Source organism: Rana temporaria, chromosome 9 (assembly GCF_905171775.1).
Source record: "Rana temporaria chromosome 9, aRanTem1.1, whole genome shotgun sequence".
Taxonomy (NCBI): Eukaryota; Metazoa; Chordata; class Amphibia; order Anura; family Ranidae; genus Rana; species Rana temporaria.
The window spans coordinates 59,034,022-59,106,110 of NC_053497.1; the positions used below are offsets into that span (position 1 = coordinate 59,034,022).

General features: G+C 44.2%; 1 protein-coding gene across 1 annotated transcript; it reads right to left on the reverse strand.

Annotated features, from left to right (window-relative positions):
- Positions 1 to 5,458: 5,458 nt before the first annotated feature.
- LOC120913580 (zinc finger protein 75A-like) lies at positions 5,459 to 40,573 on the reverse strand. The gene is made up of 8 exons (XM_040323615.1): positions 40,385 to 40,573; positions 25,957 to 26,341; positions 24,619 to 24,714; positions 21,337 to 21,459; positions 18,033 to 18,159; positions 15,995 to 16,105; positions 12,172 to 12,279; positions 5,459 to 8,279 (listed from the first exon to the last, which is right to left on the reverse strand). Exons 2-8 carry the CDS (start codon positions 26,332 to 26,334, stop codon positions 7,621 to 7,623), a joined length of 1,602 nt encoding a protein of 533 aa, XP_040179549.1. The 5' UTR covers positions 26,335 to 26,341; positions 40,385 to 40,573; the 3' UTR covers positions 5,459 to 7,620.
- Between the last annotated feature and the right edge of the window lie 31,516 nt (positions 40,574 to 72,089).

Here is a 72,089-nt window from a genome sequence, read left to right on the forward strand (position 1 = left end):
TGTCAGGCGGCTGAGTCACCTGACAAGTCACCCCTTTGTGAACCGGCTCTAAAGAAGCTTTATTATTAGAAGTTTTATTCATTAAATTTAGCCTATGGAAAAGGCTGCTTCCACTGTATGCAACCGACAGGCCAACTTTGAAGTTGCCTTACAAAAGGTTGTCTTCCTTCATCAATGCATAGTCATGCTGCATCCAGATTCCCAGTTTTTTTGAACACTTCATATTCCAGTTATAGAACCCCCCCCCCCCCCCCTGTTTCCTCCCAGCAACAAAACTACAAAAAAAAAAAAAATCGGGAACAGCATGTCGGTTGCAGCTTAACTAGGAAGGCTGGACCTTCCATTTCCCGATCAGCTAGGAGGTTGTCAAAACACTGCCTAACGCATGTGAATTACATTCAGCCTGCAAATTTGAATACTGAGCAAAACAATAATAATAATAATAATAATAATAATAAAAAAAAAAGAAAAGAAAAAAAACGAAACATCTGTATAGGATCAACATCCAAAGTTGTTGCGGATGCAAAGCACAAAACAAAATAAAATGACAATAATTATGATTATTAGTCTTAGAAGAGTGAACTCATTTGCATTGATAGGCAAGTCTACCGAAAGTGTATAACCCAGTTTTGGATAGAAACTGACATTTCTAAATCGATTTCTGGCTACAGCAATGAGGAATATTAGACAGGAAAACCTCAGCCTAATGCCGTGTACACACAATTGAACATTTCTGACAAGAAAAGACCGATGTGAGCTTTTGGTCGGAAATTCCGTGCGTAGGCTCCATTGGAATTTTTCTGTCGGAATTGCCGGCAAGAAAAATTTAAGAGCTGGTTCTCAAATTTTCCGACAAGAAAAGTTCCGATCATCTGTATGCAATTCTGACGTGCAAAAAAACCCACGCATGCTCGGAATTCGACGCATGCTCGGAATCAGTGAACTTAATTTTTCTCGGCTCGTAGTTTTGTACGTCACTGTGTTCTTGACAGTTGGAATTTGGTGTGACCGTGTGTATGCAACAAACGTTTGAGCCAAGGTTCCGTCGGAAAAAAAAACACACGGTTTTCTTGTCGGAATTTACGATCGTGTGTACGCGGCATAAGTTTCTGCTTATAGCTCCTAACCATCGATTCCCAGTTTTAGGCCCCATGCACACGAGACGCTGATAAACTCGAGTTCAGAGGCATTTGGGCATTTTTTTCAACTGCCCCTGAACACATTTAATGTTATCCTGTGTGTCCATGCACACATTCACGTTTTTTTGCGTTTTAAAGCAGTTGGGTTTAGGCTCGTTTTTTCAGAAGCAAAATTTTGGGTTCAGACGCAAACGTTTTTGCGTTTCAAAGCTTTGGGAGGGTCTACAATGTCTTTGTTATAAACGCTGATAGCCGCAAACGCGGTAAAACACCGCTAAACGCGGCAAAATTCGCGGCAAAAACTGGCGTTTTAAACGCCGGTTTTTGCCTTTGAAAGGCGGTTTACATGTGTTTGCCTTTGCTTCTCGTGTGTATGGGGCCTTAGGGTTTACTGTGACTTAAAGAAAAAAGCGTGCAAAAATCACAAGGATGTGGGAAATTCTTGTTGCAGCGGTGTTGAGGAGGCATACCACATTGTGATTTTTCTATTCCTTTAAAAAGATGCTCTTCCTACATTTACAGATATTTCACTATATAGAAAATGGCTGTCTGATCAATAAAAACTTTAGAACGATATGCATGGTTGATCCATGTATGTGCAGGCTGGTTGTATACATTACTTCATATACTATGGAAATTGATGACGAAAGCAGCCCAAGCTACGAATGCCATTATTAGGCAGCTGGTCTTAGGCCCCATGCACACGAGAAGCAAATGAAAACACATGTAAACTCAAGTTTTCAAAAGGCAAAAACCGGCGTTTAAAACGCCCGTTTTGGCCGCGGATTTCGCTGCGTTTTACCGCGTTTGCGGCTATCAGCGTCCATAACAAAGACATTGTAGACCCTCCCAAAGCTTTGAAACGCAAAAACGTTTGCGTCTGAAAAAACGGCCCTAAACCCAACTGCTTTAAAACGCCAAAAAACGTGATCGTGTGCATGGACACATAGGATAACATTAAATGTGTTCAGGGGCAGTTGAAAAAAATGCCTCTGAACTCGAGTTTACCAGCGTCTCGTGTGCATGGGGCCTTAGCAGAACAGTCTCAGGAGAACTCTCCACTATAAATTCCCATACAGAATGCATAGCCAGCTGAGGAACTCATCAGTATACCCAAAACCAAGTTATCACACGCAGATGTACTTACTCTTCAAGTAGTCCAAGTAACCATAGTCACCTACTATCCGCATAAAATGCCTCGTTCCACTTATCAATACCAAATTGCAGGGGATAGCCTGCGAATAAAAGGACTTCGCATTTGTTAAAAAAAAAAAAAAAATACAGGAAAAAGGCATTTCTGTATTTTTAAAGACATAGTGTGGAGCATAGTGGTATAATATGATTAAATCACAAACACCAAAGGGTACAGTATACAATAATAAAGTAGAGAATTTGACAATCACCAAAAATTTACTGCAAGTAAATCTTACTGGTGCGTGTTCATTGATTTATCACCAATAAATGTTTTTTTAAAGGTCACATTCACTGCTTCATGATATGCCCCCATGGCCCCTTTCACACAGGTTTTTCATTGATTTATCACCAATAAATGTTTTTTTAAAGGTCACATTCACTGCTTCATGATATGCCCCCATGGCCCCTGTCACACAGGTTTTTCATTGATTTATCACCAATAAATGTTTGGTAAAGGTCACATTCACTGCTTCATGATATGCCCCCAGGGCCCCTTTCACACAGGTTTTTCAATCAGGGCTGCCTATCGGTTTTCCAGGCAGCCCGGATTGGAAGCTCCATGGGCAGGTGCATGTAAATAGAATTGTGTCCATTTACATCTGCCTACTTCAGAGTCTGTCCAGGACCCCCCCCCCCCCCCCAAAAAAAAAGGGAAGAAGAAAAGACTGCAGTCCTATCAAAACCTAAATGTGATGGATTGGAGGTAGCCTGATGTCCATTTACATTTGGCTGCCCATGGAGCCATCATGGGTCCGATGTCAAAATGTGGACACAAACTGGATGGATGCAGATGTCACAAAGCAGACATATATTCTTTCAGCCCCATTCTGTTTGTCGATCCTCCACTGAACAGAGCAGTGTTGTTCATGAATCCTCTGCTGAATGGAGCGCAGTGCCCTGTGTGAAAGGACCCCAAGTATGTCAGTATATAAAAAAAAAAAAAGTCATTACATAACCAGTGAGAACAAAAAATACTTCCTATATTGAACCACTAACATTGACATATGGGTTCTTGCATAAATAGTTAACGGTTTATTAACTTGAAGCAGCGCGATTTCAAAGTAGCAATGTCGGCGCGATTTCAAGTGCTACTTGATAGACATCTGTGCGGCTTCATACACAGATGTCTATTGAAGTCGCACCTGAAAATCTGTAAAAGTAGTGCAGGAACTACTTTTGTAAATCGGTGCGGCACTGCAAAATCGATGTAGCACCGATTAGAACAGTGCCATTGTCTCCAATAGGCTGCGACTTGTAATGCAATTTGATCTCTCAAGTCGCATGACAAATCGCTCCAATGTGAACCTAGGCTAAGCTATGGAGCAAATTCCCTGGTAGAATGCAACTGCACTTGCAAAGTGCACAGTCTACTGACCTTTAGTAAATCAACCCTCCAATGTTATAAATAGGTGGTGGTCACATGTCATGTAAAACATGACCCATCTGATTATTTTTCCCATTCTACAACGTTGCAAGGTCCATAGACATCCTGAATTACAAATCACAAATAAAACACAGCTGAATCCCCTGATAAATGCTTAAGGGTCCCTGCTCAGGCTTTCAAGGTCTCAAGAGTCTGATGCCGCATGATTAAGCCCCCGGGCCTGGGTGAAACATGTTGGGGACAGGGTCTAGATGAATCAAACAGAGGCTGCTTTTGCTTGCTAACCACTTGGGCCAGGTGAGGTGTGTGGCGGCCAGGCTCGCTCTTTCTATTTCTACAGCTGAATCGCAGATGCATAGGTTTGACTGGACCCTTCAAATCAACATGTAATGCAAAGAACCATACAGTTTCTCCCACTTTGTACAAAAACAAAATGAATACAGGTTTAGTGCTTTAACTGGGTAAAAGATCTGAGATGAAGACATCGGTGTCATTTAAGCTAACAGTTTCAAGTATCACCCTTTGGGTAAGGTAGATAAAGGGATTTTACACACAGAACCGACACCACTTTACCTAGGAGTGTCAGAAAAAAAAATACAATTAAGAGACACACAGTAAGGCCCCTTTCACACTGGGGCAGGAGGTGCACTGACGGTATAGCGCCGATATTTTTAGCGGCACCATACCGTCAGAATTGCCGCGAATGCACATTGCCAGCGGTATAGCCGCGGTGTCCCATTGTTTTCAATGGGAAGGAGCGGTAAACACACCTCTCCTTCACCGCTCCAATGATGCGGCTAGCAGGACTTTTGGAGCGATCCTGCTAGCGCACTGCCTCAGTGTGAAAGCAAATAAGAACAAAAGATGATCAGGACAGCAGCACTACAATCCAACTTTAATGTAAAAAACTGGAAACAGGCACTACAAGTCACAGCAACGGAACCTAGGACAGCTGACGCGTTTCACACTAACTTCAGTGTTTATTCTGTGTAAACACTAAAGTTAGTGTGAAAAGCGACAGCTGTCCTAGGTTCGGTTGCTGTGACTTGTAGTGCCCGTTTCCAGTTTTTTACAAGGATCTATATTATCCAGCCTGTCACCCAGCCGGCAGTTGATCTCATGATCAAAAAAACATCTTTAAAAATAAAAAAGTTCTTCAGGACCATGGGCCCGAAGGGAGCCAGGTCCCTCTCCTCTACTAGGCAGAAAAAAAGAACTGAGCTGTGCAGTGCAGTGAGAGGGGTTATGACCAAAGGGACCGCCCCCTGGGCCGTTTTTGCTTTGTTAAAGTTTACATGTTTTAACCATTAACATGTCTGCCTAGTCCTCTCCTAATAGACGGAACATAACCCTACAGTCAAAAGTATAAGGAAGCTGTGTCCGTCCATGGACAAAAGAGAAATGTGATTTTTTTTTAGGCCCGTAAATCATTGCACATGCGATCAGCAGACTGCTAGTGCCATGCAGGTCTCCTGCAGATCCTTATGTGTATCTGTGTGCCTGTACATCCCGTACAGGCAAGCAGATACACCAACAGAAAGTATCAAACTACCACAGTGCTCCACAGCTCCATGGTAGTTCATGGAGAACTACAACCCGACAGCAACAATGGATGTCGGGGGTTGTAGTTCATTCACACACAGTCGTGTGAGCAGAGCACCGCACGGCCGTGCCGATTTAAAAAACAAAAACAAAAACCGAACAGCTAGTACAGGGAACTTCTCCCCGTAATGCTGTCATGAAGGGGGGGGGGGGGCGGGAAATCGGGGAGCTGCTGCAGCATTGGGAACAGGTTAGAGGTACCACCCTAAAAACAGGTGGAATGTATACCCTTGTTCCCAAAAGTTTGCTTATTTTTAGTTTGACACTTATATCCTTACCTGTCTAAGCAGCCCATCAGCAGTTGTGGGAACACAGTTGACCACTAGGACAACATAAAGGTAAAATTCTCATGTCTGTCTACTATCCCAAAATGTGAAATAACCCTACGACTCTGAATTGTGATGGAAATAAGGAGACAACCTTCTGTCTTCACACTGAATTAGATGAAAATAACTTTTTGAAGTTGTTATCTGTATTAGAGTGCTAGACAACAGCCAGCACTAGAAATGATGCTGTGATTGCTGAAAATAGCCGAATTTATGGCGATATCATTTATAACTTTTAGGACCCACTCACAAGTCAGTGTTTAAAACCCTTCATTTTAAACATCTGCATTTTAGTGCACTTTAATGCTTTTTAGATGTGCTATTTTGTAATTTTTAATTGATTCCAACCACGTCTGTCAGAAATGTAGAGCCAGGAAAAAAAAAAAATCACAACGCTTACATTTAAAAATTCACAAAAGCATTCAGTAAAGACCAGCCATCTACAAGAACATTTAAAAGAAAAGCTCCATGTGAGAGATAAGGAAATATTTTTATCATATTTACCTTTTCTTATGTTACATATTAGAATTTTTAAGTTGTTTTGAATCCACTGACTATTTTTGGGGGACCCAGGTGTACAAGGTTTGCATGATCATCTTACCCTCATGACAACATTTCCGGCTCCTCAAAGTTTTCTCTGTCCATCACATTAGCCATGTGACTAAGGTTCTATAATAAACAGAAACAAGCACAGGAACTCTTGCCATACTGTTCTAGGTGGAGATCTCTCTCATAAAACACTCAGCAGACCATTCTTTAAGGCTCGGTTCACACCGTTGCCGCATCTGTCACACAGCAGGGGTCCGGTGCATGCTGGTTCACCATTTCAGGTACAATTTTTTGGCTGAAATCGAACCTGAAACGCACCAAAAAAGGCACACGTTTTTCCTGCACACCGCACCAGACCCACTGCGGAGATATGTAAACCGGCTCCATAGAGAGCAAGTCACATTCTCCTGCTATGCGAATTGGATGCGGAGAAACGTATGCGGAGAAATGCATAGGTGTTAACCAAGCCTCAAGGAATGATACCCTAAGCAAAGCCTATACAGGTCCATTTGTAATAGTAACAGCATGGCCAAATAAGAGTGAGAATGCTTCACTTTGGCTTACGGAAGGGAAGTAGTAAAATTGATAATCAGATGAATGGCATGGACTTTGCAGAGCAGCAAGCAGGATTGATTATATTAGGAGAATAAAATGGTCAGCAAAGCGTCTCTTAGGCTAGGTTCACACCTGTGCAGCTGCACAGGCGGTGGTTTGCGCAGGCACAAGAGCCCATTCATTTGAATGGGCTGCCGTGCCCCGCAACATGCAGGAAAGAAGTCACTGCACCATTTTTTAAAATCTCAGTCTGCACCTCGGTTCCCAGTAGAGTTACGATTTCCAGTGCGGGTAGCATGCAATTAGGATGCTGCGGGTCCCACATTTCTCTGTGTGGGTGGTTGCGGCTGATGGTATTTTTTTTGCGGGTCCTGCAGTAGCACAACCCGCACAGATGTAAACCTAGCCTTATATTCTCTGGACCTTCAGCTGTCAGTGGCTTCAAGACAATAAAAAAGTTATGTATAGTAAAAGATACACGTGGATATTTTTTCTTTAACATTTTTCTAGATAGCTCCTCTTTAAAGATGCATTTATGTACACGATGTGCTCATGCATATGAAAGTCAGCATGTCCTAATACTAGTCAAAATTTGGACTATAGATGTAGTTTAGTTGGGCATGTGAAAATATTAATGAGAATTTTTTCATCTGAAAATGCCAGCAAAGAGCACTGCCAAAAATGTGGGGTTACTATACAACTGACTTGATTCTTGGAGATCCTCTAGAGAAGAAAAAAAAATACTTTTAGACCATTGTTATTGCTTGAGTCCTATCTGACAACTTCTGCCATATCCCATGACACTGACACTCATACATGTAAACATCCCTGTATGCCAAACATGCTTTGCACCTTTGCACCTTTGCAAACGTTATCTCTTGTGAGTTCTTTGGTGACGGATGAGGCAGGATTTCTGACTGAAGCGCTTATTGCATTGCTCACATTTAAAGGGACGCTCCCCAGTATGGATCCTTTGGTGTTGGATTAGCACAGAGTTCTGGATAAAGCTCTTGTCGCACTCATTACACTTATAAGGACGCTCTCCTGTGTGAGTGCGCTGGTGGGTGATCAGGTGCGAGTTACGGCTGAAGCTTTTGGAACACATCGTACACTTGTATGGACGTTCCCCTGTGTGAATACGGTGATGTTTAATCAGGTTAGACTTGACAGTAAAGCTTTTATCGCACTCTGAGCATTTGTATGGCCTCAGCTCTCCTGGTTTACCAGGTTTGGGTTCCATGTTCGCGTTCAAGAATGATTTATTAAAGAAGAACCAGCTATAAGGACTGTCTATCTGCTGCACGGCTGTGATCGGGCTTAATGCTCTCCCATCAGAGCTAGGCATTACAAAGCCATTGGGGGATGTATCTCTTGCTATCCACATAGTTGCTGGATATAATTCTGCATTCATGTTTTCACTGAAACACTGGGAGAGGTTATAGGTCATTGAAACAGGTTCTTGAAGGTTCAGTTGATCGTTCCATTTCCCTAGGTTTTCTTCTTCAATGTTCGTGCCGAGAGGGATATCATCTGTAAAAAGAAGCACAGAGACCAAAAACAGTATAAAATATATATTTTTTTAGAATTAAACTTCTTGTCTGGTGCCACCAATGCATTTGGGGCACATTTCATGATTGTATATAGTTTCCATTTGCCTTGTCAACTAAACGCAATCTGTAACGCACACACGGTTCGACAAAGTAGCTCACCCAGGCATTAAAAAAAAAAAAAAAAAAAAAAACTGCACTCTCAGCCTACCTCACAAAAAAAGTGTACACACTGCAGCCTACATACACTATATTACCAAAAGTATTGGGACGCACGTCTTTACACGCAAATGAACTTTAATGGCATGCCAGTCTTGGTCAATAGGGTTCAATATTGGGTTGGCCCACCCTTTGCAGCTATAACAGCTTTAACTCTTCTGGGAAGGCCGTACACAATGTTTAGGAGTGTGTCTATGGAAATGTTTGACCATTCTTCCAGAAGTGTATTTGTGAGGTCAGGCACTGATGTGGACTAAAAGGCCTGGCTCGCAGTCTCTGCTCCAATTCATCCCAAAGATGTTCTATGGGGTTGAGATCAGGACTCTGTGCAGGCCCAATCAGGTTCCTCCACCCCAAACTCACTTATCCATGTCTTTATGGGCCTTGCTTTGTGCACTGGTCTAAATCATTTGGCGATTCTGCAATCCTTGCTGGTGCTGGGTTGTTTTTCAGGAGTTGGGCTTATTTCCAGTGGAGGGAACACTTAAGGCTTCAGCATACCAAGAAATTTTGGACAATTTCATGCTCCCAACTTTGTGGGAACATTTTGAGGATGACCACTTCCTAATCCAACATGACTGCGCACCAGTGCACAAACAGGGTCCATAAAGACATAGATGAGTTATTTTGAGGTGGAGGAATTTGACTATCCTGCACATGGGATGAATTAGAGCAGAGACTTTGAGCCAGGCCTTCTCGGCCAACATCAGTGCCTGGCCTCACAAATGTGCTTCTGGAAGAATGGTGAAACATTATCATAAACACATGCCTAAACCTTGTGTACAGTCTTCCCAGAAGAGTTGAAGATGTTATAGCTGCAAAGTGTGGGCCAACTCAATATTGAACCCTATGGACTTAGACGGATGCCACAAAGTTAATGTGCGTGTAAAGGCAGGTGCCCCAATACTTTTGGTAATATAGTGTATATCAAACAGATCGATGCAAGCGTTATTGCATACACAGCAGCAAAATGCTGGCATACACATCCTGCCCAAATACAAGGCCCTACGTACACTACTATAATCAGTGTACACCTGAAACTGCTGAAAGCTCCTAAATGCTGCATTTATGCGCATCAAGCATTTTTCTCTGCCCCAAAACTTCCCATGGAAAATACAAGTGTGATGTTTTTTTTTTTCCAGCCTGAAAACACTCCTCTGCACATATGTCTGTAGATGCCCAAATATGCATGAACAAATAGGCTAAAAGAGTTGCTTATTTAGGCTGAAGAACAAAAGAAAACTGCCAAAAGCCTGAATAAGAAGCATTATTTATGCCCAGTGTGCATTAAGTCTTAAAGTAGAAGTTCAGCCAACACCCCAACAAGCTCCCTTACCCCCGCCCCCCCCCAGGTCATTACCAGCCCCTTTGGCCCTATATACTTTAAACAGCAGTATACAGGCGGTGCAACAAGACAGGTTTGTTGTTAAGTAGAATCTGTTTGTAATTTTGAACTGGTACTTTTTTTAAAGTGTAGCTCCAGCCAAAAAAATCTATTTTTTTAAGCTTTTTGGAAAACAGAGAAGGGTTATCACCCCTGTAACATTTGTTTTGCTGTCTGTGTGCATCTGTTCAGAAGATTTCACCTCACTTTATGTCCCAATGACAAATGTTTTTTTTTTTTTTATTTGGGTTTAGTGAAACAAGGATTGGTGATAAAGCATCAGTGGACAGGAGACACCTCTTACAGAAGAGAATTTCCCTTCCTAGGGGTACATTTCCTCACACTTCCTGTTGTCTCCTTCCGTTTGCAAGTAGGAGTCGTTTGTAAGTTGGATGTTTGAAAGTAGGGGCCTGCCGTATATGCTCTGCAGAAATTTGGGCCCTAGGTGTTGGTGTTGCCACAACACTGAAAGCCCTCACAGTTACTCTTGGTGGGCGCTGGAACGCCCTGCTGTGAACTATTATATCAAGAATTGTAATTACATGCCATTGTTGAACAGTGGTAAAAAAATTGGGCCTTTGGTGCTGGTGCCAAAACACTAAGACCTCACAGTTACTCTTGGTGGGCGCAGGAATGGGCCTTGCTGCGAAATATTAGATCAAGAATTGTAATTACATGCCCCTGTTGTGAACAGGGACAGAAAAATGGGCCTTAGGCACTGGTTCCACAACACAGCAACCCCTCACAGATACTCTAGTTGGAGCGCAAGAATGAGCCCTGCTACAAAGTATAAAAAAATTGTAATTACACGCCCCTGTTAAACAGGGGCAGAAAAATTGGGCCTTAGCCACTTGTGGCGGTGCCCAGAACCAAAAAAGTTCTTACAAACTATCAGCATGATCATTGAGGAGGAAAAAGGATAGTCACTCAGCAAGCATAACAGGATAGTCACTCAGCATGAGCATAGGCAGTCTTGAAGAGATCTGACATTTCCAAAAAAATTATTCAGTTACATCAGCATCAGGTGCTTGGTAGCTGGTGGTGACCCAAGCCTGATTAATTTTTATGAAGGTCAATCGATCGACCGAGTCGGTGGAGTGGTGCATCCTGTGATCGGTTACAAAGCCTCCAGCAGCACTGAATGTGCGTTCCGGAAGGACACTGGATGCAGGACAGGCCAGTAGCTCAATTGCATACTGTGCAAGCTCTGTTCAGTGAAATCAATCTTCAAGATCAAGCCCATGGCCACGTGCTGATGAGGATGCACTATGTACACGACTGTTGCCTCTAGACACAGAGCCGGCATGCCCTCTTTTATCGGCTCGTGACTCTCTGCCTCTCCTTGTTGTCCTTCCAGACATACTAATGGCCTGCAGGGAGATGTAGCTGCACAAATACTGACAATACTTGCTGATCAGTCACTGCCTGTGGTATGAATATGAGAACACTAGCAATTGTATTCACGTAGCTTTAGGTGCACACTGTGCAGAGGACACAGTACACCAAGTGAAAATACTGCAGCAAGCACAATCGCCTGCCTGTATATTAGGAAGAGCATACAGGAACGGATCTAGAGTCTCTCTCTCTCTCTCTCCTAAACCCCCTGAGACAAAATTGGCAAAAGCCACCCTGGCTTTGGAAACAATTATGGCTCTCCTTTTTTGCGCACTGTGATTGGCCAAAGCATGTGGGTTATAGTGCATGCTTGGCCAATCATCAGCCAGCAATGCACTGCGATGCCGCAGTAAATTATGGGCCGTGACACGCCACTCGAATTTGGCGCGAACGGCCCATAACTTTCGTAATTCGACAAATGGTCGAACATACGATGTTTGAGTCGAACATGAGTTCGACTCGAATCCTCAGCAGGAAATTTCAGGACAGAGGTGGTGGAAGATCAGTGAATAGAAACAACAGAACAAGAGAGTATTCAGGGGTTGGGTTTCATCGGATGATATACCAGCAACAGACAGGAGAATTGTACACCAATGACTTTCTGTCCCAGCCTCCATTGACAGAGGACACCAAGGAGGCATTAGGGGTTTATGGCCAAATCCTAGCATCTCACATCATCTGCTCAGGGATGACATGTGAAATATGAATGTCCTTTTTGACTTGTAGACCCCAGCAAAACTAAGCAATGTACACCTCTGCAGAACATTCACATCTACAGAATACACAATTCCTTGCTCTTTACTCCCCAAACTTCAACACAAAAGAGAATATAGACACATATACAGTACCATCATAAGTTCAGCACACAATTACTCACATGAACCATGATAACCATTAGTTTCTCCTTCTGAATCTGGGCTGGCTGATGAATATTGATCTTCATCCTGTTTTATTCTTGATAGATTGGCATCCATCCCGGAATTATCTAGTAAAATGTGAGCAGGTAAGAACACAGCCTTTTATACTATTGAAAGTGGAATTTAACAAGCTTTTTTGTCACAAGCCCATATGACAGACGTTAGGTTCCATTATCTCCTTCTTGACCAAGAAGACAACTTAAAAGGGGTTGTAAAGGTTGTTTATTTATTTTCTAAATAGGTTCCTTTAAGCTAGTGCATTGTTGGTTCACTTACCTTTTCCTTCGATTTTCCTTCTGAATGTTTTTTTTCCTTTGTCCGAATTTCTCACTTCCTGTTTCTCCTCGATAAGCTTGCCCCCATCATCCGAGACGTTCTTGCTGGGGTTTAGTCAGCGTGCTCGTCCCCTTCCTTGGGACTACATCCCTGCGGGGAGAGGCTGCGTTCACAGCCTCCCCCCGCAGGGATGTAGTCCCAAGGGAGGGGGCGAACACGCTGACTGACCCCCACAGCCAGAACAGCTCAGTTGATGGGGGCAAGCTTACCAACAAACCTTTATAACCCCTTTAAAAACACATAAAAAGTATCCACATCTGTCTTACCTGCCTGGGAGTAAACGTTTGTGATTTTTAGAACTGAGAGGAAAGTAGAAGTGGTATAGATATAATGGAGCTTATGAGGTCCATAAGGTACATCTGGCACAAGGGTATTCCTAAACAAATTCAGGACAAACTGATGAAATATCTCCAACCTCACCTTAACAGAACTTGGAATTCTATCAATTACTTTGAGGGAACCATCCAAAAGTTATAGTTCTGCCATAGGAGGAGGCTGATGTGAGAAGTTAGGGCCAGATTCACGTAGAAGTGCGGCGGCGTAACGTATCGTAGATACGTTACATCGCCGCAAGTTTTCATCGCAAGTGCCTGATTCAAAGCACTTGCAATGAAAACCTACGCTGGCGGCCTCCGGCGTAAGCCCGCGTAATTTAAATGGGCGCGTGCCGTTTAAATTAGGAGCGCTCCCGCGCCGGACCTACTGCGCATGCTCCGTTTCTAAATTCCCGCCGTGCTTTGCACGAAGTGACGTAATTTTTTCGAACGGCGACGTGCGTAGCGTACTTTCGTATTCCCGGACGTCTTACGCAAACGACGTGAATTTTTACATTTCGACGCGGGAACGACGGCCATACTTTATACAGCACATACGTGTGCCGTGTAAAGTTAAGGCACTCAAAACGACGACTAAATTTGCGACGGGAAAACTAGACTAGCAGCGACGTAGCGAACGCGAAAAACCGTCGTGGATCGCCGTAACTCATAATTTGCATACCCGACGCTGGTTTACGACGCAAACTCCCCCAGCGGCGGCCGCGGTACTGCATCCTAAGATCTGACAGTGTAAAACAATTACACCTGTCGGATCTTAGGGCTATCTATGCGTAACTGATTCTATGAATCAGTCACATAGATACTCTGAGAGATACGACGGAGTATCTGAGATAGCTTCTTACAGGTCTTGTATACTCCAACAGTGAGATCTCCCTGCTGTAGTTCTCATCTCTGCTCCTGTCCACCTGGGAGTTTTGAGTATTCCTGCCTATCGGGGTATGTTACAGGACTTTCAATTGAATTCTCCAGAATATAAAAATACATATATAATAATAGTTAGGTAGTATAGTCAGTCCAAAAGTTAGCCACCGCACACTATGTGTGAGGTAAATGCCCAGGTTCTCATCCACAAAAAAAAAAAAACAAAAAAAAAAACACACAACACACACAACATCCGTACAAATGCAAACCAAGTATAGAGGCAATCACAGGTCTTGGGGTGTAGAAAAATCAAAGCAACAGCATTTTATGGTCAATGTTTCCGTCCATTTTTCTCAAGACACGAAAACAACAGTATACATATGTATGTTTTAAATGTCTTGAAAGACAGATTAAGCTTCCTCAAAACATTAACAAAATGCTAATCACAAGAGGTATTGTGGATTTAGGTGCAGAATAGTGTTACAAATAAATATAGTATTTAAAAAAAAAAAAAATAATAATATAAATATATAAATATATATATATATATATATATATATATATATATATATATATATATATATATATATATATATATATATATATATATATATATATTTTGAGATGCAAAATAAAAAAATTGTTAAAAGTAATAACAATTGGCAAGTACAATAGAACACAATACTAGCAAGACAGCACTGTAAGATGGATTTCCCAACATGTTTTGCCCATATGTCGGGCTTCTTCAGGGGGGCTGTCCAAGCTAAACAGCCTTCCCTGAAGAACCCCAACATGTTGGGAAATCCATCTTACAGTGCTGTCTTGCTAGTATTGTGTTCTATTGTACTTGCCAATTGTTATTACTTTTAACAATTTTTTTTATTTTGCCTCTCAAAATAATTAATAAATAACTTTTAAATACTATATTTGATATTATTTGTAACACTATTCTGCACCTAAAAAATCCCCAATACCTCTCGAGTTTATCTACTTAATCTAGGGATGTGGTGCTAAAAATAAGTTGGTGGGTACCCGATCAAAAACCCTCATTAACAAAATGCTCTTGCTCCAATTCATCTCTGCTGCAAGACCTGTGAGTGCCTCTATACCCGTTATGGATTGCACTCCAACGTGTCACTGGTAAGCGCAGAAGTGGTCAAAGGCAAAAAGTAGTGCAGAAAACTTCCTCTACCTCCTTTTGTGTTTACTAGTGACAGCGCGCTGCTGCCATCGGCTCAGACACAGCGCCTCCCTGACCAGCCTTGAGGCAGCATCTCCTTCTGCAATCCTCACTGGCACAGAGGGCTTTTCCCTGACACTCTCGGGTAAGTAGTAGCTGCTCTTCTGCATCACCCCTCCTATGTGTCCTTTTATGCTAGGAAGGGGGTGGGGGGAGCTCTGTACTTAAAGCAGAGTTCCGGACACAATTTCACTTTTTAAATATAAATACCCCTGTAATACACAAGCTTAATGTATTCTAGTAAAGTTAGTCTGTAAACCAAGGTCCGTTTTGTTAGGTTGTTATAGCATTTAGACACTTTATAAAATAGAAATTGACTGGGGCCATCTTAAGTGTGTGCATCATGAAGCCAGACTGTATGACTTCCTGGATTTCAGCCTTGCAAATCTCGCACATGCTCAGTGCTGCACAAGCAGTGTCAGATCAGGTTTCAGCACCTGTGCTGTCCAAGTCACATGATTCTTTGAGACTGGGGAATGCACAGACTCCTGGAAAGTTACACCCACTACATTCCCAGGAGTCTGTGCGGTGTAGGTTAGGAAGCATTAAGCACCTAGGTGCAGGAAGAGGGAAGATTAACTATTCTGCCTAGCAACAACACTTTGAAGGCATCTAAAAAAAAAAAAAAAAAATTCGTAAAGGACTAATGACATTTTTTTAAAACTACTGATGTAATGTTATATTTATGGGTGGAACTCCACTTTAAGGTGAAGTTGTGGAAATAGGAGGCTTAGCAGGAGAGCTCTGTAGTAATGTTGGGTTAACACTGGCCTGTGTTACCCAATTCAGAGCATTGTACCTTGTGTGATACACACTCCTGAACCCTGTGCAGGGACAATGCAAGTACCGGAACATGGACAACAACTACTACTACAACAAAAGTACACATTCATTAACATTTTGGAAGCCGACTTAATAAATCCAACATTTTGGGTACAATAGCAAGGGCAGTTTATTTGCTACATGCACACATGGTTCATGTGTAAGGTTACATACATGAAAGACAACTACCTGTACTGGGACTTTCAGGTTGCTCCAAATCATCTGTAGAACAAGCTGTGTAGCGCATAACTTCTTCCTGCTTGATTTTCCGTAAAATATTTGGATTCACTGTGGGGTAACCTGAAAGCATAAAAGGATTGTTGTGTGGAAAATGACTTTACAGTGTATGTTCATTATTAAAGGATCAGATGAACATTAGAAGGACACTAAACTCTGGTTAAAAAATAAATAAAAATTATATTCTATTTAAGTATGTATTAACTCTGGAAAAAAAAAAATATCTTCTATTGCGCTCAGTGTCTTCTAAATTCATTTTCTTTGCTGCAAAAATCCAACTTCCTGTTAGTTAGAGGATGGCTATGTTCATTCTCCATAGTCCCACTGTATGTGGGAGCAGAGCCATCCTCTTTCTTACTCCCAGGACTAGGGACTTTGGGACTTGTAGTGTGCATAGAGCAGTGCACATGGCAACTACCGCCCACTGCTCATTTAAATCAGATGGGAACAAAGGGGAAAAGGAGAGGTCCAGGAGATCGCTAGGAAAGTTACAAAAAAAGAAAAAGTAAGACACATATTACGGGGCCATCAAGTAGTGAATGTGTCTGGATTATTTTTTTTTTTAAATAAGCATATAATTCAGTATCACTTTCAATAGGATTTTTAAATATTGATATTCCACTAAATCTTGGTGCTAAAGACTTTCTTATATTTAAATCAACTAAAAATTCTGTAGCCGCTTTTTTTTTATTTTTTATTATTGCATAAAGATTTTATTAAAACATTTTTAAAGAACCATGCAGAGTATTAGGGCTCTTTCACACGGGCGGACCGTATGTCCGCTTTTTCATCCCATCCGTGTACGGATGAAAAAGGGACACACATTCATCCCAATGAGATTGCGGGTGTCAGCGGATGATTATCCGCTGACACCCAATCTCATCCGGGTCCGCAATCCTCCGATTCTGCAGTCGGAGGAAAACCCATTTTTTCAATCCATCTGCAGATCGGGTGAACACGGACAGACGGCCTGTGTTCATCCGATCCCCCCATAGGGGAGAGCAGAGATCTGACAGGGCGGTCCCTGCACAGTGTGCGGGGACCACCCTGTTATCCAGTGGAGCGATCCCCGCTGAGCAAGCGGAGGTTCACGGGGTGGGTCATCACGGATCCGTCCCGTGTGAAAGAGGCCTTATAGTCAAAAAGGGAATGATGTTTCCATTTGCAATACATCATGGTAAAGCTTTTTTTTTTTTTATCATCTTTTTATTGACACGAGATGACAATAATATATATATATATATATATATATATATATATATATATATATATATATATATATATATATATATATATATATATATATATATATGTGTGTTAAATGGCCATGCTATATCACAGTTGGGGTAATAGCATTCAGCGTAAATAACACAATCTAACATTGTCTGTATATTTGCCTGAAACAATAAAGATTTTGTTACCGTTGAGAAAATAGCAACTAGTGATGATGGCCTATATCTTAAACGGTATTCGGCCATGACAGAGTGCATCAATGTTTTAGCTTAAAGAAAACAAAAATGGAGAAAAAAATAAATAAATAAAAGGGAAGGAAAGGGTAGAATGGGGGGGGGGGGGGGGGGGGGTAGGAAAGAGAAATAGGGAGAAGCGGGTGAGAGAGAGAAAGAAATAAAGGAGGAAAAAAAAAAAAAAAAGAGGATGCGAACAGTGTCCCGTCAGCCACACACCATTGAGGCCTATGGTAAAGCTTATTTTAATTCAGTTCATTCATTTTTTTTTGCATAAACTGTAACAACAACACGACAGGTTTTTGCAAACACAAGTACAGAAAAAGTATCCTACGAAAAAGTCCTTTGAAACTATTCATATTGCCAGCATTAAACAGTGAGCATAGCTCCTATGCACAAGGGGAAATTTATGAACCATTATCTTTAACATGTGCAAATACCAGTTACATAAAATCACACCTTCTCGCCAAGCCCACATTTGAAGACATATGTACAGTGCTACAGATTCAATTTGTTATTCTCACCAAGTGCTATTAAGGCTTCATAGTTCTCTTTCATGATTTTCTTGTAGAGCTCTTTCTGCCATTCCTCCAGCAATTCCCACTCTTCATCGGAGAAGTATACAGCTATTCGGTTTAAGGTTGCTGGCGTCTGGAACACAAAAAATATGATCTCAATTATTCCTAGAAAACAACTGATACCAAGAACCTGCCACCAGGAAAAGACAAAAAACAAACATACAATACAGATGACAGAAGAAAAAAATAAAAAATATAAAAAAAAAAAATATATATATATATATATATATATATAAAGATGTATTAGAAAAAACAAAAAACTTCCATTTTAGGGTGAAGTTCTACTTAAAGGGGAGTTCCAGCCAATTTGTATGTTTATTAAAAGTCAGAACTTACAAAAAGTGTAGCTGCTGGCTTTTAATAAACAGACACTTACCTGCTCCAGCGACGCGCCGGCCGGGGCTCCGCTCCTCTCCCCCCCCCCCCCTCCGGCGTCTTCATTCTCAGTGTGGGCACCCGGCCGTGACAGCTTTCGGCTTCACGGCCGGGCACCCACTGCGCGAGCGGCGCGGCCCGGCGCCGTGTAATTGGCCAGGAGATTGCCTAGGACCTGTGACGTCCTAGGCGATCACCTACAGCAGCCCCTTCCTGTAGGCGATTAAGCTTAGTCGCCTGCAGGAAGGAGGAAGTGGGACAGGAAGTCCCACTCTTCCTGAAGCCCCCACTCCCCCCCCAAAAAAATTACATGCCAAATGTGGCATGTAAGGGGGTGAGGAGTGGGATAAGCGGAAGTTCAAATTTGGGTGGAACTCCTCTTTAAAGCAAGCCCTATATTTACATCCCAGGTTTTGAACAGGCAGTGATCTACTGGGTAAACTTCTGCACCTACAGTGGAAATAAAAAAAAGTCTACACACTCCTGTTAAAATTTCAGTTTTCTGTAAAAAAAAAAAAAAAGACAAAGATAAATCATGTCAGAACTTTTTCCACATTTAATGTGACCTATAAACTGTACAACTCAATTGAAAAACAAACTGAAATAAGGGAAGTAAAACATTTTTTTTTTATAAATGTGGTTGCATAAGTGTGCACGCCCTCTAATAACTGGGGATGTAGCTGTGTCAGAATTAGGCAATCACATTCAAACTCATGTTAAATAGGAGTCAGTACATACCTGTCATCATTTAGAGGAGATCAGCCAAAGCTCGTTTGGGCTTATCCTATGGATCATCACAGGAGTGAAATTCATTTTGCAGTCCTGTGACCAGTTTTCAGCAGAGAGCGGACTGAAGTCCGTGCCCAGCTGACGTCATAGATATCAGTCCAGGCACCACCTCATCCCAACAATGGCTATGTTCAATCGCTCGGTTCTCAGAGCAGAGGTGCCGAGGGACAAATGCAGCACTTTAACGATACTGCATCCACCTAGGCAAGTATAAATCAAAAAACACACACACACACACACACACACACACACACACACACCTTACTTCTCTTTTAGGCCTCATGGTCATGCACACTGGACGTTAAAATAACTTTATAAAAACACCAGTAGCTTTGCAGTGAGTTTTTCCGCGTTAGGGTTTTTTTAAATTTTTAATGGATCAAAAACGTTAAGCACTGGTGAGCAACGTTTTTGAGCGTTTATCTGAGTTTATCAGCGTTAGAGCGTTTTTAGAGTTTTTTTTACTGCTCAAAAACGCCACTGCCCAAAACTGCTGATAACAGTCCATGTGTGCATGGACACATAGGATAACATGGAGAGTTTAATGACTGTAGAAAAAAAAAAAAAAAAAGGGAGAACAGCTGCTGTAAAAACGTCCACAAATGTCCAATGTGCATGAGGCCTTTAAGTGCCTCCGATTAACCCCAAATAAAGTTCAGCTGCTCTAGTAGACCTTTCCTGGCATTTTCTTAGTCACATCCTACAGCAAAAGCCATGGTCCACAGAGAGCTTCCAAAGCATTGAAGGGATCTCATTGTTAAAAAGTATCAGTCAGGAGAGAGACGGGTACAAAAGATTTTCCAAGGCATTAGATATACCATGGAACAGTCATCAAGTGGAGAAAAAAAGTTACATTACCAAGAACTGGACGTCCCTCCAAAATGTAAGAAAACTGGTCTTGGAGGCTGCCAAGAGGCCTACAGCAACATTAAAGCTGCTGCAGGAATATCTGGCAAGTACTGGCTGTGTGGTACATGTGACAACAATCTCCCGTAGTCTTCAGATGTCTGGGTTATGTTACAAAGAAAAACATCCAAGCCCTGCTAAATTTTGCAAGAACACATTTGAAGTCTTCCAAAAGCATGTGAAAAAATGTGTTCTGACGAAACCAAGGTTGAACTTTTTGGCCATGATTTCAAAGGATATGTTCGGCGCAAAAACAGTGCACATCACCAACAGAATACCATACCCACAGTGAAGCATGGTGGTGATTGGCAACATCATGCTTTGGGGCAGTTTTTCTTCAGCTGGAACAGGGGCCTTAGTCAAGGTAGGAGGGAATTATGAACAAATACCACTCAATATTGGCACAAAACCTTTAGGCTTCTGCTAGCTGCCCCCCCCCCCCCAAGAGATTTAAGTTTGTTTTTCAAATTTTATAGTTTATAGGTCACATTAAAAGGTTCTGAAATGATTTAGGTTTGTCCCATTTGTTTTACATCACAGAAACCTGACATTTTAACAGGGGTGTGTAGACTTTTTATATCCACTGTACATCACAGGTGTCTGGACATGCGGTAATCTATTAAGCTGGCCCCTGCAGTACCATCCCTGATTCTGGACACGCAGTGGTCTACTGAGTAAATTGCTGCAGTTACATCTCAGGTTCTGGGCTTGGAGTAATCTATTAAGAAAAACCCTGCAGTTACATCTTTGGTTCTGGACAAGCAGTGGTCTAGTAAGCATGCCCTGCAGTTACATTCCAGGGTGTGCAGTGGTCTATTGAGCAAGCCCCTGCAATTACAGTCCAAGTTCAGGACAAGCAGTGGTCTTCTGAGTAAGCCCCTGCAATTACAGTCCAAGTTCAGGACAAACAGTGGTCTTCTGAGTAAGCCCCTGCAATTACATCTCAGATTCTGGACAAGCAGTGGTCTACTGAACAAACCCCATTGCATATCTCAGGCATATAAATTTCTGGAGGATTTTATTCACAAGGCTTTTGTTTTTGATTATACACTGTACAGGCGTCTATTTATCTATTCCAAGTCGATCAAGGATGTGTCAGAAGTGAAAATGGACAGCTGCCAAATAACACAAGCTGCTGAACACTGTACAATAGAAGAAAATCACAAAGCTCTTTTCATACCTTCCTTTGTAGTGCTCGGGGAACTTGGCTGCAGCTTCTCTTCAGAAATTGGGGCTTGTGAGGAAGTAGTTTTCTTCTCCACAGCTGAGGTTTCCTTGAACAACCGTTTACACCATCGGTCTCCTAAGATGGGTTTATTGTAAGAGAATATTATTGTCCATTTACAGCTCGTAAAAGCTAGACTTATTCATGAGTGAGCGACACATTCTAAAGCTGGGTGTTTTTTTTTCAACCCTTTGAACGAAAAAAAAAAAAAAACCCGGTCAGCTCCAGTTGGAGCCACTGTACCAACCAGGAGAGATTTCTCCCACTGAGCTGTTGTGTCCTGACAGAGCCCCCCCCCCCCCCCAGTCAGAACAATCTGATCAGTGCTCTCTGCCATTGGCCGAGAGCGCTGATCAGGAGTCAGTCGGATGCTGGTTCTCCAACATGCACGTCCGACAGAAGCAGGCCAAATATCAACTGTTTTTATTTTAACCACCCATTGTCTCCCCACAGTCGGCCCGTGTGTACCCAGGTTTAGCATCTGTTTTCAAGCTTTAATTTCACTACTGCATATGAAAAGGCCTGACCAGAGATGCAAATGGAGTTAAACACAACCTGTACTTTGCATAAATTAGACGAACTAATGTTTTAATTATAGAAGGGGCCATATTCAATTCTTATAATCCTTGCCCTCCTACAGCACTCTGATCTGCTGCCAGGCTGACTAGGGCCCTGGTCATGCCAGCAATTTTTTGTGAGGTGCATTTTTCCTCTTTTTCTCCTATTTTTTCCCCCGCAAATGTGAAATCATAGATATGTGACTGAAAACACACCAATGAAAAACCACATTGTATTTTAGTGCATTATCAATGAAATACTATTGACTATAATTTATCGGATATTTTTCAAGAACTATACAAGGAATACAGCAATGCACTGTATAGTAACAACCTTCATACATGCGCTGTGATCTCTACGATCTTGTGAGTTCCAAATTGTCTGTCCTATATTAAAAAGGTTTGAACATTGCTGCGCTTAGATGGCGCTGCTCTATGTTTTGTTGTATTGTAACAGACTAATGTGAAGGGTTTCTAAAATTATAATGAAAAACTAGTTTTCTTGCAGTTTTAGGTTATTGTGAACATGCGTTTTGAAGAAGTTACAACACAATGGTGTGAATGAAAGTGAGTTTAAAGGCACAAGGTTTTTTTTTAATGCATTCTATGCATTAGGATAAAAGTCTTGGGAGCAGCTGCCCCCCTTAGGGCCCTTACACACTGACGAACGGACCGTTTTTTTACAAGTATGTTTGTAATGCTTCCCTATGGGATTGCAGACGTTAGCGGATGATGCATCCGCTAACGTCCGCAAAGATCCGCCTTTTCAGACGGAAGAAAACCCTATTTTGCTTCCGCTGATGTCAATAAAAGTCAGCTAGCCAATCAGGGGAGATAGGGGACGGGGCCAGGTTAGGGCTCCGTGTCTGAATGGACACAGGAAGCTGTGACTCAGCTCAGGTGCTCCCATGGCAAGCTTCTGTCTTTGGGGGCACCAAACAGGAAAGAAGGGCCAGGAGCACAGAAGAGGGACCCGATAAGAGGAGAATCTGGCCTGCTCTGTGAAAATCCACTGCAACAGAGCAAGTATAACACTTTTTTTTTTTTTTTTTAATATAAAAGAGAGACTTTACAATCACTTTAAATTAGGTGTACACTAGAAGTCCCCCCACCCCATTCACTCCAGCAGGCTGAACGAAGAATAACAAAACGTTGCTGTACTAACTAAGCAATGTTTGTGTGGCGATCTCCCATGCTGTGGGACAGGCGTCGGCTGGGTTCTGTTGCTAGAATTCGGCTTTAAGGACAGACTGCATAAAACCCAGTGGTCAATATGCCTTCAAATTGATCAAATAAGCAGGATGTTCGATTGTTTAGAATGGAATAATTTGATTCAATAAATTACCTTGCAATGTCCCCTTTGGCAGGGATCACAACCTGCAAATATGGATTGTGGCCAGCTAACCATCTCATTTTTGCTTTAAGAGCTTGTCTTCATGTACAGTATTCTTTCAGAATACTTCGAGCTCACACATATTTTTAAGTCTTCTTGTATAAACTGCATATTTGATATCAAACTACAGTGCCTTGAAAAAGTATTCATACCCCCCTTGACGTTTTCCAAATTTTGTCATGTTACAACCAAAAAAAGTTATGTATTTTATTGGGATTTTATGTGAAAGACCAACACAAAGTGGCATATAATTGTGAACTGAAAGGAAAATTCTAAATGGTTTTCAATTTTTTTCTCAAATAATTGAAAACCATTTAATACATTTTTCTTCCACCTCACAATTCTGTGCCACTTTGTGTTGGTCTATCACAAATTCCCCCCCCCCCAAAAAATACATTTACGTTTTTGGTTGTAACATGACAAAATTTCAAGGGGTATGAATACCTTTTCAAAGCACTGCATGTGGTTGACATTTTAGACAATACAAATAGTTTGATAAGACATATTACATTTACATACCACTATATGGAGCAACAGGAGAAAAAGGTTTCAACTAATCAAATTCTTTGCCATGCCAGCAAATTGATAATTTGACACATGTGGCAAGAATGTTGCAAAATTGAGTATACAGTGGATCCTTGGATTGTGAGTAACGCGGTTAACGAGCGTTTCGCATTACAAGCACTGTATTTTAAAAAAATCGTGACACGGTTTGCGAGTGTTCAAGCCAACGCGGTGTGCAGTACCACTTTTGGCCCGAGTTGGTGGCGCCGGAGCCGAGCAGAGCCGAACATCGCTGCTCGGAAATGCACGGAAAGGCCCGAGGACAGCAGGGCTGACCCCTGCAAATCTCGGGTAGAAAGTCTTTCTGAAATTTGCAGACGTCAGCCGAAGTGTCCTCGGGCCTTTTCGGCTGTTTCCAAGGCTCTCCGGCGCCCCCCACCTCTGGCCACATGCCGTATTGCATCTCATTGAAGTCAATGCGGAACAAATTATTTTCGTTTTCATTGACTTCAATGGGGAAACTCGCTTTGGTATGCGAGTACTTTGGATTACGAGCATACTTCTGGAACGGATTATGCGAGTAATCCGAGGTTCCACTGTATTGCCATCTTTAACAATTACTGCAGGTGTCCCATTTTACACATATCAGGTTCTACCAATAAATGTGGATATATTTTTCTTGGCTTCCCAAAAGATCCATCTGGCTCCTACATTTCCCTGCCCGAGTCTGGCCATTAAACTCTGCAGGATTTAATCCAGCTGTGAAAGGAAAGCCACTCGTACCGTTTGCGCTGTGGTATCCTGCGTTATGGACTGGCTGATTGCCTGGTCGGCTTCCAACTTGGGTCGCTTCTGCTGCTCGAGTAGGTTGTCCAATAACTAAGTCAGGAAAAACAAATTGTTATAACATATCAAGTTGACGTTCCTCTTTTCTTATCAAAATGTGTTTATTGAAGGGTAACTAAATGACACAAACAGGTTCATATACAATAGCAGAAAAAAAGCGTGTTAAGTGATCTAAGATTTTAGCTAGGCCTAGCTCTCAGAAAGGGGGTGCGCCCCTGAAACGCATTAGCTGTACCCCCTGTTCTGTGCATGTCCATGCACTGTGTTTATGGTCTTTTGTCAGTTGCATTTTGTGAGCACCCATTTCTACACAAAAATGTCTCATTGGTAAAATTATCTCTGGTAATGCACTAGGTGTGCGCGGCCCGCGGCCTCCTGCTCTGGGATGGTGGATCCCAGCCCACATTGCCGGTCACTGACCCCCCATCCCAGAGCATCAGTTTTGTAAATGAATCCAGCGGTAGAGGAAGCAAGCGGCTGCAGAGCAGAGCTGCATAAGTCTGTGCTTCCTGTATAGCGCTGGCTCCTGTCACAGGTGGAGTGATACCAAATGCACTTTGCCTGGGACATCAACAGCCGGTGATACCTGAATGGAAGACTTGAATTAAAAGTAAGCTTATTTCTAAATAGATTATATATATATATATATATCTCTGTTCTGCAATGATTGGATCAGATTGCAGATCGCAACGTCTGATGGTTCGGCCATCCGATGCTCCGGGATTCAAACTACAGCTATGCGACGTTCGAATCCATTTGTGATAGCTCAGAACAAACACCAGGCAGGCTGTATGTAAGTTCAAAACAGGCAACTACTGTTTTATTGGATGCACACACACTTTTATACAGGGCAGTTTGATCACCCTGCCCCCAACAACCACTTTCCTATTGGTCAATTATAAAGTACATTGTAGTTCTTAATTAGGTCCTCTTGGCCATGCAAATGAGGACTTGAAACAGGGTCAGCAGGGATTGGTCCGTTGGCTTGAATAGGAGGACTGATATGTGTAATGAGACAGAAGCCCCAGGGGGTAATTTCGGCAGACCCTCCAAGGTAGTTGGGTCCCTGTTGGCTTCGGCTGCATGGACCACAGATTACCTCAGTCCCCGTCTGGAGCCTAACGCCCCGGGGATCAGGGTTGGGTCCTTTTCGGAGGACCATTTGACAATGCACCCGTCACACCCCAAAACCAATAAAATAATAATATTGGTGAAAAAAATAAAAATAAATGTTGTCTATAGTTTTACTTTAAACAAGATGGCCATCAAAATTACCTGTTTTCTTTCATGTATTTTCAAGTGATAAGCTGCCTGTTTGCGCAGCTTAGGAGCACCAGTAGCAAAAACTGTAGGCACAGCATTCACCTTCAGTTTTCGTCTCATCCATTTATGGTTTGGTTCAGATGAAATCAAAGGAGAATCACTGCTTAAATCAAACATGTCCTCTTCAAAGTGCTCTGAACACAGTACATAATGCCCGGGGTTCTTCATTAAGGTGTCCCGCACAAACTCCTTCACATTGCCCACATCGGTGCGGCTGTGGTGTACCCATTTCTCTGCCAGGGGTAGTTCCTTGGGGAAAGAGTGCATGGAGACCGCCGAACGAAGCTTACCACTGTGGTTGGTGCAGCCATAGGCAAAGCAGTGAGGCATTTCCAATCTGTGAAATAAAGACAACATACTTATCAGTGTAAAGTTTAGAACATGTTCACTTTCGGAAATAAGTTTATGCATTGTTACATCTGAAAGCAGAAAAGCTAAACTCTGGGCACAACGCCAATCAGGTAACCTGAAAGTCCAACTACATATCTACCAATAAGTATTACTATCTAAGGAAATGTCTGGTCATCTTAATCATCTCAATTTAATATAAAAACTACGCCCATCCTGTACTTGGGAAATTTATTTTTCACTTAGAGTTCCTACTGATGGATTTCATTGTCATCACTGCTGCTACCTGTACATCATTGTATTGCTATGTTACTGTGCCATGCCAAATTGTTCTTTGTCAATTGTACGGGGCTGGTTTTATACCTTTCTTTATTAAATTAATTTTGGGGAAAACAAAAACCTCCAACAGTCCTCTTTGGCCACAGTACCAAATTCTCTCCATTTATGGACAATTTGCCAAACTGTTGACTGATGGAGGCCAAATCACTTTGTATCCCTATCTTGCCTTATGCAGATCAACTACTCACCCTGTGTCTTGAGAGAACTTCTTTTTGAAAGACATGGTTCATATCAGCTGATGCTTCTTATGAACTCCAATCCTAAAATGTTTAAATGCCTTTTTATCAAATAGCTTTAAAAGATCACCTCCATATTAATTAAATTAATTGGACTCCAGGTGTGAAAACTACTTCAACAAACGCAAATTGGAGTAATTAGTCCAGGGCATGACAAATACCAGGTCGTCAAGGCGACTAGAAATTGCGTGCTGGCGCCTGGGTTTTGTCAGCCCATTCACTGTTGGCGCCGGGCCACTCGTCCTTGTGGGGCTCAAAGTAGCTGCGGCAGCTAAGCTGCTCCCCGAGCCCACGCTGCTTACCCAGTCAGCTGCCCATTTAGTTCAGCTGTTGGAGCTGGGGGCAGAAACTGCAGGTCAGCTGACCCATGACCTTAAAGTGGGAGGAGCTGGAGGAGACCCCATCACCTGATGTCGGGATAGGCGTCACTACTGCTGCATGCCGCATAAACCTTGAGCCGGACAGGAGAGAAAGGGAGTGCCAGCCTGCCAATAGTGGCATGTTCACTTACTACTAGAAAGAAATTCTAGGAGGAGCAGCTCCATATAGAGCAATCAATCTCAATTTTCTCCTGCAGCCTCTGAATGTCTGCGGGATAGAGGGCTGTGCTGATTTTAGACTTGATAAAACACAGAGGACCAACACCAGCAGATGACATGGCTCCCCAAATCACTGACTGTGGAAACTTCACACTGGATGCAACTTGTATTCTGCGCCTCTCCACTCTTCCTCCAGACTCCGGGACCTTGATTTCCAAATGAACTCCGAAAAGAGGACTTTGGACCCCTGAGCAACAGTCCAGTTCATTTTCTCCTTAGCCCAGATAAGACATTTGACAGTCTCAGGAGTGGCTTGACATAAGGAATGTGACTGCTGTAGCCCATGTCCTGGATACATCTGTGTGTGGTGGCTCTTGAAGCACCGACACCAGCTGTAGTCCACTCCCTGTGAATCTCCCCCAAAATTGTGAATGTCCTTTGCATCACAATGCTGCTGTTATCTGTTGCTTGTGCACTTTTTTTTCTACCACACTTTTTCCTTCCACTAAACCTTCCAATAATATGCTTGGATACAGCACTCTGAACAGCCAGCTTCTTAAAGCAATGACCTTTTGTGACTTACCCTCCTTGCAGAGGGCGTCTGACTGTCTTCTGGACAACTGTCAAGTCAGCAGTCTTCCCCATGGTTGTGTAACCTACTGAACCAGACAGACAGAGGCCATTTATAGGCTCAGGAAACCTTTACAGGCGTTTTAAGGTAATTAGCTGATTAGACTGAAACCAGTCTACAATATTAAACTTTTTCACAATAATTTTCTGAGATACTGAATTTGGGGTTGTCACTAGCTGCAAGCCATAATCATCAAAAGTAAACCAGCTGGTTGAACGGAAAAAAGATCACAGATCCCCCACAAGCAAGGTGTATGCAGGAATCTCTCCCACTACACCATTTGTTTCTGACAGCGGGTTCTTCCTCCATCAGAATACACCGATCAACACTGTAACCAATGGCTGATCGAATGTGGATTTTCCAGTAGCCCTGTTTGAAAAGAGGTACACACAGATCAAAATTCAAGCAAGCTCCTGCAGACCCAGCTTAAGTCCGTCTGTTTTACCAATTTCATCGCTCTTTAGCGGTCAGGTACTGGCCGGTCCTATTTATTTCCCTTTCCTCTTGGGTATGGAATACAAGCAGACATAAGAAAACAAATGCTGTAAGAGCAAAACTGTAGACATTGTTTACTTCCCAGCAGATTATCACCTTTACCATAGACTTAACTTTCTTCACATGATCTGTTCCTGGAATGCATAAGGCTTTTAGGGTTGAGATTATATTTTACAGCTAAAGCTTCCTTGCCAAGAATAAAATATCCATTACAAAAAAAAAAAAAATTCAATTACTGTTCAGACTTATTACTGTAACATTAACCAGAAAGTATTCTTGGAGGTAATCTTCAACAGCGTATGGCCAGCTTTGTACATCTCTAAGGCCCCTTTTTTACACTGGGGTGGTGGGTGCGTTGGCGGGAAAGCGTCGCCAATTTTAGCAGCGCTTTACTGTAAATTTTGCGGCACTATTCGGCCCGCTAGCGATCGGGGTATGGGAGATTATTAGGGAGAGAAGGGGTATCATGTTGGGGTGCATACCCTGTGGTGTCAGTAATTGCAAGGACTTTATCTAGCGCGGGTGGTCTTCAGTGTCAAAAGAGTCCAAGTATTAAAATTAAAGAGAAGCTACCGTCTTCTCATCTAAAATGTAAACAAAAACATCAGGATTCTTATGAAGTGCTTCATCTAATATGGCTATTGTCTTAATGTCGACACAATGATTATTTGCCCAAACTGTAGAGATACTACAGCAGACAGTAAGCAGCAGAGGCAACTCTGCCTGTAATCATGTTATTTCACGCCTGTTAACTCCTGGGATTGAGGACACATATATCCCAGGAGTCAACAGGGCATCTTTTATAACATACATCGATTCGGCAGACTGAAACAAAAGTGGCAAAAGTATTTAAAAATAAAAAGGTATTAAAAAACATAAAAAGGCAATTTCCAAAAATTTAAGAGGAATTACCTCGAACATGGGACATGCTTATTAAAGAAGGTGAAGATCTGCTTAAAGCCCCTTCCACAGGACTCTGCTTGCTCAGAGGGGAATATGTCCTCTTACATATGGTTGGTTCATGTCTGCTCCGAATACGCAGAGCAGATACAGACACCACCCACTCTCCTCTATGAGCGGTCGGATGTAAATAAACTGCCTGTCCTTTTATACCCGACTGCCATCCGAATTGATCCATCTGTTTTTAGCATATTGGATTGGATGTAGGCGGATGTAAACGGTCACGCCCATTTACACCCACCGCTCCATAGAAGAGAATGAAGGGTCTGATCAGGCCCGTCTGAAATACTGACAGGCAGACCTGATTGGCCCGCTCATGCGAAAGGGGCCCTAATTGTCCACACCAATCATTAAACAAATGCTGCTAGAAAAGCATAGTATAAGAGAAGACTTACAAAAAAAAGGGGGGGGGGGGAAGATAGGCAATTATAACCAAGTAAGAAAATACAGCAAAATGTGTGACCTGATCCTAATAAAATACCACAAATCCCAGAAACAAACCTTCTAACAGCTCATACTGGAAGGGATATGTTTTTCTTGTAATACTTCTATCGGCACAAAATGCCAGCTCCAACATTCCAGACACATTAAGCGTCCAAACTTTATTTTCTGGCACATATCCGCCGTTTTGAGATGTTGACGTGTTCATAAGAGAAGCAGCAGATTAGCAAATGATATGTACGCTTATTCTGTTAAAATGCATCACATGTCTGAACTCCTGACACTGGATCTCGTGCTGCAGCCATATTTCCCCCAGGCTCCTGGTGAAGTCATCATAGGCTAACTCCATGACTAATTAGACCATCAGAAAAGACTTGTGACCAGCAAAACAAAACTGTCCAAATCAAATGCAGAGAACTGCAGGAATACAGATTCTTTTGTCTATTCCTAAACTTTGTTAAGAAATGCCATGCCCCTTTCCTTCCAATAAAAAAAAAAAAAGTATCCATCTTTAACCACTTCCGGACCGCCACATGTACATTTACGTCGGCAGAATGGCACGGACAGGCACATCAACGTACCTGTACGTGCCTGCCTAGACGTGGGTCGGGGGTCCGATCGGGACCTCCCCCCCCCCCCCCTACATGCGGCGGTTCCCGTGGCTTCAGGAGCGACCCGGGACGAGGGCACGGCTATTCGTCCCCGGAGCTGAAGAATGGGGAGAGCCGTATGTAAACGGCTTCCCCGTGCTTCACTGTGGCGGCTGCATCGATCGAGTGTTCCCTTTTATAGGGAGACTCGATCGATGACGTCAGACCTACAGCCACACCCCCCTACAGTTGTAAACACACACTAGGTGAACCCTAACTCCCACAGCGCCCCCTGTGGTTAACTCCCAAACTGCAACTGTCATTTTCACAATAAACAATGCAATTTAAATGCATTTTTTGCTGTGAAAATGACAATGGTTCCAAAAATGTGTCAAAATTGTCCGAAGCGTCCGCCATAATGTCGCAGTCACAAAAAAAAAAAAAAAAAACCGCTGATCGCCGCCATTAGTAGTAAAAAAAAAAAAAATAATAATAAAACTATCCCCTATTTTGTAAACGCTATAAATTTTGCGCAAACCAATCAATAAACGCTTATTGCGATTTTTTTGTACCAAAAATAGGTGAAAGAATACGTATCGGCCTAAACTGAGGAAATTTTTTTTTTTATATATATATATATATATATATATATATATGTTTTTGGGGGATATTTATTATAGCAAAAAGTCAAAAATATTGCATTTTTTTCAAAATTGTCGCTCTATTTTTGTTTATAAAAACCGCAGAGGTGATCAAATACCACCAAAAGAAAGCTCTATTTGTGGGGAAAAAAGGACGCCAATTTTGTCTGGGAGCCACGTCGCACAACCGCGCAATTGTCTGTTAAAGCGACGCAGTGCCGAATTGTAAAAACCCCTTGGGTCATTTAGCAGCATATTGGTCCGGTCCTTAAGTGGTTAAAGTGGAGTTTCCATCCCAAAAAATGTTTTTCATTATTGTGCTTATTAGACCTAAAAAAAAATAAAAAAAAAATCTTTTTTTTTTTTACTCATCTGGAAATGCCTGTTGCTATGCGGTCCCACGAAATCTGCCTTTGAAATCACCTAGGATTCTGACATCATCTCCCTCTAATGCTCCTGGGAAATGTGTGTCATCATTTCCCAGGATGCAGCGCGCTGTCCAATTATCACTCCCCATCCAAGACTTCCAGGAAGTAAGTGCTTGTTGGCTTCACCATGCCCACAAGAAAAATGACAACGGTGTAAACATAGTTTTATAAACTATATTTTTTGAATATCTATGCGGATCGGCAGCGGATTGTAAAATAGTAAGTGACCGGATTTAGATTATAAAAAACGCAGGATGAAAGGACATACATTTAAAAAATGCTAATTGTGGTTGGAACTCCGCTTTAAATGGCCATGAATGGCCTGATAAAAACGAGGAATATGCCCAATTCTAGAAGTTCCAAAAAAGTTCAGGCTATTCACTAAAGCAGGTCAGATGTAACCACTTCCATACAGGGCATTTTCACCCCCTTCCTGCCCAGACCAATTTTTAGTTTTCAAAATCTGACTTTTCCCCCCCCACAAATAGAGCTTTCGTTTGGTGGTATTTGATCACCCCTGCTGTTCTTATTTTTTGCGCTATAAACAAAAGAGCAACAATTAAAAAAAAAAAAAAAAAAAGAAGAAGGAGAGAAAGAGAAAGAGAGAGAGACTTGTAAAGCGCAACACATGCGAACTGAATCGCCTCTGGGGGCTGTATCCATTTCATGGGTAAGGAACCCCTTGACCTCAGAAGAGATGGGTTTTAATCTTTCTCCTGAAGGCCAAGTGGTCCGACTCCAGTCAGATGGTGGTTGGTAGTGCATTCCACAGGCGAGGTCCCTGGACTGCAAATCTTCGATCTCCTTTGGACTTGTATCTGGCCTTGGGTATCTGGAGGAGGTTTTGATTGGTGGATCGCAGAATGCGATTGGGGTTATGGGCTTTTATTTTTTCGCATAGATATTGGGGGGCGTTGCCTTGAATACACTTATGTATTAGGCAGAGTGCCTTGAAAGTGATTCTGTCTTTTACTGGCAACCAATTTACTTTTTGATTTAATCATTTTTCCCTCAGTTTAGGCCGTTACGTGTTCTTCTACATATCCTAATAATCATCACAACCTGGGAAACACGGAACCACCAGAGCTCCTAATAATCATCACAACCTGGGAAACACGGAACCACCACAACCCAGAAAACACGGAACCACCAGAGCTCCTAATAATCATCACAACCTGGGAAACACGGAACCACCACAACCCAGAAAACACGGAACCACCAGAGCTCCTAATAATCATCACAACCTGGGAAACACGGAACCACCACAACCCAGAAAACACGGAACCACCACAACCCAGAAAACACGGAACCACCAGAGCTCCTAATAATCATCACAACCTGGGAAACACAGAACCACCACAACCCAGAAAACACGGAACCACCAGGGCTCCTAAAAATCACAACCTGGGAAACACGGAACACTAGAGCTCCTAATAATTAGCACTGTATATCTGACAAGAACTGTCAAGGTTCTCTGTGACCCATATAGTCATATATATTCATACCACACAAACAGGGGAAAAATAAAGTGATTAGATTCCCTTTGAAGAGCTCAACAATCCAGACTTCATTGCCCACGGCAGCTGCTGACCTCCTTCCTCAGTGTCTGCCACCAACTGTGATAAGCTTCCACAGCTCTTCCCATTATTGTGCCCATCTGTCCGTGCTTCAAGCATCTTTGGGCAGGGAACACACTTTTACTGGAGATTCCCACACTGAAATACACAATTACACCTCTTCCTAAACAAGATAAACGGCAATAATCTTTACGTTTCTAAAGTGTAGGATGTCTTCACAAAGAAACCTCAATACAACCAGAACCATAGAGGATCCTCCAGAGAATAAAGGAGTCCTTGCTGGAACCTGTTAATCTCAGATGGGGGATTAGTCAGCCTTCCCTTCTAATCAAAACGCCCGACAACAGTTTATTAACCGGTTTGCTGCCAACAGTACAAAAATATCAACTAAAATGAAGGAACTCCTTTAAAAACAGATGGTTAAGCAGGCCCTATGTGTTATGGCAAATGGAGAAAAGGACAACTGAACCAGACTGACTTTTCCTCTATAGGTGGATAAGATTGCTTACATCGATTGAAGGAGGGCTCTTTCACATGGAGTGGGGTCTGATCTGATCTGAAAGGGGATCCGTGAACCGATCCCCTACTGAATCAGCAGAGCGTGACATGTCAGTTTTTATTTACAAACGTGTCGTGTCGGTTCAGTTTGTGCCCAACAGACATGTGATAGATCTATGTGTGGCCAAATGTAAACAAACTTTGCAGTCAGTTCACATCACGCTACCTGCAAATCGTTGTGTTTAGGTTGGCAACGTGGAAAAAAAAAAATGCAGTTCTTTTCATTTTTTTTTTTTTTAGACCTGGATAAACTCAGAGGTAAGCAGCTGTAAACAGACAGCAGTCCATTTATATCCACATGCTGCTTCCAATAAGGTCTGCCTGAAAAACTGACAGGCGGACCTGACCAGAAAGCTAATATGAATGGACCCCAACAATTGTTTCTAGATTAAAACAACTGTGTAGTACAATTGTTGGCTGGAAGACAGAATCCTTTAATAAGGGGCTGGACTAATGCAAGGAGCCAGGTAGCCAAAAATTACACCCGACACCCAAGGCCCCTTTCACACGAGTGGACCGATTAGTTACCCTGTCAGTTTTTCAGGCGGACCTTCCATTGTCCACTAAGGTGCAGTGGGTGCAAACAGATATGTGTCCGTTTACACCCACCGACATCCAATCCAACCCTCTAAAAACAGGATGGGGATCCATCCAACTAGCGGCTCTGACCGGGTGTTAATGGACAGGAGGTCCATCTACATCTGAAGTGAAATGTGTTGAGGGCGTGGCCTGTTTTGAGTCCAGGCTTAGGTTGTCACTCTACACACCACTTCAGGACACCTAAATGTGTGACTTTTAGGGGCCACCCCATTGTCCTCTGAAGCCTTATAGAACCAGGGTGGGCTCCATCCCCCTGTCAGCACTCTAGCAACACCTGCAGAAGCATTGATTACATACCCCTTTAGCACCGAGCCTGAGCGGTACACACATTTCCTACAACACAGAAAGCCCTGCCATCAGTATTCTTAGCTGTGTGTCAGGAATAGCGGCTGACTATAAAGGCTCGTCTGGTCTCTCACAAATACGGTTCAGCCAGCGATGTCTGCTGAATCCAATCCTGCTGACAAACATGGGAGCCGCCAAATAGATCCATCCAGCTGACAATGAAAAGACGGCGTGATGATCCTCCAATCAGCATAAAGATGCAGATTCGTAGTGCACCAAATCAGCACACAGAATGAATGGGTACCCCCAGTGTCGGGGGGCAGGGACAGTAAAGATCAGCGTGATCTGAGCAGACAAGGTCACATAAGCAGTCACAGTTATGTATTAGGCCCCTTGCACACTGGGGCGTTTTTCATGCGGTACAGCTAGCGCTGCTATACCACATGAAAAATCATGCCCTGCAGTGTTCAATGTGAAAGCCCGAAGGCTTTCACATTGAAGCGGTGCGCTAGCAGGAGCGCACCAAAAGTCCTGCTAGCCGCATCTTTACCGCGGTATAGGAGCGGTGTGTTCACCGCACCTTCCCATTGAAATCAATGGGAAAGCGCGGTAATACCGCGGTATTAACCCTTTTTCGGCCGCTAGCGGGGGTTAAAACCTCACCGCTAGCGCCCGAATATCGCAGTAAATACGACGGCTGCACGCCTCAGTGTGAAACCAGCCTTACACTAAAGTCCCATCATTAGCTTCATTTCAGGGGGAGAATAAATCACACCTCTAAGACCCCCATACACACTATTGGATATTCTGCAGATTTACCAAACCGTATACTATGAGGCCAAACCTTTAGAGTTTCAATTTGTATGCAATCAGGCAGGCCCTTACACGACATGGTATTGGTAAATCTGTGGACAATTGAATAGTGTGTATGGGGCTTTAGTTATAGATCTGAAAGCGATAGTAGCGTCTTTTGATGGGTTCACAACTATACAATCTGATGGTAGATCTAAAAAAGATTGTACAATCAACCAAATCATAAGAAAACACAACTAAACAATCCCATCAATTTGTATTGAATTAAAGTGATTGTAAAGTCTCGTTATTTTTTTCTCTAAAAATAACAAATATGTCTATACTTACCTGCCCTTTGCAGTGGATTTGCACAGAGCAGCCCAGATCCTCCTCTTCTCTGGTCCTTCTTCGGCTCTCCTGGCCCCTCCCTCCTGACAAGTGCCCCAAAAGCAAGCAGCTTGCTATAGAGGCACCTGAGCCGAGCTGAAGCTCTGTGTATCCTTTCAGACATGGAGCTGAGGCCTGGCCCTGCCCCCTTTCTCTCCTCATTGGCTGACTGACTTTGATCAACGGGAGTGCTGCTGCTTCAGCCAATGATGAGGGAAGTCCTGGGCAACCGAGACAATCCTACAACATCACAGGATAGAGAATGGGGCTCGGGTAAGTATTAGGGGGGCTGCTGTGAACAGAAGGCTTTTTATCATAATGCTTTACACCCACTTTGAGCCGACCCTTGCACTGAATGGGTGATGTAGTAATGATCTTGCAGCTTGTTTACACCTCCTCTGAAAAACAACCCACAGTAAATCTCCTTTCAAAAAGGAATCTTACAGGTGGTTAGGAGGAAATACATCACCTACAGCACGCCTATTTAACCCTTGCAATCCCACAAATTGCCGTGTGGCCCCATTCACTTGAATAGGTCATGTTTGGCAGCAGTACTGCCCACCAAATACAAAAAGTACAACGGTCTTGTTGTGCCATAGCAGTGTGTACCAACAGGGCTGGTGGTCATGTTAACATGCAGTCAGTAAAACCTCAGCCCGAACTTCTAATTTTTTTATCACCTGTATAAACAAGGCATAAAAAAGATTGTATAGCATTATTAAACCCACAAACCAGAAATGTAATATATTGCAGCGTACCAATCATTACATGTGGTGGCTGCATTCGTTTTCTTTTTCCCCTGGTGATCTGGCCTGTAACACACCTTCTGTATCAGAATCCCCCCACTCTGGATGAAGGAGCACAGGGGGCACCTTTGGAAAGCAGTATTGTCGGTCTGTGGAGGAGGGGAGTGTAAGGCCCTTTCACAAGGGGTGGACCCTTTGGATGGACTCCGCTAGCTCAGTGGGAAATCCCTCCTGAGCAGGTGGATGACAGGTCCATCTCCACTCACTATACAGGGACAGACCTGTCAGAGCCCTGCTTTTCTCTATGGGGAGATCGGATGAAGCCTGTCCGTTTTCATCCGATCCGCTGGATGGGTGGCAATTGTATCGCTATGCATTTGTCTGGCGTGGATCTTGTTGGATCGAAGGGCAGGTGGGTGTCATCAGACACGGCTTCGCTGACATCTGCCTGCCCATAGAAGTCAATAGGTGGCACGCCATGATCCACCTGAAGAGGATCCGAGCAGGCCAATCGTGTGAAAGGGGCCTTAGATACACGGTTCGAATCTCGGCTGGTTCATCAGGAACAAGATTTGAACCATTAATAGGCAGGCTGAATGAACGTACCAGGTTGATTGATCAACTCGGGTACAACCAGCCTGCCAGATTCCCATGCGATTATCGCTAGTGGCTGCTACAGCCGATAGCGATAATCACTGTCTTCTCCCGGCAGGACAGCTTTCCTCGTTGAGAGAGGGCAACTGCTCAGCAGGAGGGATTCACCAGTCAGCACTCTCTGTGTTGATGAGGGAATGATGCACATTTCTTCCCTGGAACCTGCGGTTGCGTGAAAGAAATGTGCACTGTGTATGGCTGGCCTTAGATGTACTAGCAGATTTAGATGCACTAACGAACTGAGGCTGAACTCCAGCTCAAACTTTATAAAAAAGTAAACCGTTTTGTTCCGTTTGGTATAAAGGTGATATTCACATAGAAGCTGGTCATTGTAAGCACTTAAAGTGATTGTAAAGTCTTGTTTTTAAATAACAAACATGTTATACTTACCTCTTCTGTGCAGTTGATTTTTCACAGAGCAGCCTGGATCCTCTACTTCTTGGGTCCCTTTTTGCCGCTTCTGGCTCCTCCCTCCTATCGAGTGCCCCCACAGTCAGCAGCTTCCTATGGGGGGCACTGGAGCCGAGTCACAGCTCTGTGTATCCATTCAGACATGTAGCCCTGACCCGGGCCCCTCTCTTTCCTGATTGCTTGACTGACTTTGACAGCTGTGGGAGCCAATGGCGCCGCTGCTGCATCTCAGCCACTGAGGAGGGAGAGTCCCGGACATCTTAAACATCCGTGGACATCGCTGGAGAGAGAAGGGGCTCAGGTAAGTAATTGGGGGGGCTGCTACACACAAGGAATTTTATCTTAAAGCAGGGTTCCCATTACATTTTTTTAGATATCACCTTTTATCTCACGTTGTACATGTCTCTATAGTCTCACTTACTATTTGAAAAAGTCCCGCCGTTCCGCAGAGTTATTGAAAACAACCAGTTTATTTTCTTCCATTCAGAACGTTCTCATTTTGCTTGTGGGCATTGTGAAGCCCACAAGCAATTACTTCCGGGAATACGACGGTGGATGACTAACTGAACGGGCAGCCCGTCCCACCCCATTCTCGTGCATCCGCAATAGAACTGCAGCGCCGCGCCGTCAAACACTTGGGTTGGCATCACAACGAGCGGCGGCGAAAGTGCACGCCGTTGTGATGGCAACCCATAAACATCAACAAGCCCGGAGACACAGGGGAAGCGCACGGCATCCTGGGAGCTGACGTCAGTATCCTTGGTGAATAGAAGGGCAGATTTCGTGGGACCGCATAGCAACAGGCATTTCAAGGTGAGTAGAAATGTTTTTTTTTTTTTCAGGTCTAAGCTACAATATAAAGCAAACTTCTATTTTTGATGGAAACTCCGCTTTAAATGCAGAAAGATTAAAAAAAACTTTAACCGGAGCCCGGCTGTCTCACGTCTATTTACAGGGCAGAATGGCTCCCCGGCGCAATACCCTGTAGGGGTTTCCTTTAACCGCTTAACAACCGCTGCATGTAACTATACGTCGGCAAAATGGCACGGACAGGCAGAACGACGTGCCCGCACGTTGCTGCCTTTCCACGGGTCGGGGGTCCGATCGGGACCCCCCCCCCCGGTACATGCGGCGGTCGGTAAGCCTCAGGGAGCGATCTGGGATGAGGATCGCTCCCCGGAGCTGAAGAACGGAGAGAGCCGTATGTAAACACGGCTTCCCCGTGCTTCACTGTGGCTGCTGCATCGATCGTGTCATCCCTTTTATAGGGAGACACGATCGATGACACCCGACCTACAGCCACACCCCCCTACAGTTGTAAACACACACTAGGTGAAACATAACTCCTTCAGCGCCCCCTGTGGTTAACTCCCAAACTGCAACTGTCATTTTCACAATAAAGAATGCATTTTAAATGCATTTTTTGCTGTGAAAATGACAATGGTCCCAAAAATGTGTCAAAATTGTCCAAAGTGTCCGCCGTAATGTCGCAGTCACGGAAAAAAAAAATCGTTGATCGCCGCCATTAGTGGTAAAAATTTTTTATAAAAATGCAATAAAACTATCCCCTATTTTGTAAACGCTATAAATTTTGCGCAAAACAATCGATAAACGCTTATTGCGATTTTTTTTACCAAAAATAGGTAGAAGAATACGTATCAGCCTAAACTGAGGAAAAAAACATTTGTATATATATTTTGGGGGATATTTATTACAGCAAAAAGTAAAAAATATTGCATTTTTTTCAAAATTGTCGCTCTATTTTTGTTTATAGCGCAAAAAATAAAAACCACAGGAGGTGATCAAATACCACCAAAAGAAAGCTCTATTTGTGGGAAAAAAAAAGGACGCCAATTTAGTTTGGGAGCCATGTCGCACGACCGCGCAATTGTCTGTTAAAGCGACGCAGTGCCGAATCGCAAAACCTGGCCTGGGCATTTAGCTGCCTAAAGGCCCGGGGCTTAAGTGGTTAAGAGGCACGTGCCCCGCAGCACGGCTGGGGGACCCGATGTGCGTGGCTGGCGGTCACGATCGCCGCCAGCCACATACAATCACGTGCACGAGTGACAGCACTGAGATGTGTGTGTAAACACAGTAAAAAAAATATTGTGTTTTTCTCCAAAATGTATAGTTTTTTTTATTTATAGCACAAAAAAATAAAAAACTGCAGAGGTGATCAAATACCCCTAAAAGAAAGCTCTATTGGGGGGGGACGCAAATTTTGTTTGGGTACAGCGTCGCACGACCACACGCAATTACCAGTTAAAGCGACGCAGTGCCATATTGTAAAAAGTGCTCTGGGCAGGAAGAGGGTAAAACCTTCCGGGGCTGAAGTGGTTAAATGGTTTGTCTCATCTCTCTAACTGCTACATCTGCAAGAGAGCTTGTTCCATCAAAAAGGATGGGGAAAAGAACGTCTAAAAAAGAAAACAAACGCAGCCATCACATCTAAGAATCAGTAAGCTACAATATAATAAAGGGTTTGCTTTTGGGTTTAGTATAAGGCATAGCGATGTGAAAATGCCGGTTGCCTGGCCAGTGTTCCGCAGACACAGCCCAGCATTGAACAGTCACATTTCTATACTCAGAAAGGACTGAAGCCCGGGGATGAGTATGACAGGAGAGCAGCATGTGAGGGCAGACTCCAGTGACTGCGCGCATGCTGAGCCCTGTAGTCCCCCTCCCCCATACACACAGAGCTCAGGGCTGTCCTCAGTCTCACCTGCTGTGTACAGACTCTCCTGTAGATAACACAGAGGGCAGCAATGCCGGTCCTGTTAGTATATGGCGGTGCAGGCTCTCCCTCCCTTCATACAGCACACAGGAGCGCTCCTCATTGCTCCGTCTCCCCGGGACAGTCCCGCTGCCTCCTGCCAAGCTCTGTAGTATTGTTATTACAGAAAGAATCCAAACAGGAAACGGAAAAGAGGATTAGACCGCTCTCCAATCACAGCGAGCAATCCCCTGAGTAGCGGGCCGGCCAGCCAATCAGGGAGTGCGGTTTCTGTCGGGTCCTGCATCCCGCTGGGTCTGTGATAGAAAGCAGCGCGGAGATCGCTCTCAAATCTGCTAGCCTCGGGGAGGAATGCAGCGCCGGAGGAACGAGCCAATTGGAAGAAAGGGATGGGGGACGTCACAATAGGAGAGGCGCGGCTTGGGTGTGTCTTTAGGACAGGGAGCCGAAGAATGAATTAGTGGATTACAATGTGGGCGGGGATATCGGTGTTTTGGTGAGCCTGACGGGGAGGGGCGGTGGTGACACATGTCACTTCGGCTGACCACGCCTCACGTGTCCTCAGGATGCTGCTCTGTTAAAGGAGCACTCCATCAATTCCGATCGCCCAGTGTATTCATTCACTTCCAATTCACCCAACTTTATTTATACTGCTGTGACTCTAAAAACAAATAAATAACGTTCCATCCACTGTGTTCTTTTAACCACTTCAGCTCTAGAAGCATTATCCCCATCATGACCAGGTCATTTGTTTTGCAGGCACTGATAGGCGGCACTGAGAAGTGGCACTGATGGGTGGCACTGAAGGGCATTGATAGGTGGCACTGGTGGGCACTGAGAAGTGGCACTAATAGGTGGTATTGATAGGTGGCACTGATAGCTGGCGGTGATGGGCACTGATGGGTGTCTGTGATGGGCACTGATGGGTGTCAGTGATGATCACTGATGGGTGGCAATAGTGGGCATTGATGGGTGGCAATCATGGGCACTGATAGGCAGCACTGCTAGGTGGCACTGATGAGGTACAGATTGGCACCAATGGTGGGCATTGATAGGTGGCACTTGTGGGCATTGACAGGTGGCACTCGTGGACACTGGCAGGTGGCACTGGCAGGGGGTACAGATTGGCACACGAGGCAGATGTGGCTCTTTCCTCTTCGGGACCGATGTCCCTTGCGACTAAGCCGCTGTCAGCGTGAGGAGAAAAAAAACGATTAGCGAGCTTTGTTTTCATCACGTGATCAGCTGTCATTGGCTGACAGCTGATCATGTGGTAAGGGGCTGGGACCAGCCCTTTACTCGGATCTGTTATCACCCGAGTCTCAGTGACTCGGGTCTAACAGCGCGCACCCTGCAGGGGTGCGTGAGCAGCACGCGAAGGGGAGGACGTCTATTGAAGTCCTCCCGGCAATTAGGGTCCGCGCTGTGGCTGTCATTCTGCTATAAACCCTATAACCCCTAGTGGTTAACCACTTTCCGCCCGCCAGCCATCAAGTGACGGCTGGGCGGTGAGGCTCTTGTTCTGGATGGGTGTTATGTGACATCCTCGGCTTTCCGGACCTCTAGGGGGCGCGCGCGCCGCATCCCTCGGGAGCCGATGCGCGTGCTCGGTGGCCGCAATGTTTTCCTCCAGGCACCCACGATTGTCCAAATCCACGTCCTGTCAGAGGCGAGGAGACCAATGGTGTGTAGTAGTGCAAAGTGGATTTGCCTTTCGTAAATAACCCTCATTGTGTTTTTTTTTCAAACTTTTCACTCTTCTTTTGTTTATAGCGCAAGATATACAAACTGCAAAGGTGATCAAATACCACTAAAAGAAAGCTCTATTTGTAAGGAAAAAAATCATAATTGGGTACAGTGTTGCATGACCGCGCAATTATCATTCAACGTGTGACAGGGTTGAAAGCTGAAAAAATGGCTTGGGCAGGAAGGGGGTTTAAAGCAGAATTCCACCCAAAAGGGGAACTTCTGCTTTAAGTACTCCTCGCACCCTTACATGCCACATTTGGCATGTCATTTTTTTGGGGGAGGGGGGGCTTCTGGGAGGCGGCCCCTCCCTCTAGGCGATCTCATGGGACATGTGACAGGTCCCAGGAGATTGCCTGTCCACTCCGGGAGCGCATTGCTGGACCGTGGAACAGGTAAGCAGAGGCGTTGCTAGGGGGTGCGGTCCGCACCGGGTGACACCCGCTAGAGGGGTGACACCATCCCGTTTTTTTTTTTTAGCTGACATGCCCAGCCTGCCCTGTGCAATCCCAGCCTGCCCTATACCACCCCAGCCTGCCCTGTACCAACCCCAGCATGCCCTATACCAACCCAGCCTGCCCTATGCCACCATAACTTGCCCTATACCACCCCAACCTGCCCAATGCCACCCTAACTTGCCCTGTACCACCCCAACCTTTCCCATACCATCCCAACTTGCCCTATGCCACCCTAACTTGCACTATACCACCCTAACTTGCACTATACCACCCCAACCTGCCCTATGCAACCCTAACTTGCCCTATACCACCCCAACCTGCCCTATATCACCCCAACATGCCCTATACCACCTTAACCTGTCCTATACCACCCCCACTACACCAACCTGCCACTATACCACTCTATACTACCCTAACCTGCCACTATACTGCCCTATACTATCATTTACAGGGGCTGGTTTGGGGTGCGCTGCCTGCTTGGTGCTGGGCAGCCTAGACAGAGGGGGGGGGGGTGACACCATGTTTTACCGCACCGAAAGACACCAACCCTAGTGACGCCACTGCAGGTAATTGTCTGTTTATTAAAAGTCAGCAACTACACTTTTTGTAGCTGCTGAATCTTAATAAAGCCTGAAACTCCGCTTTAAGTGCCCTGTATTGAGGTGGTTAATTACTAGACAAGCAGGAGTAGTCCACAGCAGATTAGTTGTCTATATATTACAGGGACTCCAATTGATAGTATTTTGCCATCTCCTTCTTCACTATTAGGGCCTAGATTATTTTCCCAGACGGACTTTTTGGCGTACACCAGCTTTGTGGCATGGAGCAGTAACAGAGTTCTGTATAATTCGTTTTCCAGGAGATGCAGCTTCTGATATACCTACAATTCTTTGATAATGAGCCTAATCTACTAGAAAACCATAATTCTGCATAATGCTTTATTTGCTTATATGTAAGGAACATACTGAGACCCATAACAAAATGCCAATATGATGGGTTGTGCGGTAAAGGGTGACAAGGCTGCAGCTGAACTGAGTAAGTGTTGGTCAACCTAGGAAAGGAAATACTTGTGGTTACACATTGATTCTATGATTTTATTGAAAACAGGACATACAGTATAAAAAAGATTCCACTCTATGACATGGCAGGATATTTTCAACAGCACATTTTGCTAAGGTGTTTGGGTTTGGTAACACTTTAAGTTCTTGAATTGTTTTAAAGTAGAACTTAAGGCAAATATTTTTTTTTCATCATTTCGAACCCCAGTCAGGTTTTTTGCTGTATGTGTACCATAGGGGAGGCTTCCTTTCACTTCCTGTCCAATCACCAAAACAGGAAGTGAGAGGAAATCCCTCCAAAGTGAGGGAATCCTGCAGTGTCACCAGAACTAGTGTCTCCAGTGGAAGACTTCCCCTTTGTTCTGGTGTCAAACCAGAGCGGAGATCTGACTGGTCCATCTCTGCACAGTGCAGAGACAGACTAGTCATCTGCTGGCTCAGCGGGGATCAAGGGCGCGATCCCCGCTGAGCAAGCGGATGTCCGAAAACGGATCCTCCCGGGATCCACATGTGTGAAAGAGGCCTTACTGAGTACTTGCATTCAATTGTCACAAAAGTTGGCTCACACCTAGGGTGATCAGACATCCCCAGTTTCAGGGGACAGTCCCCTGATTGAGGACACTGTCCCCGGACCAAGTCTGTCCCTGGTTTTGTCCCCAGATTGGATTTAATAGGGGGCAGGGGCAATTTCAAAGACCGTCAGTGCAGAATTAAAATACAAATTTTTGAATTACACACCCCCGCTCCGCCGTGCCTACTAGCTTAGGGGGGTTGTATTTTTCCCATTATCTGTGCCTCTTTCTGATGATCATGTGCTGGTCGGAGCGGAGGGAATATTTCTTCAGTTTCGGCGCATGCCCATTCAGTTTCGCTCGTATGTTCTTCTGCCATGGCTCAAATCCTGGCCAGCCATCTGCCTATCTCCTTGCCTTCCCTGGCGGAGTGATCTTCCTCTGCTCCCCATCCAGTAGTAGCCGGGGCCGGAGAGTAAGACTTGAGAGGCTGTGATGCGGGCGGCGACGGGCAGAGAGTCGCTGATTGTTGCCATTACTAGTAAAGAAAAAATATGTCCCCGGATTTCATTTTAAAAATCTGGTCACCTTACTCCCACCTGCTTCTCCTAATGCACTTTTTGTTTGGGAGCCACGTCGCAATTGTCAGTTAAAGCAACGCAGTGCCGAATCGCAAAAAGGGGCCAGGTCCTTTTCCTGTATATTGGTCCGGGTCTTAAGTGGTTAAAGAAGTTGTAAAGTCAGAAGGTTTCTTATCCTAATGCATTCTATGCATTAGGAAAAGAAGCCTACTGTGTGCAGCAGCTGCCCCAGCCACCCCAGCCTCCCCTCCTGACTGGCTTAGACACATTGGCTCCCGCTGCTGTCAATCAAAGCCAGTCAGCCAATCAGGAGAGAGATAGGGTGGGGCCAGGCCGTAGCTCCATGTCTGAATGGACACAGGGAGCTGTGACTCAGCTCCGGTGCCCCTATAGTAAGCTGCTTGCTGTGGTAGCACCCAAAAGGAGGGAGAGGCGGGGATCACAGAAGAGGGACCCGAGAAGAGGAGGATCTGGGTTGCTCTGTGCAAATTCCATTAACATGTTTTTTTTTTCTATAAAAATAACAAACAAGACTTTACAATCACTTTAAGCTGAAGTTAGAATCTGATTGACTACCATGCACAGCTGCACCAGATTTTGCACTCCCAAGTTTTAGTAGATCAACCTCATAGTGTTTCTTGTCTGACCATTGGCCACAAAGGGTGTGTTTTTAGGCTTCATTTCCACTGGCGTTTTTACAGCCACTGTTGTTAGGCTTTTTTACAGCTTAAAAACGCCTGTCCATGTTTATTTTGTAAAAAAAAAAAAAAAAAAAAAAAATTTTTTTTTTTTGTGAGCTGCAGCTTTAAAAATGCCGCGGTCGCGTTTTTGCGCGTTTTTGAGCGTTTTTTAACGTCTGGCGTTTTTACAGCTCTACTCTGGAGCTTCAGAACGCCCTGGTCCTGCGTTTTTTTTACAGCTCAAAAACGCCTATGCCATTTGCAGCTCAAAAACGTCTATGTGGAAATGAAGCCATAGAATAACATGGACAGGCGTTTTTAAGCTGTAAAAAACGCTCAGAAACGTGGCTGTAAAAACGCCAGTGGAAATGAGGCCTAATAGTCAGGCTGGAGCTGTTTCATGCAAGGGGAAAGAGACAAATCCAGGACTTTTACAATGCAAAGTAAATTGTGGCCAATGAAAATCACAAATAGAAATGAGAATGTTGAATGGTGACAGCAGGACAATGAACTTGAACAACGACAGCAGAAGCCAAAATGAAGAAATAAGAAACTAATTATGCCAGGGAAAACCTGATGAACTGGTTGCTTTGATAGAGGCAAAGCTTGAGGCAATGTCATCTGTAATATATGAAATGAAACATTTCACAACTTTCTGTTATGCAGTAGGTGCAGATTATTGTTCTATCACCAGCCATTTATTGGCTAAAGAAAGTAATAGACAAAGCTGACAATATTCTAGTTTGCTAGGCAGGAATTCCACTGTTGCAAGGATTATCTCTATGTCCAGGACTCTTTTACATATTGATATATTTGAATAAGAAATAAATCCACCCAAAATGATAATTCACTTTAGCTGGGTGCTGGTGGGATTGATCACCCACTAAACTGTTAAAACTTTGGTTACTCCAGTATGGAGGATTCAGTCAGGAAACCTCAGGCCCCTCACCATTACCACCTTTGTTACCTGTGCCGTTTGTGAAACTTCCATAAAAATGTGTCATCCATGGTAGACCAAGGACCACTGTGTCATCAGTGGTAGACCAAGGACCACTGTGTCATCCATGGTAGACCAAGGACCACTGTGTCATCCATGGTAGACCAAGGACCACTATGTCAGCCAGTGTAGACCAAGGACCACTGTGTCATCCAGTGTAGACCAAGGACCACTGTGTCATCCATGGTAGACCAAGGACCACTGTGTCATCCATGGTGGACCAAGGACCACTGTGTCATGCATGGTAGACCAAGGACCACTGTGTCATCCATGGCAGACCAAGGACCACTGTGTCATCAGTGGTAGACCAAGGACCACTGTGTAATCCATGGCAGACTAAGGACCACTGTGTCATCCATGGCAGACCAAGGACCACTGTATCATCCATGGTAGACCAAGAACCACTGTATCATCCATGGTAGACTAAGGACCACTGTCTCATCCATGGCAGACCAAGGACCACTGTCTCATCCATGGCAGACCAAGGACCACTGTGTCATCCATGGCAGACCAAGGACCACTATGTCAGCCAGTGTAGACCAGAGCAGAAAATATAGAGGGGCATGTTTTACTTTATTGCAGGGAAAGTGGTTATAAAGTCAAAATATGCTATACTTTAATGTGCTCCTTGCATTAGGAAAAAAATCCCACTACCCCCCCCTATTTCATAAACATTTTACTGTCTCCTCGGATATTCCAGCACTGTCCCTCCAATAATAAGACATCAACACATAATACATTTAATAAAGGCTTAAAACTGCTGAAGGGAAACTCTGGGCAAATATAATTCAATTATTAGGTGTAGTTAGGTTTTCAGTAAAAAACAACAAAAAAATGTTTATGTTGCTAGTATAACTGTATGAAATCTGTTTTTATAGTATCTTCTCACAGTCTCAGAGCAGATATCAGACTAGGGGAATATTTATAAAGCAATAAATGTGACATTCACCAAACATTCACTCTATATTTTTAATCAGTGCTAGGACAAGGTCATACAGCACCTATGCCAAACATCCCCCCCCCCCCCCCCATACGTCAAAATCAATACCAATGCCTTGTAACAGAAGGAAGGTGCCCCCATCCTTACAATAAACCACTGCACCCAGGGCAGCCGCTCCTCACGCCCACCCCTTGCCTGGTTTTAATACATAGTGAATGATTCACTGCTTTAATAAATATGCCCTTTAACCACTTACGGACCAGACCAATATGCTGCTAAATGACCCAAGGGGTTTTTACAATTCGGCACTGCGTCGCTTTAACAGACAATGGCTCCCAAACAAAATTTGCGTCCTTTTCTTCCCACAAATAGAGCTTTCTTTTGGTGGTATTTGATCGCCTCTGCGATTTTTATTTTTTGCGCTATATACAAAAATAGAGCAAAATTTTTGGAAAAAAAACAATATTTTTTACTTTTTGTTATAGGAAAAATCAAATAAACTAAATTTTAGTCAAACATTTAGGTAAAAATTTATTCAGCCACATGTCTTTAGTAAAAAAAAAAAAAATAGCTACCTAGCGGGAACAGCGACACTAATACAGCGATCAGAAAAATTATCGCTTAGTGACACTGGCAATAGGGAGTGAAAGGTTTAACTAGGGCGGTGATCAAGGGGTTAAAACTTTATTAGTGGGGGGTACGGGGGCTACCCTGGACCTAACACTAACTGCCTGTCACACTGACACTAAATGCAGTGATCAGTACATATATGATCACTGCATTCAGTGACACTGTGACAGGGGGGTGGGGGGTGATCGCAAGGGGTTAAATGTGCCTGCGTGTACTGGTGTCAGTGTAGTGTTGTGCAGACTCACTGTGTGATGTGATCTCTCCTCAGCGGCGGTTGAAAATACCGCAGAGAGGAGAGATCATATCACTTCCTCCTCCTGTGTTTACACAGGAGGAGGAAGTGACACACAGGGGGAGCGCGCGGATTGGCTGAGAGCGATCCAGAGGGGGCATACAAAAACGAACAGCCGCCCCCTCATCCCAGATCGCTTGGACAGCCACGGGAACCGCCGCATGTACCGGGGGGGGGTCCCGATCGGACCCCCGACCCACGTCTAGGCAGGGACGTACAGGTACGCCAATGTGCCTGTCCGTGCCATTCTGCCGACGTATATGTACATGCGGCGGTCCGGAAGTGGTTAAGAGTAGAAAGGTTTGCTGCACTTTAGGCTGTGTTGCTTTTATAGTTCTGTCAGTTGCATTTGCTGGGAGTAGTTGAAGGCTGATATTAAATCCGGACACATACCAGTAGATTTTTGTACTAACATTTGTACAACAATTTTCATTAATACATTCGATGACATGGTAAATGTTGCTCAAATGTACTAAAAAAAAAATAAAAAAAATTACCTATTAACATTTGATTAAAGTTAATGGATTTCCTAAACAAAAACCACATTCACTGTTAGAAATATGTTAGTTCAAGAAACAATTTCCCTCCTGCTCCTTTGAACTTTCTCATCCTTGCGCGTGGCAAGTGACCCCACTAATGATTAGAAAATCAAACTAAATCGAAGGTTCTTAAAGCTAAAATTTTATAAATGAATTCTACGAGGTCAGCCTAGGAACCGTGACACTGTACTAAGGGTGGCTGAACAGAATTACATATATGTAGGCATATTTATTAGGGCTGCGGAAATTAACGATTAATTGGTCGATTAATCGTTAATTTCTTTGGTCGATTAAAATTATTTTGATCGATTGACGATCCGCGGAGTGAGCTCCGCGGTCTCGCCCATAGGAAAGGCCGCGGCTTCGGCCTAGCTCCGGAGCCGCGGCGCGCTGACGTCATCATCACCTGCCCGCCTGCTTGTATCTTCTTCCCTTGCGCACGTGTGTCCATCAGCTACTCTGCAGATGGGTCTGCCTGCCTGATAGTCAGGTAAGAAAGGACAACCATCTGTGTGTGGTAACATTATGGGGCAGATGTATATATTCCTGGAGTATGGGGACAGATGTGTATATTAAAGCATGGGGGCAGATGCTGTAATGTACACATCTGCCCCCATGCTGTAATGTACACATCTGCCCCCATGCTGTAATGTAAACATCTGCCCCCATGCTGTAATGTACACATCTGCCCCCATGCTGTAATATACACATCTGCCCCCATACTGCAAGAATATACACATCTGCCCCCATGCTGTAATGTACACATCTGCCCCCATGCTGTAATGTACACATCTGCCCCCATGCTGTAATGTACACATGGGGGCAGATGTGTATATTCTTGCAGTATGGGGGCAGATGGGGTCAGATGTGTACATTACAGATGGGGTCAGATGGGGGCAGATGGGGTCAGATGTGTACATTACAGCATGGGGGCAGATGTGTATATTACAGCATGGGGGCAGATGCTGTAATATACACATCTGCCCCCATACTGCAAGAATATACACATCTGCCCCCACCACATTTACCAGTGGCTAATGCAGAGTTGCAATGCAAGGAGATCAGCTAAAAGTAGTTGTATCTGTATGTGCGTTAATTAATCGAAATTAGTCGATTAATCGATTAAAAAAAAAAACGATTAATCGAACACAAAAATTTTAATCAGTCACAGCCCTAATATTTATATAAAATGCATATTCAATTGTTTGATTAAAGCTCCACTTTCCTTTAACTTTAGGAGAAAGGTTGCATCTAATTTTATACTTACTAACTAACTAACTGTGAAAAAGTGCAGTAAATCCACCAGAAGAAAAACGTTATCAATTTACTCCCTTATGCCCCATACACACGATCGGAAATTCCGACCATGTGTTTGCCCCATCTGAGTTTTTCCATCGGATATTCCGAGGAATGTTCTCTTTTACTCTGATGGAATTCCTTAGGAATTCCAATGTGAGTTTGGCCGGGCAAAAGCCTGATCGTGTGTACGGGGCATTAGATCTATTGCTGCCTATTTTTTTGTATAGCAGTTCTAAGGATATCAATACAGAAACCTCAGAAACACAGAGGGGTTGAGTAACTAAACAGAGGGGTTGATTAAAGTGGAGGTTTCACCTATTTAACAACTTAACCTTAAACACAAGGGCCTAAAAAACGTTTGCCAAACAACATTTTTTAAAAGGTTTGTTTACCTTTCTTTATGGTCTGTGAAGCAGGCACTTCCTGGTCTGTCTGAGTGGGGCTGGGCGTGTCTATTTCTTTCCAGCATAGCCGCTATGCTGCTTGGGAATGCAGTGTCACGCAGCGTCACGATTTCAGGCAGAGAAATCTCTACAACATGGGGGCGGGCGAGTCCTTTTCAGGACGCTGCGCCGTTGTCATAGTAACTGTGCAGTGTTGACGGCACACCCGCCGTCAACACTGCGCATGCGCGGGATAGAGCGGTGAATGCTGGGAGTACAGCATTCGCCGCATCCCGGAAGACACGGACGTAGGGCTTCAGACTGCCAGGAGCTAAGATGGAAACGTCCATCGCTCTATTTTATAAAGTTGACTTTCGGATGAATTAAGAATGCTGGCGCGTACATTCCTCGGACGGGTGAGTACATTATTGTACATGTACTAAGCGGGAGAAAGGATTTTTAAATTTTTTTTTCGGTGGAACCACCCCTTTAACTAAAGGCAAATAGGCTGTTCAATTTGCAGGGGAATTTTTCCCCAGATCATAGTAAATGTGGTGAAATTTCACTTTGCAAAGAATACCCAATCACATGCAAGAAAAATAAAAAAATAAACATTTTTGCTCGTACATGATTGGATGATGGAAGTCAGCAAAGCTTTACCTTACTCTGGGGAAAATATAATTGATAATTTGCCCTTAGTAAACCAACCCCAGAGATTTTTAGCACCTGGGGCAGTGAGAAGAGCAAATAGAGCAACTTCATGGATATAAATCTTAATTGTGATGCTCCGTAGACAAGTACATCTTCAAACTTTGGATGCTCTTCTTGCCATCAACCCAAAATTAAATTACATTTATCTGGATTTTCAATAATCCTCATCCTCATCAATGGTCTGTTTAGCTTTAGAAAACGTAAAACACCCCACTGTACGCTTTGGACTTTTGTGCAGTTGTGTTTCAGGTGTTCCCATAAAACTTTTAATAGTGTCGTCTTCACTCCCAAAGGTGCTGTGGCCTTTTATTGGCTTTGGTCTTCTTTTTTCAACTTTTTTGGAGCCGATTCTCCATATCTGCAGACATTGGTTCCCAGAATCCTTGGCTTCTACCACTGCCTGATCAGATAAATCAGGGAACCACCTTTTGATCACTGATATATCCTTAGGCCAAATTGGGTGCCCAATTTCTTTTATTTTCACATCTTCTTTAAAAGCAGGGTCTCCAAAACTGCCCGCAGATAGGAAATGTGCAGAATTTAATGGATATGTTCGGAATGTTATAAGGTAGCATACTCTTTCTTCAAACAACTCATGGCAGGGAAATACATCCGCCTGTGTAAGAAGTCTCCACAGTTTCAGAGTGGTGGCATAGCATCTCTGTCTGTCTCTAGCATTTATAAGTTCAAGAATATAACTGACACATGTTTCTCTGTTATTAATAATAATACTCAAATCCTGTTGACAATGGAAGTATCGCTTGGCGTTGATACACTTTTCTGCTGTTGACCTGGAAATGTGTTGTGTTCCATTAATGTCTGAATAATAGGGCACAGCAGAATGTCCATAATTTGGTTGTCTTTGAATTTCCATTGATGATACAATTGGCTGTCTTCGACATCTGCTTTTGGTTTCATATTGGCTTTTGCTGCCAGTATTTGACGTACTCTTGAATTTAAAATGATTCTTTGTTACATCGTCAGTGAAATTCGTTTTTTGGAAATGACCAGTCTCTAAGCGTGCTCCACATTTTATCTGGAATACCATGGCATTCAGTAGTGGCCTCAGTTGAGTGTAGAATTCAGCATGTATCAGACGCTCATCAATAAACAAATTGTTCCATACCTCTTCACACAAAAAAAGAGCTTTAATGTCATTCAGTAGCCATTGACAGGCTGTCAGCAGCACAGTTTTCAACCCCTCTTCATGTCGGGTGCAGACACATTCCACAAGTTCTCTGGTGTTTATGACATCTGCCAGTTTGACAGCCAACAAACTTTCTGACAAGACGTATTCAATATCACCATATAATTGTACGACCTCACCTGCACCACGAGGACATTGGGTTTTAATTAGCATTGCCAGACTTCTACAGGCATGAGACAGGACTTCTTTTTGGGTGACACTTCCATTCGCCCAAAGCTTCAGCTGTACATTGTTTAAAATATCCTCAGCCAATGCTTTGCAGGCTCCTGTTAATACATCTTTTGTGCCATCCAAAGGTACGAGCTTCTGCTGCAAACTTTGTTGAATCGCATTCTTTCCAAGGTTTGTACAAGCCAGCAACAAAGATTCCTCTACAAGACGATGCATTGTCTCTATTGCGAGTCACTGTTAACAGGTTAGTGCATTTAAAGTTAAACAAGGCACAGGTATATCAGACTATGGTTTCGAAATAACCCACAATGCTCTGAATTTTGGAAGCATTCCATCCTCCTCCTTAATGATAAACAATCTACGTTCTTGTTCCTGACTTTGCTTTTAAACAAAAAGTAAATACTGTGAGTTCCATTGCCAATCAAAAGTAGTCACTGGGCTGTGTATGAAGAAATGTACAACTATTTGGGTGTTGGCTCAGTCTAATTTGATGTTTGTGACAACATATAACCACTGAATTAACCATTGACTAATATTAGTTTATATAAATGCTACAGAAGTGTGCCCGTTCGTTGAACAGGATAAATATGGAAGTGCATGCCAGTGCAGTATTGGTAAGCAAATAAGGCCGGCCATATACAGAGCAAATTTATTTCCTGTAACCCATGACATTTTCTTGATTCCCCCATTAACATAGACAGTATTGATGTGGGAATCCCTCATGCTGAGCCATTGTCTTCTCACAGTAGGGGAGGGCAGGGGCAGCCGTCCCCGCTGGGAGATCACAGTGATTTATGCCAGCAGCTATGGCAATCGCTAGCGATATTCACAGGAAAAACCCGGCATGCTGGTTGTACCCAAGTCAATCGGGAAAAGAGAGATGGCCACTGGAAGTCGCACATCTAAGGTGTCGAACAAAAGTGAATGAAGTGACAACCTCAGCCTGGACTCCAACCAGGCGCCACTTTAGCAAAAAACATCTCACTCCCGGAGCTTAGTCATGGGGTACAATCGATCAACTTGGTACATTCAGCCTGCCCATACACAGTTCGAAACTTAGGCTGTCCATACACAGAGCAAATTTCTTTCCTGCAACCATGGCGGGGAAAGCCGCCCCCCCCCCCCGCTGGGAAAAGGACTGATTGTCACTTGCGACTATAACTACCGCTTGTGATAATCGCAAGCGAATCCTGCAGACTGGTTGTATCCAAGCGAATCCATCGATCAACTGGGTACATTCAGCCTGGCAATTAATGGTTCGAATCTCGCCCAGTTCCTGCTAAACTGTCCGAGATTCGAACCAGGCCGCCTTAGTGCGAGCTGGTGCAAAGGTGGCAAGTGAGTAACTCCATGTCAGTGCAGCGATGGAAAGTGAACATCGGTGCAGTAGCCGCATGTGAATAAGTAAGCATAGGTGCAGTATTAGAGAGGGGAGTTTTGTGCCTTGGTGTAGACAGCGAGTGAATAAGTGCACATTGGTGCAATGGTTGTGAGTAAATAAATGGGACCGGTACACTGGATGCAAATGAATAAGTGCACTAATGGAGAGCGAATACGAGAACGTTTATGCAATGGCAGCAAGTAAATATGTGTGCGTGAATACAGCAATGGCAAGAGGGGACTTGTTTGTCAGTGTAGTGATGGTTATGAAGGGGTAGTGCAGGTTCGGTGATGAGACTGGGACGGAAGGGGAACAAGGAGGTGTTCAGGTGCAGTGGTGGGGCATGCAGGGGAAATGGTAGGAGTGGTGAGAGTGGGAAGAAAGACATGCAGAGCAGGAGGACATGATGCAGATATGGAGGTAAGAGCATGTGGAAGGCATTCAGATGTGGTGATGAAAGTGGGGAGCAAAGTCATGGGAGATTGGGAAGCATGCAGGTGCTGGGGGAAGAACAGGGAGTGGGAAATAGTAGAAGGTGGTGCACAGTAGTGTATATGCAGTGTTAGGAGCAGGGGTGTTTGGGGGTTTTGGGGTGGCGGGGGGGGGGGCTGGGTAGGAGCTTCATCTTAAAAGACTTTGTTAGCAGTGGCAGCTCTCATATTTATAAACTCAAAGGTCCACTTTAAAATGGATGTAAGCGTGTCATGTATGTAGGAGAGAATACAGAATATACATGCAGAAATTGACACACTGGGGTGAAACTTCTTATAACATTTCTTAGCCAGAAGTGGCTATGGGTCAGTGAATTTAAACCATCGGCCTGTGGCACATGAATGGTCTGTGACATCCCTCCTCCTGGGCCTCCATCCACCTGCAGATACTCTAACTTACCACTGTGCCTCCTGGCTCCTATTGTGCCTCCAACCCAGGGGTCAAGTCCTGGGGAAAAAAGTGTGGGAACTCCCACCCAAGATCCACTCCCCCACCAAAAAATAAATAAAATGATACGCTCATATGCATAGGGCCATATTCTCAAAGAATTACGCCGGCGTATCAGCAGATACGCCAACGTAAGTCCGATTCTAAGGCCGTCCTATGTTTAAGTGTATTCTCAAACTGAGATACACTTAAACTTGCCTAAGATACGACGGCCAGCGCCGTTGTATATTAGGCTGCAATATCTACGCTGACCGCTAGGTGGCGTTTCCTTTGCGGTCAGCGTAGAATATGCAAATGACTAGTCACGGCGATTCACGAACGTACGCTTGCCCGTCGTAGTGTTTTTACGTAGTTTCCGTAAGCGATACGCGGCGTAAAGATAAACATGCCCCCTAGGTGGCGTACTCAATGTTAAGTATGGCCGTCGTTCCCGCGTCGCAATTTCAAAATTTAACGTCGTTTGCGTAAGTCGTCTGTGAATGGCGCTGGACGCCATTTACGTTACCGTTAAAACAAATGACGTCCGTGCGACGTCATTTAGCGCAATGCACGTCGGGTAATTTACCCGACGGAGCATGCGCAGTACGATCGGCGCGGGAGCGTGCCTAATTTAAATGATCTACGCCCCCTACCAGGATCATTTGAATTAGGAGCGCTTCCGCGGGTGGACTTTACGCTACGCCGCTGCAAGTTTAAAGGTAAGTGGTTTGGGAATCAGGCCCTTGCCCGTTAAACTTGCGGCGGAGTAACGTAAACGAGATACGTTACGCCGCCGGATATGTACGAGAATCTGGCCCATAATTACTAAACTGCATGTTCTTTCTAAATCCCGCGATAACTTGCAGCAGACTTCCGCAATGTCTCCTGGGAACAATGACAAAAGCTCCCAGGAGACATTGCGGCATCGAGGAAGTGACGGAATACTATAATAATGAATCCATATACAGGAAGCGGCCAGTAACATAAAGGATTACTAAGGTTCGCCTGCCCCTGACAGTGACTCGAGCTGGGCATCGCTGCTTAGTGAAGGATTGGCTCGGGTGGCTCGGCTGCTCTCGGCTGCTCTAGTCCTGCAAAGGGAACTGAGTTCCTGCTGTGAAAAAAGTGCAGGAACTTCGTTCCCACGCATTCCCGCAGGACTTGAGCCCTGCTCCAACCACCCATAGAAGCATTGAGTGCCCCTAAGTCCACTAGAAACCCTCAGCCCCCACAGTGCCCCCCATCCTCCTACAGGTCTGTCCAGCCTCCCACTGTGCCCGCCTGCCCCCTACTGAGCCCTCTGCCTGCTGCAGAGTCTCCAGTTCCCCACCGAGCATCGCCCCAGCCATCCGAACGTCCTGTGCACCAACAGTGCAGCCGGAGGACAACAAGATCCAGCAGCAACAAACACCTAAGCGATTTGACACCAGCGACCACCCGGAAGTCAGAGCGGAAGTACCTCACCATACCCTATCCCATGCCTGAACATACTACTCTCTTGTGAGTGTATTCATTACTGTTTATCATTAAAACTTTTTACTTACTGCACTTAGAAGGCGCTGTTCTTTTTTCCTTTCTAGTCTCCCCCACAGTGCCCCCAACCTCCAATGGTGTCCCACAGTGCCTCTGAACCTACCACAGTTCCCCATAGGAATTGGGCAATGGGTAATTTATATTTGTACACTGCTTCTGTTATATTTCATGAAGGTCAAAATGAAGCACAGAGGAAGGTGCCCTTCTGGCAATTCACACCCTGTATGTTGCATTCATGGGAATATATATGAATGTAATCCTGCAACTATTAGCACCACACAACCCGGCGAATGTTTGCTTGATTTATGTTTCCAAGAACTTTTCTTTAAATTTGCCAAACATTAGAATGACTTTTGGAATATGTTCAGTAGTCTCATACCTCCATGTTGGGGCTGATGAGTGATGATGTAACACTCAGAATGTGAGCCAGGAACCAAAGTTGTCCAGCCCAGTTGTTTTCACAGTTACAACCTCTTTGCTAGCACTGCTTTCACGATCAACTGCTTATTCTAATAAAAGCACATAAGGATAATAGAGATTGTGCATTTTCATGTAATTGAAAAATTCAGGAGAAAATCAGCATTGCTGCTCCATAGATACAAATGTAGCACTACCCCCATAGGAGTTGCTGATGTCAGGGTTCCCCCTGCTGCACAGCCAGTCACACAGCATTTCCTTCTTGCATTCAAACACAGAAATCAGTCGAACTAGGCAGCCACATAGGGCGCACTGCTGCCTGGCCTAGCCTGATGGATCATTCATGTAGTTTGCTGGGCCTAGCTGTCAGCACTTCACTGCAAGACTCCGCGGCTCTGTCAGAATAGTACTTTCTGTCACTCACTGTGCATTGCAAGTGCGCAGGCCTCACATGGACACCGTCATCTCTGCCGCCTGTGGATTGGTTGATGATGTTCTCCGCCACTAGACCCTGCCAATCCGGATGATGCTGAGCCTGGCTACCAGCAGTGGGCCAGGGCAGGTGCTGTGCCAGGCACTTCCAGCCAATGAGGTGCTGAGCGTGGCACGCCTCAATGTCACGTCATTCCCTCCTCCAGTCCCACCCACAACAGAGCAGAGGAGCCCACAGTCCCTGGCTTTCCCACACGGTGTGGAGCTAAGAAGAAAAGGTAAGACAAGAGAAGAGATGGGGACAGACGAACCAGTGTGTCATTAAATCAGCAGTAAATATAAGCAGTAGTCTTGTGTGCCATTCCCCAATATTATACCCCTTGAAATTTTCCACATTTTGTCATGTTATAACCAAAAACATAACACAGGGGCGACTTGGGATCTGACTTGAAGGCGCCCCAAGTCGCACAACATGTCAAATTCCATGTTAGTCAATGAGACCCGTCTTAATGTACACTACTGAAGTTGCTCCGACTTCAGAAAAGGTTCCTGTACTACTTCAATCCGACTTCTAGGCGACTTGTACCTATTGATTTCAATGGAAGTCGCCTCCAAAGTTGGATCAGTGTCTTAACTGAAGCAACAATACAGGAAGAGAAAAAAAAAATTCAGGCAAACCCCTCCCTCCCACAGAGCTGATTGTTGTTTGATTGGCCACTGGAAAGTCGCCTGTCCTGTAAGTCACCCCAAGTCGCGCTGTGGTGTGCGCTCAGGTCATGTCCAGGTCGCCTCGCAAAGTCGCGGCCAGAGTCGTGTTGCCCCTGTGTGAACTGGCTCACAGCCTAGGTTCACACTGCTGCGAATTCAAAATCGCGGTAAAATGCGCGATTTTACCGCGATTTCGCGGCTGCGATTTTGCCGCGATTTCGGCCGCAATTTAATGTAAATCGCAGCCCGAAATCGCAAAAAGTAGTACAGGAACTACTTTTTGAAATCGCAGATGCGGCGTCGCACTGATTAGGACAGTGCCATTGCCGACAATTGCCGCCGATTTGAGATGCGATTTGACATGTCAAATCGCATCTCAAATCGTTCCAAATTGTACCAAGTGTGAACCAGGGCTAAATGTGTTTTATTGGGATTTTATGTGATAAACCAACACAAAGTGGCACATAATTGTGAAGTGGAAGGAAAATGATAAATGGTTTTCCAAATTGTTTACAAACAAATATTTTGGAGAACCACCTTTCACTGCAATTACAGCTGCAAGTCATTTTGGGGATGTCTCTACCAGCTTTGCACATATACAGGGTAACATTTTTGCCCATTCTTCTTTGCAAAATAGCTCAATCTCTGTCAGATTGGATGGAGATCGTCTGTGAACAGCAATTTCAAGTCTTGAAACAGATTCTCAATTGGATTTGGGTCTGGACTTTGTCTAGGGGGTGGTAGGATATGGTGGCACCCTTGTTAAAGGGAGCTTCCAGATTATGATAAGCCACCTGCCCATAGACACCCACAACCACAGCCCATGGTTGTGGGGAAGACCCCCCCCCCCAATGTTAAGGGCATGTGGCCTAGTATGGTGCACATGCTCAGATAAGGGTCTGGATTTGGGGGGATGTTCCCCTTAAAATTCATTGCTGCCCTTTCAGGCCTGGTATGGATTAGGGGGGGACCCCCACACTGTTTTTTTTTTACAACTTTTTATTGGCAGCAATGATTTTTATTACATTCAGCAGTCAGCGGGGAACACCGCTGACAGCTGATGAGTAATCCATTGTTAAAGGGGTTGTAAAGGATTTATTTTTTTTCATAATAAGCATACTTTACCTGCAGACATTCCTCTTTTCACTTCCTCATTGTTCGTTTTTGCTCAGGAGTTGCTCTATTTCTTCTCTGTTCTGTTCACTTCCTGCTTGTCTGATTTTACTGACCACCGTGACGGGAGGGTTTACTGCGGTGGTCAGTAACGTGCTCACCCCCTCCTGGGAACTACATCTGTGCAGGAGCAGGACGCTCTCTACGTGTTAGAGACCTCAAGGAGGTTTGAATTACTGGGCGTGCCGCAATTCATACTGGGAAATGTAGTTTTTACATGAACAAACGATGCAAACCAGGAAGTGAATGAGAGAACAGAAACTAGAATGCCGGAGGTGATCTAGATGAAGGAATTTAATAGGTATTTACTAGTTTTTTTTAACAGAATCATTACACTATTCTGTCTGTCTACCTTGCAGACATTAATTTTAGGCAAAATAGTTTTTTTCCTTTACAACTCCTTTAAGCCTGCTCCCTAACATCTAGCTTTAAACAGTTTATGAAAGAGATAAAAAAATAAATAAAATGCAAAACACATTAAAAACACATGTTCAAAAATGCACCTGAAAACCTGAAAATCATCCGCAAACGCATAGATGTGAACCTAGCCTAATACTAATTAGGGATGAGCTTCAAGCTTCGGAGAACAGCGAACAATTTGGGGTGTTCGGCAAATTCGAAAAGCCGCTGAACACCCTGTAAAAGTCTATGGGAGAATTCTAAAGTGATAATTTTAAAGGTTAATATGCATGTTATTGTCCTAAAAAGTGTTTGGGGACCTGGGTCCTGCCCCAGGGGACATGTATCAATGCAAAAAAAGTTTTAAAAACGGCCGTTTTTTCAGGAGCAGTGATTTTAATAATGCTTAAAGTGAAACAATAAAAGTGAAATATTCCTTTAAATTTTGTACCTGGGGGGTGTGTTTAGTATGCCTGTAAAGTAGCGCATGTTTCCCGTGTTTAGAACTGTCCCTGCACAAAATGTAATTTTTGAAGGAAAAAAACTAATTTAAAATTACTTGCGGCTATTCATGAATTACCGGGTCCCGGCAATACAGAGAAAAGTCATTTAAAAAAACGGCAGGGGTCCCCCCAGTCCATTACCAGGCCCTTTGGGTCTGTTATGAATATTATGGGGAACCCCGTCTGTTTTTTTCAATGACTTTTATCTGTATTGCCGGGACCCGACAATTCATTAATAGTCGTAATTTCAAATGGCTTTTTTTCCTTCAAAAATTACATTTTGTACAGGGAACCAAAATCCTCCCAAAATTCCATTACCAGGCCCTTCAAGCCACCAAATTTAAAAAAAAATGACATGGGGTTCCCCCAAAAATCTTTGGGGTTCTGTGAATTACACGGCACTAGCCTGACAGGTCTTATGTAGCTGAGGACGGGGCCACCCGTCACGTGACCCCGTCCCCCTCTGACACAAGGGGAAACGCCAGGCTTTCTCAGTGATGTGGATGGGTGACCCCGCCCCCCTCTGATGCAACAGAAACCACCCATACACATCACTGGGAAAGCTTGGCGTTTCCCCTTGCGTCAGAAGTGCTGTCAGACTAGCGCTGCATCATTCCTGGGGTGTCTCTGGTGGAGTCAGGATCGTGTGCGTGTTCCTCGATGGATATCATCGCTAGAGAGTGGAGATCGCCCATCGCTGGAAACTGAGAATGGATTGGAATAGAGATCGAGAGTGCATTACATCGCTGGAATCTTTTTATTTTTTAATGTGTCTGTGTGGTTTTTAACAATTTGACTCTTTTTTTTTGTGAAATGGTAGGGGTACAATGTACCCGTTATCAATTCACATAGGGGAGGGGGCCGGAATCTGGGGGGTCCCCTTTGTTAAAGGGGGCTTCCAGATTCCGATAAGCCCCCTGCCCGCAGACCCCCACAACCACCGGGCAATGGTTGTGGGGATGAGGCCCTTGTCCCCATCAACATGGGTGACAAGGTGCTTTGGGGGTCACAGACCCCCAAAGCATCCTCCCCATGTTGAGGGCATGTGGCCTGGTACGGTTCAGGAGGGGGGGCCTCTCTCGTCCCCCCTCTTTTCCTGCGGCCTGCCAGGTTGCGTGCTCAGATAAGGGTCTGGTATGGATTTTTGGGGGAACCCCATGCCATTTTTTTTTATTTGATGCATGGTTCCCCTTAAAATCCATACCAGACCTGAAGGTAGACCTGAAGGGTCTGGTATGGATTTTGAGGGGAACCCCCACGCCATTTAAAAAAAAATGGTGCCAGGGTTCCCCTTAAAAATTTGGTGCCAGGGTTCCCACGCATTTTTTTTTAAATTTTGGTTCCCTGCACAAAATGTAATTTTTGAAGGAAAAAAAGCCATTTAAAATTACTCTATTAGTGTTTGGGGACCCGGCAATGCTGTTTTTTTCAATGACTTTTCTCTGTATTGCCGGGACCAGGGCCATATTAAGAACATCAGAAAAAAGACCAACTCACATATGATAGCATGTGGTTGCCATCATCCCATAGTACTAGAAATTAATCGAATATACCTCATGGAGTGGGATTGTATAGGCAACACAAAAAAAGGGTTTAAAAAATGTATAAAAAATTATATCAATTTATTACAAAAATAGATTCAGCATATACAAAAAAATATCTCGAAAATTACATGAATATACATTATACAAAACATAAATGATGCAGATACTGTCCGGCATACGGTACCATCACCAAATTTGGGAGGTAAGTTGTAGCTGAAAGCCGACGCGTTCTTCATCATGGCATAAACAAGTATTACATCTGAAGTAGATCAAAAAATAATATAAATATTAAATATATTCACAATATAACATTGTACTTTCTTCATTTAAATACAGAAACAGCACATATGATAATATACTTTCTTCATCAAACAAAGAAAAAGCACATACATTAGTGAAAAAATCTCACCTATTGCTTAAAAATTCCGCGCCCAAGGGTGTGGACCAAAAGGCCCCTCGATGTCCTGGGACCCAGATGTCTCCTATTGCAGGCTGCACCATGCATAGAAATCCCCATTTGATATCACTCATAGAGTGGATAGAACCAATTGGTTCAATTTGAGTGGCGTTAGAAATCCAATATAAAGGAGATAGAATGAAGAAATGGCCCCCCCAGGGGAAAGAGAGAGAGAAACATAAAGTTCTCATCAGTTTGTATAAAAAATATGCCAGTGTTAAGCATCAATTCATTGGTTGGAAGTTGTATTCCAAGCAGTTCATGAAAACTTACCACCAGTAATTGGGAATCCTGTATCCAAAATCCAGCTAAATCCAGGTAAATCCTGAAAAGGATTTCTGGTTTCCCCAGGCAGGTTCCCCTTGGGGGTAAAAAACAGCTCCTTGCTCTCCTGAATATGGAGAGGAAATGACACCACATATCCCTCTTGGCCCTCCTTAAGTACCTACCTTGACTCTATTCAGGTGATGTGTTCCTCCCCTCAATCGCCGCACTGATTATCCCAGCTTATAGTTGTTAGCCATGTGTGGCTCCATCTTGCTTCCAAAAACGCCGCTTCTGAGAGGCGCATTAAAGCGCCGTCATTGATTTTCCATACATCGGCGTCACTTCCGAAACCGGAAGTGCCGCCACGGCCATTTTGCTAGCGGATTCGATTGCCCATCGATCCGCGTCACTTCTGCAATCGGAAGTGCTGCCGCGGCCATTTTATTGGTTAGTTATGCATGAGACGTCTGAAGACATCCCAACTGGAACCGGAAGTTCCCCGGCGGCCATTTTGGAAGAGGGCCCAGACTTGTATTGGAAATCTGGCATGTATCTCCCACAGGGAGCGCAGCCAAATCAAATCGGTGGAATTAAAAAAGTGGTGGGGAGGTAAAGAACTCAAGCAGTGACATTAATCACTGCTAAATTAAGAACATCATGGGCCTGGTGCTGAGGATTTTGGTGGGGCCTTTTAGGCTGCATTCACACCTCCGCGACAAGTAACGCCGCGTACGCGGCGTATTTTGCCGCGAATAGTGTAACTTTTTTTTTACAAATCCTTCCTATTGCTTTGTATGGCCGAACGCCAATGCCACCTGAAAAAAAGGGTCCGGGACTTTTTTTCATGCCGCAGGTGTACGGCGTCTATGAGATGTGAACCATCTCATAGACAGCAATGGGAATTCTCCCCTCCAGCGGCACGAGCGGCCGGCGTTTTGTCGCGGAGGTGTGAATGGGGTGTAATAAATAATAAATAAATGCGTGGGAATGACATGAACGCAGCCCAGCCAAGGCAAGTGACCAAAGGCACAGAACCCAGAAGGAAGACCGGGTGAAGATGGAAGTGTCCAGGCCCCGCCTGATTCATCGCAGCACTGGAGGGCTCAGTCTGAAAATTTAAGTGTACACTAATGTGCTAATATGCTGTGCATACTTATACATTGTGGCATAACCTACCCCAGGGCCTCTAAAAAGTAGTAATGTCAGGAAAGTTTACTACCGCTTTATTATCACAGGATCCCAGGAGCCTCTCATGGGGCCCCCTACTGACCCGGTGGACGGTGGCCCTTGGGCAGTGCCTAAGTGCACAGTTGCCAACATTTAAAAAATATTTTCAGGGCCACTTTTTTTATATAAGTGCTATATTTAGAGTAGCTGAGATACCCGATGTTCCTCTATACATCATAGTAGTAATCACAAAATTAAATGAGTACTAATAATAGGGCAGAACAAATATGAGAACTGATATTTCCTTTAGTTGAACTAACAAAAGTGTGTCCATTCTAGAGCTGGTAACATTGAGGATATTCAGTATAATTTTAAAGAACTGTTTTTGTGGGTAAGCGACATAGGGGAGGAGTATGGACGGTATATAAGTGGGAAGTATGTGCAGGTGAGGGAGAGGAATGTGGAGGGTCTAACAGTGGGCACTATGTACAGGAGAGGAGTACAAAGGGTACGGAAAAAGCACTATGTACAGGAGAGGAGTGTGAAGGGTATGACAATGGGCAGTATGTACAGGAAGAGTGAGGGGGTATGACAGAGGGTAGTACGTACCAGAGAGAAGTGTGGAGGGTATGATGGGGCAGTATGTACAGGAGAGGAGTGTGGAGGGTATGACAGTGGGCAGTATGTACAGGAGAGGAATGTAGACGGTATGATAGTGGGCTCTATGTATAGGAGAGGAGTGTGGAGGGTATGACAGTGAACACTATGTATAGGAGAGGAGTGTGGAGGGTATGACAGTGGGCACTATGTATAGGAGAGGAGTGTGGAGGGTATGACAGTGAGCAGTATGTACAGGAGAGGAGTGTGGAGGGTGCGACAGTGGGCACTAAGTACAGGAGAGAAGTGTATGACAGCAGGCACTATGTACAGGAGAGGAGTGTGAAGGGTATGACAGTGGGCGCTATGTATAGGAGAGGAGTGTGGAGGGTATGACAGTGGGCACTATGTACAGGAGAGGAGTGTGTAGGGTATGACAGTGGGTACTAGGTATAGGAGAGAAGTGTGGAGAGTATGACAGTGGGCACTATGTACAGGAGAGGAGTGTGGAGAGTATGACAGTGAGCACTATGTACAGGAGTGGAAGGATATTTAGGGACTGAGTAGTGGTTAAGCGGGTCATACATGGATTGAAATTACGCCAATTATGCAGAGACCAGCCATAGTCAATCTATGTATGGGCTAGCTGGTTTTACACAAGTCAATCTATTAATCAACTTGAGTACATAAAGGAAAAGAGATCGCGCTAAAAATGATGATGACAGTGAATGGTGAACAAAGTTCAAATCAAATCAATGTGAATAGTCCCGCCACACGGGCAATTTAGTGAATTAATCTCCCAGGTGCACCAACGAAATCCACAAGAAGAGTGCTTTAAAGGAAAGATCCTCCACCAAGATTAAGAAGGGCCTCTTACCGGATGGAATTGATCTCCAGATTATAAGAGATCTCACACAGCATGATAAGAGGTACTGGAATAATCACATAGGCAGCCACAGCATAGGAATCCTTATCACAGCAAGTCCTCATTAAGCCAGAAACTAGAGGGTAAAATGAGTTATAGTTTTAACATTAGCTCTGGCGTTTGCCCCTCCCTCACAAAACCAGTATGGGTATCGGGACAACTAGGTAGCCCACAAGTGTGCTTCAACTTTAGTTTCGGTAGAGGGGATAACTTCGTAGGGTCCACCACCACATCAGCCGGTTTGGTTCCCAAATTTTTTTTTGGGCAAATGGGCCTATCTTGAGAAAGGGGCCTGAAACTGCAGCTCCATCAGCCCCATTGTTAATCCGGCCCTGGCCGGGACCCCACAATTCTTTAATAGCCGCGAATAGTTTTCAATTACTTTTTTTCCTTTAGAAATTACATTTTGTGCAGGGACAGTTCTAAGCACGGGAAACATGCGCCACTTTACAGGCATACTTTACACCCCCCAGGTACGAAATTTAAAGGAATATTTCACTTTTATTGTTTAACTTTAAGCAATATTAATATCACTGTTCTTGAAAAAACTGCCTTTTTTAAAACTTTTTTTTTGCATTGATACATGTCCCCTGGGGCAGGACCCAGGTCCCCAAACACTTTTTAGGACAATAACTTGCATATTAGCCAATTCGCACTTTTGATTTCTCACATTCAAATCCCATAGACTTTAACGGTGTTCGAATGTTCGCGTGAACTTTTGGTCTGTTCGCAAGTTCTGGATGCAAACCAAATCGGGGGTGTTTGGCTCATCCCTAATGCTAATCATGGTTTTGTATTCAGTCCCTACACAGCCAATATAAAATAGACATTTATGATCCAATTTTTTAATTTGGGACACTCTAGGCAACATCGGTTTGCCTGGAGTTCTGTGGCTCATTAATAAATGTTTGCTGGCAGCAATCCATTATCTATAACACAATGAAAACGAAGCCTGCAAATACGTCCCTTCGAGTTGTATTGTGATATAGACATTCCACCAATAGATGGCAGCAGTGCAACAAAAACGTCCACTAGGTACGTAACACTATGCATTGTAATCCCATTGCAAGTACAGTATGTATTCTCCATTGTACACAGCTTTCCAACAGATTATGGGCTCAGATACAGCCAAAGTACACAATACTGCTGCAGAAATTTAAAATGAAAATGCTACTGATAGGAGAAGGTATCTGGAAGTGTATAGAAGAACCCAGATCAAACTGTCCTACAGATGAGGGGATGGAGAAAGATCAAAAGGCTCAATGTACTATATCCCGACCATAGATGATGATTAAATTGTGCACATGATACAGTATCTCACAAAAGTTAGTACACCCCTTACATTTTTGTAAATATTTTAATATTTATTTTCATGTGACAACACTGAAGAAATGACACTTTGCTACAATGTAAAGTAGTGAGTGTACAGCTTGTATAACAATGTACATTTGCTGTCCCTTCAAAATAACTCAACACACAGCTATTAATGTCTGGACCACTGGCAACAAAAATGAGACAACCCTAAGTGAAAATGTCCAAATTGGGACTAAGTAGCCATTTTTCCTCCCCGGTGTGATGTGACTTGTTAGTGTTACAAGGTCTCAGGTGTGAATGGGGAGCAGGTGTGTTAAATTTGGTGTTATCGCTCTCACGCTCTCATACTCACTGGAAGTTCAACATGCACCTCATGGCAAAGAACTCTCTGAGGATCTGAAAAGAAAGAATAGTTTCTCTACATAAAGATGGCCTAGGCTATAAGAAGATTTCCAAGACCCTGAAACTGAGCTGCAGTACGGTGGCCAAGACCATATAGTGGCTTAACAGGACAGGTTCCACTCAGAACAGGCCTAGCCAGGGTCGACCAAAGAAGTTGAGTGCACATGCTCAACGTCGTATACAGAGGTTGTCTTTAGGAATTAGATGTATGAGTGCTGCCAGCATTGCTGCAGAGGTTGAAGGGGTGGGGGTCAGCCTGTCAGTGCTCGGACCATACGTTTGCTCAAGACAAGCAGACTAAGGACATGGATTACTGGAACCATGTCCTGTGCTCTGATGAGACCAAGATAAACGTATTTGGTTCAGATGGTGTCAAGCATGTGTGGCGGCAACCAGGTGAGAAGTACAAAGACAAGTGTGTCTTGTCTACAGTCGAGCATGGTGGTGGGAGTGTCATGATCTGGGGCTGCATGAGTGCTGCCGGCACTGGGGAGCTACAGTTCATTGAGGGAACCATGAATGGCAACATGTACTGTGACATACTGAAGCAGAGCCTGATCCCCTCCCTTTGGAGACTGGGTTGCAGGGCAGTATTCAAACATGATAACGACCCCAAACACACCTCCAAGATGACCACTGCGTTGCTAAAGAAGCTACGGGGAAAGGAGAAGAACTGGTCAAGCATGTCTCCAGACCTAAACCCTATTGAGCATCTGTGGGGCATCCTCAAACGGAAGGTGGGGGAGCGCAAGGTCTCTAACATCCACCAGCTCTGTGATGTCGTCATGGAGGAGTGGAAGAGGACTCCAGTGGCAACCTGTGAAGCTATGGTGAACTGCATGCCCAAGAGAGTTAAGGCAGTGCTGGAAAATAATGGTGGCCGCACAAAATATTGACACTTTGGTTCCAATTTGGACATTTTCACTTAGGGGTGTACTCACTTTTGATGCCAGAGGTTTAGAAATTAATGGCTGTGTATTGAGTTATTTTGAGGAGACATCAAATTTACACCGTTATACTAGCTGTACACTCACTACTTTACATTGTAGCAAAGTGTAATTTCTTCAGTGTTGTCACATGAAAAGGTATAATGAAATATTTAAAATGTGAGGGGTGTACTCACTTCTGTGAGATACTGTATGCATTATGAGAAAGCGCAAGAGAAAAGTGAGAGGAGCTACGAAAAGTATGCCTAGAGAGCAAATTTTATGCAGAAAATTTTATTTTTTTATTAACCACTTCACCCCACGGACCATTTCGCTGGTCAAAGACCAGACCACTTTTATGCCATTCGGCACTGCGTCGCTTTAACTGACAATTGCGCGGTCGTGTGACGTGGCTCCCAAACAAAATTGGCATCCTTTTTCTCCCACAAATAGAGCTTTCTTTTGGTGGTATTTGATCACCCCTGCGGTTTTTATTTTTTGCGCTATAAACAAAAATAGAGCGACAATTTTGAAAAAAATTCAATATTTTTTACTTTTTGCTATACTAAATATCCCCAAAAAATATATAAAAAAAATGTTTTTTTCCTCAGTTTAGACCGATACGTATTCTTCTACATATTTTTGGTAAAAGAATCGCAATAAGCGTTTATTGATTGTTTTTTTTACTAGTAATGGCGGCGACCAGCGATTTTTATCATGACTGCGCCATTATGGCGGACACATTGGACACTTGGGACCACTGTCATTTTTACAGCCAATTACATGGAGCGGAGATCAGTGTCATTGTCACTAGACAGAGCCGGAAAATGCTTGTATACATTAGCATCTCCCTGCTCTATTTCTCCGTCAAACGATCGCCGGTATCCCCACGACGATTGATTGAGTCCGCGGGACCCACGGTTGGGCTTACAGGGCTCACGGCAGGGTTGTGAGCGCGCCACCAGTGCCGCACACACGACCACATGGTGGCATCTTTAAGGGGACGTACCTGTACGCCCATATGCCTGTCTGTGCCATTCTGCCGACGTAAATAGGCGTGCGGTGGTCCTTAAGCGGTTAAAGGATACATTTTTTGTTAAAAATAAAAAAGGTGTTATACTTACCTGCACAGAGTGGTCCCTTACCCCCTCTTTGGCAGTCTCCAAATGAGGCTGTCCACTTTTCTCTCCTCTGAGTGCCTCCTTATCAAACCAGGTGCAAGCGCTTGCACTCCTGAGCTGGGCTGTGTGTGTGTCCATAGACACACACATCGCCGAGTTTAACTGACAACAGCAGAGTCCCCGCTATCAGAATACACTGAACAGCATTCAGCACTATAGTGGACAGCTTTATCCCGGATGCCTGCAGATGTGCCTCTTTTAATCATCAACCATGTGAGTTGCTAAGTGCCGGTTCACACAGGGGCGACTTGTCAGGCGACTTAGCCGCCTGACAAGTCGCGCTTCGTTCTGTACTATGGAACCATTCTAATCCAAGGTTTTACTGTACTTTTATGAAAGCATTATATCTTCCAGTGGTGACACTAGTTCTGATTTTGGCTATGGGACAGGAATTGAAAGGAAATCTCTACAATGGGACACAGATGGCAAACAAAAAACACCAGGGGTTATAACTCTCATTCTATCCAAAATGAAAAAACGGGTTTTTAGTTTTACTTTAACCACTTAAGCCCCGGACCTTTAGGCAGCTAAATGCCCAGGCCAGGTTTTTGCGATTCGGCACTGCATCGCTTTAACAGACAATTGCGCGGTCGTGCGACGTAGCTCCCAAACAAAATTGGCGTCCTTTTTTCCCCACAAATAGAGCTTTCTTTTGGTGGTATTTGATCACCTCTGCGGTTTTTATTTTTTGCACTATAAACAAAAATAGAGCGACAATTTCGAAAAAATGCTATATTTTTTACTTTTGATAAAAAAAATATCCCCCAAAAACATATATAATTTTTTTCCCCTCAGTTTAGGCCAATACGTATTCTTCTACCTATTTTTGGTAAAAAAAATCGCAATAAGCGTTTATCGATTGGTTTGCGCAAAATATATAGCGTTTACAAAATAGGGGATAGTTTTATTATTTTTTATTTTTTTACTACTAATGACGGCGATCAGCGATTTTTTTCGTGACTGCGACATTATGGCGGACACTTCGGACAATTTTGACACATTTTTGGGACCATTTTCACATCAAAAAATGCATTTAAATTGTATTGTTTATTGTGAAAATGACAGTTGCAGTTTGGGAGTTAACCACAGGGGGCGCTGAAGGAGTTAGGGTTCACCTATTGTGTGTTTACAACTGTAGGGGGGTGTGACTGTAGGTCTGACGTCATCGATCGAGTCTCCCTATATAAGGGATCACTCGATCGATGCAGCCGCCACAGTGAAGCACGGGGAAGCCGTGTTTACATACGGCTCTCCCCGTTCTTCTGCTTCGGGGAGCGATCGCGAGGGGGCGGCTAGAAACGAATAGCCGCGCCCTCGTCCCGGTTCGCTCCCCGCGGGTTACCGACCGCCGCATTTACCGGGGGGGTCCCGATCGGACCCCCGACCCGCGAAAAGGCGGGACGTACATGTACGCCCATATGCCTGTACGTGCCATTCTGTGGATGTATATGTACATGCGGCAGGCATTAACCGGTTAAAAGAGAAGCATTGGATTTTTTTTTTTATTATTATTATACTTACCTAGGTGGATACAGCATCGGTCTGATGCTGTATCTGTCCCCTGCACTCTTGACACTAACACTGAGAACTAAATGACCAAACACCGGGGATCACTCATTTCTCAGAGCTGTGTGAGCAAAGAGCTGGTGACTGCCAGTCACCTGCATAGGCATGCGCACAGGGTGTGCCGAATGTGCCTGGGCACACCCTAATCACTCCAGTCGTATTATCGTTCTGTGTGCCGGCAGGAAAATGGCAAAGATCTCCCTTTTACTGACTCTACCATATGAGAAGTGTTTACGCTCTTCTTTCACTGTGCGGGCAGAGAGATCAATGTGCCAGAGTCATATATTTGTAGACACACACACGTGTGTTAAGCTTTAGACCCCATTCACATCTAGGCGTTTTTACGCCTGTAGCGCTACGCCTCTGCCGCCAGAGGGCTGGAAATACATGTCCCTCTATGGAGATGGTTCACATCTCCACGCCGAACGCCGGACGCCTGTCGCCTGCGGCGTGAAAAAAGGTCCCGGACCTTTTTTTCAGGCGTCTTCGAGCGTTCGGCTAGGAGATGGCAATCATCTCCATAGAGGGGGTCATCTTGGGACACATCTAGGCGGACAATACCCGCGTTTTGTCGCCGCAAATCGCGGTACAAAACGCCGCTATTTTTACCGCGATTTGCGGCGACAAAACGCCGCGATTTCGTCCGTCTAGATGTGAATGCAGCCTTAGGGTGCACACCCTAATGCAATAAGCTGCGCACACCTATGGTCATCAGTTCTCTGCACTGCGCTCCCTCGCTCATTTGAGAGCTGGGTTGTGGAGGGGGTGGGAGCAGCTGGCGCAGCCTCTCAGCAGCTTGCTAAAAGGCTGAGCCGGGTGCCGGTCCAGGCATGTGGGCAGACCTGGACCATATGGATTGCAATCTTTCCTGAGCCTTGACCAGCGCTGTGACATCAGCTGACAGCGAGCTTCAGCCCGCTGTCTCCTGAAAATGGATCACAGGAGTGCAGAATGAATTGCACTCCTGTGATACATATAAGAAGTGCAGGCAAATGAGCGTTGGCTGTACTTCTCCTTTAAAGACAATTTTATCTATAGTCTACATAGGTGTGCGCAGTCTATTGCAATCGGGTGTGCACCCCAAAACTCTAATGCTTTTCTCCGCAGCCTCAGTTGAGATAAATGGGAAGTGCTCTGTGCCGAGCAGCTTCCCTCAGCTTCCCTCCCTGAAAATTCCCCCCAGCAGCCAGGGGAGGCATAACACAGGGGGAAGCCTGGCCACGAGGGGGAATCTGCACTGCACATAGTGATTAGGGTGTGCTCAGGCACACCTGGCACACCCCTTGCGCACACCTATAATAGTCTGTATTCATTCCAGGGATTTTAACAAACTTTGTTGCAGATTCCTACCTTTTGTTATTCTGAAGAAATAAATGTTTGTCTGTATCCCTTTGCAATGAATCTGTATAGGAGAGGTTCTATGATTATCAGTCAGCTGCTGCACCTGCAGGGCTCTAATGAGAAAACGTTCAGCCTCTGCTTCCCATTAGATGTGATTTCCTATTGGGAGTATCTCACCAAAAATGACACTGTTATTGCAGGGGATGCTCAAAATCTGATTTGTACCTTAGTGCAAACTTCTGAGAAAATCAGTAAGCAGGAAATTAGATATCTGGAGGGCGTTCTTTACACCATCTGTGTACAGAACACCTCCAGGTAGCCATATCGCGTTGACTTTT

Bases quoted from the DNA above. Each gene is read 5' to 3' on its own strand.
- LOC120913580 (XM_040323615.1), bottom strand. From the start codon at position 26,334: ATGCCTCACTGCTTTGCCTATGGCTGCACCAACCACAGTGGTAAGCTT. The intron at 21,460-24,618 runs GTACGAGTGGCT...AACCCATCTTAG, and splicing joins AGGATACCACAGCGCAAACG to GAGACCGATGGTGTAAACGG. The intron at 16,106-18,032 runs GTGAGAATAACA...TTATGCTTTCAG, and splicing joins TGAAGCCTTAATAGCACTTG to GTTACCCCACAGTGAATCCA.